Source organism: Sarcophilus harrisii, chromosome 6, assembly GCF_902635505.1.
Source record: "Sarcophilus harrisii chromosome 6, mSarHar1.11, whole genome shotgun sequence".
Lineage (NCBI taxonomy): Eukaryota > Metazoa > Chordata > Mammalia > Dasyuromorphia > Dasyuridae > Sarcophilus > Sarcophilus harrisii.
The window spans coordinates 175,682,270-175,743,217 of NC_045431.1; the positions used below are offsets into that span (position 1 = coordinate 175,682,270).

At 43.3% G+C, this 60,948-nt stretch overlaps 1 protein-coding gene and 1 long non-coding RNA gene across 2 annotated transcripts; one reads left to right on the forward strand and one right to left on the reverse strand.

Moving 5' to 3' along the window:
* The first annotated feature begins 8,119 nt into the window (after positions 1-8,119).
* On the forward strand, positions 8,120-52,936 carry TEX15 (testis expressed 15, meiosis and synapsis associated). Its single transcript, XM_031943781.1, has 12 exons — positions 8,120-8,477; positions 8,571-8,617; positions 13,037-13,199; positions 13,970-14,135; positions 16,300-16,537; positions 16,945-17,091; positions 23,325-23,487; positions 28,114-37,248; positions 37,330-38,375; positions 43,659-43,726; positions 45,290-45,600; positions 51,085-52,936. The coding sequence occupies exons 1-12, from the start codon at positions 8,414-8,416 to the stop codon at positions 51,120-51,122; spliced, it is 11,586 nt and encodes a 3,861-aa protein (XP_031799641.1). The 5' UTR covers positions 8,120-8,413; the 3' UTR covers positions 51,123-52,936.
* Positions 52,937-53,038: 102 nt separating this feature from the next.
* Positions 53,039-60,271, reverse strand: LOC116420131. The gene is made up of 3 exons (XR_004230379.1): positions 60,005-60,271; positions 55,364-55,474; positions 53,039-53,845 (listed from the first exon to the last, which is right to left on the reverse strand). It is a non-coding gene; the product is annotated as an uncharacterized LOC116420131 (long non-coding RNA).
* Positions 60,272-60,948: the final 677 nt, after the last annotated feature.

A 60,948-nucleotide genomic window follows, 5' to 3' on the forward strand; every position in this document is an offset into this window, starting at 1 on the left:
TTTAACACCCAAGCCTAGTGTTATATGGGGGGGGGATTTTTTGACTATGTCCACTTATCCCCTTACCTGATTATTGGGTTCAGATCCCTGACACAGCTTGGGGTATAAAACAAGAAGAGAGGTCTTCAAACAGAATGATACACAGTTGGGCACCCGCCGGTGGGGGCTCCTTTTAGAATGAGAACCTTGAGTTTTGATCATGGCCAGGGCCAGACTAACCTCCCTGCTCTCAGGTCTTATTTTTATTTTTGTGTAAATTGGTGTCTCTGCCTACCCACCCATAATTGATCCCCCAATTATGATGAAGGCAGATGAATGAGAAGTCATTGTGATGACCAGGAGTCAAATATTTCTCTTTGTCTAAGGGCCCAGTAAGTGTATACCAAGTGAGGACTTGAGTCTTCATTCATTCATATCTTACACCATTGGCTTAAGGAGAGTCTCCTTGGAGAGATGAGAATTTCATCTATTCCCATCTTCTTTAAAAATGATGGAAATAGAAGGGAAAGAGGAGAAGGAAGAGAAAATTAGTGCTAAAGAAAACAGATTCCAAGAATGTAGAAAATATGTAGCCTCCTTCTTTCAGAAGTGGCAAATGATAGAATTTGATGGGGAAATGGCCAAACAAGTTATGGTATATAAATGTGATGAGCTACTTTTGTACTCTAAGAAATAATGGAGAAAGTTGCAGAGAAACTTGAGGAATTGTGTATGAATGGGTGCAAATGGAAGCGAGTAGAACTTGGAGGACAATTTATGGAATGGGCTGAGGGTTGAGTTGATGCACTGAGGTCCCAAGCATGTGAGGTTAAATAGTAATTGGACTATATTAATATATATGCTTGGAGAAAGAATGGCCCCCGCCCACTCTCTGTGCAAGTCCTGATGTGTTGTATAGGAAATGATGATTTTGGTGGGTGGAGGCAGGGAGAAGGAAGAGAGGCAGAGAGGAGAGATTGCTGGCTGGGTTTGGTTCTGGTGGTTGCTGGTCTCATGGCTTCTGGTCTGGCTAGCTTCTTGACTCAGCTGCACACATTGCTATTGCCGATTCCCTTCTACCTCCGATATTCCTTCTTCTCTACTGAGAATAAAAGATTGATGATTTTCCCCTAACCTGAATTCCTGACTCCGGCTGATTTTTAAAATACACGGTCTTTACAAATTTATGATGAGGCAGACAATTTTGAAATATATAGGAACTGTGATAACCTTAATGACTAGCCATGGTTCCTGAAGACAAATTACAAAACAGGTTGTCCATGAATGAGACCAAAAATATTTTGGATGTAGACAGTGTGGAAATTTGTTTTGATTGATGATGCATGTGTGTAATGGGCTTTGTTTTTCTTTTATTTTCATTTGGGGCTGAACTTGGGGTAGGAAGATGAGAAAGTGGTTTTTGCTGAGTAAATAAAATATAATTTAAAATGATGTTGAAATTGTTCTCTTTGCTCTGCTCCCAGTTTCCACGGGAATGACCAAGAACTGTCGTCGGTCACCAGGCTCTGTGGAGGGAATTTCAGTTGCTGGGTTCTAGCTCTATCTTCTGTTTCCATGGGAACAGCCCCTGGACCAGCACAGGTAAGTGTTTCAAAATCTTGTTTCTTGTTAAATATCCTCTTGCCATCAAATGGTGAACTTGGGCTGGGGTCAAGAGAAATTACCCGAAAGGGTTGAGATGATGCTCAGGAAAAGTGGACAGAGAAAAGGGAGGGATGCTGGAAGTCCATTGGGCATGAAAGCTGGCATGGGATGCCTTCTGGATGGGTATTGCCTAGCAATACCCATTTGGGTCTGGGATGAGAATGACCCGAGTCCCAGGGAGTAGTTGGAGTGAGAAGTATAATGTCTTTTGTCAGATCTTCCCTCTGGTGGTTTTGTGACCTCTTTTTTCTATATAGACTGGCACAGAGAATATATTGGCACATGAGTGCCCAGTTTTATGCCAGCCTTTGGGAGGTGGGGCTTGCTGGGGGGCTCTTTCTTAAAGCTCAGGTGGGACAAATCACTTTATTTAGGAAAAATTCAAGACATTCTGAGTCTGAGAATGTCTCAAACTCACTTCTTTCCCCTAATTTCCAGTCTCCAGGTTGGAGGGGACCAATCTCAGGAGGCCTTTGGTCCTACTTAGCTATGAATAGGAATCCTGTACCAAGGTCCCTGGGTGTTGTTGGACACTTTAAGGAACTCTCCTGAGGTCTCTTTGGGACTCCTTCCCTCCTCCTGGCAAGGGCTTCCATCCCCTTAGCTCACCCCACCCCCGAGCTGTCACCCTCTATCCTCATTCTTTAACTCCCATATGACCAAGCTGGTAGTTAATGCAATCATTCTGCCTTCATTGAGGGCAACCTCCTGGTGAAAACCATCATTTCACACACAATGTTTTTATTGTTTAATTAAATTTTATAGTGTTCAATCAAAGAAAATATGCCTTCTCTTCCCATCCCCCAATATCTATTAAGAAATAAAAGTAATATCACAAACATGTATGTATAGTCTAGTAAAATAGATTTACACCCTGGTCTTGTCCGAATGTCTCTGTCTGTGTCTCTCTGTCTCTCTTTCTTTCTTTTTCTCTCACTATTTCTCACACTCTCAGGGGATGGGCAGCATGTTCTATCATGAATCCCTTAGGACTGGGATAGTCTCCATGGCCCAAATCCATCTCCCCACACACACCCACACTCAGGTGAACTTCCTAAAGTGCAGGTTCAACCATATATCCCCTCCCCAATAAAATCCACTGGTTCCAGAATGAAATGAAAAAATTCTCTGGTTCAGAGCTCTTCCTAACTTGCTTTCACTTCACCTCCCCAGTCGTCTTACACCCATACTTCCTCACCCTTCCTCCATCCTCCTGGCTGTTCCTCATCCAAGACCACCCCCATACTCTGAGCATTTTCTCTGATTGCTCCATGCCTGAGACACTGTTCTTTCTTGTCTCCTCTTGGCCTTCCCAGCTTCCTTCAAGTGCCAGCTAAAGTCCTCTTCTGTGGGAAGCCCATCCCCAGGTGCTGCAGCTGTGTCCTTCACAAGTCCTCCCTTCTGTCCCTTCCTTCCTTTCTTTCTTCCTTCCTTCCTTCTTTTCTCTCCCTCCTACACACAGTTTTTCCAAACACACTGCAGGACCGGGTGCTTCCTGGTCCACACAAGGACTGGTCTGGTGTCCAAAAGGTCTCCTTTCAGTGCCTCTCCGCCAAGCAGACCGGGTCCAGTTTGATTTCCAGGGGCTAGCACTTAACACACAGCCGTCCTGGCTTGTTGAGGCTCAGCCCCTGAACAGTCTGGGAGTGTGGCTGTCCCTGTGCAGCTTCTCACACATCAGGGACCCTGAGCTCCCTGGCCCCGGACCCCTGGGGTGAGACCTGTATTATCAGATTTCAGCCATAGTCACCATCTGGGCCCCACACTCTGAGCACTATGAGATCATAGAATCATGGGCCAGCTGGGTCAGCCACTCCAAAGGGGGCTTTCAAAGCAGGGTGCTCTGGTGATGGTCAGGGTGTCTCGTATAAGCCAGGCTCAATAGCTGATCAAAGGACAAAATACGCATCCCCAGTCACATTACGATGGGTGGAGTATCAGCTTCTTGTCCAAGGAAAATGGGGAGGAGAGTCTCACCTGGGCTGAAATGGGTCACCCAGAAATCAGAGAGACAAATGAACGGATGGATGGATAGATTTGTACATAAACTAAGGTGTCTTCCTCAGCCCTCTCAGAGGCAAGGAATCTCATCTCTGATTTTCTCCAATCTTAGAAGGAACTCAGAAACCTATGGCTGAGAACAAGTTCTACAAGGGCTAGAATCCTCCAGCTTAACCATTGCCTCTCCAGGATTCCCTCACACACACACCCACTCCTGATTGTGCCCCCACTCCAGAACCAAGCAGAACAAAGCTAAACCTTCTCCCCGCTTGTCTTTTTCCAGTAAACCAGTCTCTCCCTTTGCCCTCCTATCAATTGTATTGTGGACTCTGGTCTTTTCTCCAGATAAACCATCCCCACTGCCTCATCCCCTACCCTTCTGGCATATTCCTTCTCTTCACCTGGCTGTTTTCCCCATTTTTGGCCACTAGCTATGCTTTGTACCCCTTCTCCTTTTCCACCGTAGCCTCTCAGAGTCTATAATCCAAGCAGCACCCCCTGAAAATAGCCAGGGCGTGTTGGTGGGCAACTCCTTGGGAACAGCTGGGGTCTCTGTGACTGCCCTGGCAGGATTCTGCCCTTGGATCAAATATAATTGCTCCTTGAGTATAGAGACTATTTCTCCTATTTGTCTCTGTAGCCCTGAACACGATGCATATAGTAGTAGGTATTTAAGGTGGGTGTTTTTTTTTCTGTTAGTATACTTGTCCCTTTTTCCAAGTAATCTTTATTAACATTTTGGGGGGGGTTATTAATATCTTTGGGGGGATACAGAAGTGTGTTGGCCATCTACTTTGGACCTCACTCACTGGAGAGGAAGCTTAGAGGATGGGCCCTTTCTGAGTTGAAGTTAATTAATGCCTTTATCAGGCATTATCAGGGACAATTATCAGAATCAGGGACAATCTCTGGTGATGGGTTCAAGCTCCTTGAGCATTACTCAGGGACATGGCCCATAGTCTCCATGACTGGAGTGTTCCTTGGCCCTGGTGCTCAATCTCCAGACTCTGGGAGAGCTTCCCTTTTCCTCCCTCTTAGTCGACTGCTTGAATATAGCCCTAACACACTGCTTGTCAGTCCTGCCTTCCTGGGTTCCTATAGTACCATTCCTGGCTGGGGGAGTCTCACATTTTAAAAGGTTATCTCTGTCATACTCCTTCCAGCTGATCTCTGTAGTCCCATTTTCCCCTTACGTCTATACTAGACGGCGGGTGGGCTCTCCCTGGCACCGAGATGACACAAAGCAGGCACTCACTCAGCTTGATTTAGAAGCACCTATTATGTGCCAGGAAGTGAGTTAACTACAAAGAAAGGTGAAAGACAATCTTTGGTCTCAAGAATATCAGTTTAATGGGAGAAACAACGCACAGACAGCTATATACAAACAAGATATTTGGGGGGGGATTGTAACATCAGCAGAAGGAAGGGGGGAAATCATGAAAAGTTTCCTGGTGAAAGAGGGATTTTGGCTAAGACCTGAAGAGAGTGATGGAAAGGGTTTCTGGAGGAAAAGCATTCTAGGCAAGGGGCAGAGTCAGAGAAAATGTCTAGAATCTGGAGGTGGTGTGTTTGAAGAGCAGCAAGGATTATTAACTGAGTGGGGGGGGGGGGGTGTGTAGTTAGGAAATGTAGGAAGAGACCAGGTTATGAAGGGCTAGAATGGGGAGAAACTGAGGCAGACAGACTGATGACCAGCCCTACTGCAGTAGTCCAGGTAGGAGATATGAGGGTTTGCTCCCAACTGGGGCCACTGTCAGAGGAGAGAAGGGGTGTATTGGTGACATTGGTGGGTCTTGGCAACAGCTTGGACATGGGGGATGAGCGAGAGGAAGGAGTCCCGATGACCTCTGGGTTGGGAGCCCGAGGCACTGGAGGCTGCTGGCAAGTGAGGAAGAGGGAAGGGTTTAGGGGGGAAAGAAAACAAGTTCAGTTTTGGACCCGTTGGGTTGAAGATGTCCCCTCACATCCAGTTCAGGGTGTTCAGTCGTTTATTGGAGATGGGAGATGGAGAGAGCTTAGGGCTGAACAAGGGATTCTGGGAGTCATTTTGAGATCATAATTGAAACCATGGAAACTGATGAGATCAGCAAGAACTCAGGAGAGAAGAGGGCATGGGCAGAGAGTCTGGGGACATCCTTTGTACATCCAAAAGCATCCTTGGTGTTGATGGTATTCAGCACTTATTGTAAACATGGAAGAATAGTGTGTACCCCCGAGACCCCCAACCTTGGAAGCATGAAGCTCTGGGTTCTTCTGGTCCCAGTCCCATGCCGGCTGTGAGACCGAGGAAAGTGACTCTCCCCATTCTGTTCCCCAAGCATCCTGCGAGCAAAGCAGTCCGAGAAGTTAAGCTTGTCTCCAGTTGGCTCCTCGGAGTTCTTGATGGAGCAGGTGGCCTGGCTGCCTTGGCCTTGTGCCGAGGTCTGCTCTGGGCCTTTTTCTACCTGTGGGCCCAGCCTGTACTTAGGTCTTGTCTCTGTGAGGCCTTCAGCTTGGGCCCACAGCATCCGATGTGGACCAGGTGGGCCTTTGGCAGTTAAAAAAGGGGAATGCTCTTTGCTTTCCCCTGGCATGCTGCGTTTTTGTACTAGCATCATATCACCAGCTCTTCAGTCTGACTCAGGGGTCACTCCTCTGGCTGTGCTGGGCACTAGGCTCTGGAGATATCCATGCAGAGAATGAACCATCTCCTTTTCTTCCAGACTGGGGAAAAGCACAGATAGACGGGTCCAGCCTGAATAAAAAGGGAATAAATGCAAATAGAGGGGGAGAAGGGAAGAAACAAGAATTTGGAAGACCTTTGTGAATCTTCAAGTACTAGATAATTACTAGCTATTAATATTATTTCTGTGAGGGGGTGATGACAAGCATTTATTAATTACCTATTGTGCACCAGGCACCATAACCCTATGAAGTAGGAACATTTACCCCCAACTTTACAGAATAGGAAACTGAGGCAAATGGAAATTAAGTGCCTTCAAATCCCTTTTATAAAAAAGTACCTGAAGCAGTATTTGACCCTGAGTTGAGTCTTCCTGATTCCAAGCTATCGATCTATCCATTTGGTACTTTGGAAAGGTGAGGCAATTAGCAGTTAGAGAATCAAATAGTGCTTCCTCTTTTTACACATAGGGAAATTGAGGCAGGCAGAGATTTGAATGACTTGCTATTCTGGATATGTCTGAGACAGGATTTTAAAATCAGATCTCCCTGACACTGCTTGTGATCCCACCTTTCCTATGGCCTCTCCAGAAAGGTCTTTGTCCCACAGAGATCTGGGCCTGTTGTTTTGTTTCTGGTTCCCAAGGAACTCCTGAGTGGCAGCCATTCAAGCTTCTACCTGGCATTCGGATTCTCCTCCCACCTCAGGCTATACTGTTTTCTCTTTCCAGGCCTTCCCCTTCTCATGTCAGCTCCCCAAATGTACTCCTCATTCTGCTACTGCAACTCAGGTCTCATGTGCTGTCTGCAGTGCCCCCCATCCTCCATCTCAGGCCACTGAATTTGCCTTCTTGCAGGCCCTACACAGCATGCCCCCTCCTCCAGAAAGCCTTCCCTGATTGCCAGGCTCTAACTCTCCCCTCTCTGGCTCTGTGTGCTGCTTCTGGCCAAGCATGCCTTCTTGTGGATTGGCTCTCTAGCTTTGTCCCTCCTCTGGCTCTCAGGGCCAGGACCACCCCGCCTCAGGTCCTCATAGCGAATGCTGGAGAGAGGGCAGTGGCTGGAGAAGGCAGGCCTGGAGACATGGGGCCCCTTGGTAGGTGCTTGGTCAGTGCTTGGCCAGTTCCACTAGAGGTCTGTTAAATGTCCACTGGAAGAGGTCTGGCAGATATCTTGGGTTTAGGGGCAGGCAGTCAAGTGGTGCCAGTTTCACATTGTGGCTTCACGTTTAGGCAACTCCTTTGCTGTATATAGAAATGCACATTTGCTGGTGTTTGTCAAGGTCATAATTGCAAAAGATAAAGTTAAATGAACTGCAAACAAAGAGAAGTGAGATGGGTGGAAGGAGGGGAGAAAGAGGTAGAAAAAAAGGGGAAGGGAAGAGAGGGTGAGAGAGAAGGGAGGACAGACAGGAAGGAAAGAGGAAAAAGGAGAAGAAAAGGTAGGAGGAGAAAGAAAAAAGAAAAGGGAGGAGAAAGGAAAGAAAGAGAAGGGAGAGAAAGGAAGAACAGAAAAAAGAAGGAAGGAGAAAGAAGAAAGGAAGAAAAAAAGGATAAAGGAAGGAAAGAGAAAAAAGAAAAAAATTAAGTAAAGATAAAGAGAGAAAAAGAGAAAAGAAAGGGGAGGAAAAAGGAAAGAGAGAGAAGGAGAAAGAAGGAAAAAGGGAGAGGAGGAGAAAAGAGAGCCAGAGAGGGGCTGGCGTGGTCCCTTGCTTTCACCCGGGGTTGTCCTGTGGCTGTTGTGAGCCCTTCTCTGGTCATTGGGCTGACTGGTTCTGCCCAGCAGCACACCTTCCCAGGGTCCGGCTCTGCCTCAAGGTGCTTATGATATCATAGGCATGGAGAATATGCCAGCTGGGAGGGTCAGCACGGGTCATGCGTGACCCGCTCTCAGAGGTCCTGGTGGGAGGTACTTAAAGGGGGCCCGGTTGGAATCTTCTCGTTTTGTTGGTGAAGGAGGCTACTGAGTGAGAGGGAAGCCGACCTGCTGGGGTCCCCCAACTCTCAGATCCCCTTTCTGACTACCCCTTCTCTGTTAAGGGGCTCACATCACACACAACTGGGAAGGACTATTATTACTATATTTTTCTTCATTTTAATCAACCTCTATGAGGCATCTGGTGGATACCACTCATTATTGCCCATTGGAGCCAGAAGGGAATTGGACATATGGTGGGTGAAGAGTGGAAGAGAAGACCACGAAACAGAGGGGTGGCAGGGCCAGAGAGAATGCTGGTATCTCACCATTCTTTCCCTCCTCTCTAGGGGTGAGTGGGATTCTTCGAGCCAGGCCACCAGACGAGACCAAGCAGGTAGGTCTCTTCCTTAGGTCATTGATTCACATGTGGTCATGTGAATTCCCTACTTTTTCCTTGTTTTGTGATACCTGTTTTCTAACTGGGACATTCAGGGAGTTGGCTGTCTCAGTCACCTTAAGGAGTATAGCCCAAGTGATCTTCTACCCAGGTGAGGGTGAAGGGTTGGGAAATGGCCTTTCCTGCTTTGGAATGAATTAATCTATTATTGATAATATATTGTAATATATTATGTTATATATTATACAATAGCATAATTATATTAATAATATAATATACAACTAATTCTATTATAATAGTCTTTATATAATACTTTAAGTTTGTAAAGTGGTTTACAAATATCTCACTTGTCTTCTCTCCTCTTTTCTGAGGCTTCAAAGACTGAGATTCTGACTTTCTTTGCTTAGTCAAGGACCCCCCACCACCATCACCACCGCACCCTACAGCAGGGGATAGATTATAAAGGTCCAGTCCCTGTTTTGTCAGTCTTACTCCGACTTTCCAGATGATTTTTCAAAGAAAATTCAAAATTGCAATTCCACCAACAATGAATGTGTACTGATAACCACGTGTTTTTCATCTTTTTGAAAGTTTGATGGTTATGTGATGGTACCTCTGCGTCACTTTAATTTACTAAATTTCTTTGATAAGTGAGGATTAAAAAAGTATTTGTCCTCCATTCTGCACAGTATGTATATAGGACCATTTGTCCTTGGGGGCCTGGATGTTGTTGCCCTTGTAAATTTTAATATATTCTTTATATTTTAATATCATTTATCTGTCCTGTTGGTCAGACATACTGATACAGATAAAGATATAGATATATAGACATAGAAATAGAAATGGATAGACATTTCCCAGTGTGTTTATTTCCTCTGGTAAGTTGTTCATGGCCATTGACTCTTTATTGACTTATCTGAAAGTTGTTCATAAATACACACACACTCACATAACATTCACAAACCCAGCGCCCTTGGGCTCACCTACCATGTAAGAGAGACTGAGCTGGGTGTTGGGGTGGCAGAGATGATGATAAAAAATGTGGATCTTTCTTTCTTCTTAATCTATAGGAATACATAGGATGTTTTCAAGAAGAGAAAGGGAGCACTGACCCCGGGAGACTCTTCCCAACAGTTGTCACGTGGCCTGAGCAGAGCCTCAAAGCAACTAGGGAATTCTGAGACAGGGTGGGGCATTCTAGAAAGGCTAGAAATGAGACAGAATGCCCTGTGAGCATTCCAGCCAATAGGATGCCTGACGCCATACCAGAGATGGCCTTAAGGGGATAGTCTGGGGTGGAGAGGTGAGCTCGTGAAGGGCCTCAAAGCTACTGGAGGCAAAGGGTACCTCCAAAGCTGCGCAGTGATATATCAGACTGGGGTTAACCTCACAGAAAGGACAGCAGCAATTATGCAGAGAAAATGACTATTTTCATTTTCTTGGAGTGTTTTTGGCTCCTTCGTTTCCCAATATATCGCCCCATCCTTTCCCCTCTCCACTTTTTTTCACATCTGGGAAGACTGTAGCCCACCCTAAACCACAAATGGTGGACTCCTTCATTCCCTCCTGGCCTGGGATGCCATAATCCTTCGACGTAAAGTCGCTGGTCAGTGGAGATACTGTTGGGCTTGGGTAGGGCTCTTGGCTGGCATTTAGAGTGCCTCTGAGTTCTGCAGAGTGCTTGCATGTATTATGTCAGCCTCACAAAGGAAGGTGCTATTAGGATGCCCATTTTGAGCAGTATCAGACCTAAAACTATTATAAAGCAGCAGTCATCAAAAACATATGCAAGAGCAGGGGATCAGTGGAATAGATTAAACACATATGATGCAATAATCAATGACTGTAGTAATCTAGTATTTGATAAACCTCAAAACCCCCCAGTTCCTGGGATGGAATAACTCATTATTTCACAAAAATTGCTGGCAATGCTGGAAAATAATGTCAGAAACAGCATAGACCTGCATCTCATAATCCCATGACAAAATAAGGTCAAAATGGGTACATAATTTGGGCAATAAAGGATGTTATAAGCAGATTAGGAGAGCAAGAGATAAGTTACCTATCAGATCTTTGGAGAAGGGAGAAATTTATGACCAAAGAACAACTAGAGAACATTATGAAAGACAAAATGGACAACTTTGATTACATTTAATTAAAAAAGGTTTTGTACAAACAAAACTAATACAAACAAAATTAAAGGGAAAGCACAAAGGGCAATGTTTATAGCCAATGTTTCTGATAAAGGCCTCATTTCTAAAATATATAAAGAATGGTGTCAAATTTTTAAGAATAAAAGCCATTCCCTAATTAATAAATGATCAAAGAATCTGAACAATTTTCAAATGAAGAAATTAAACCTATCTATAGTCATGGGAAAAAAATGCTCTAAATCACTATTGATTAGAGAAATGCAAATTAAAACAACTTAAGTACCACCACACACACACAGGGGATGTGGGAAAACTGGAACACTGATACATCGTTGGTGGAATTATAAAATGATCCAACCATTCTGGAGAGCAGCTATACCTAAAGGACTATAAAAATGTTTATACCTTTTGACCCAGCAGTGCCACTTACTGGGCTTATATCCCAAGGAAATCATAGAGGGAAAAGGATCCACATGTGCAAAAATGTTTGTAGCAGCCCTTTTTGTGGTGGCAAAGAATTGGAAAATGGGCAGATGTCCATCCAATGGGGGGAATGACTGAATAAGTTACGGTATATGAGAGTAATGGAATATTATTCTATAAAAATAATGAACATGCTGATCTTAGAAAAGCTTGGAAAGATTTACATGAACTGATACACAATAACAGCAAGATTGAGTGATGATCAACTGTGAAAGACTTGATTTTTATTGACTCAGTGATCCAAAGCAATCCCATTAGACTTTGAATGGAAAATGCCATCTGAATCCAGAAAGAAAAATCTATGGAGGTTGAATGTAAATTAACACACGCTATGTGTTCACTTTTTTTTCTATTTTTTTCTCTCATGGTTTTTTCCCTTTTCTGATTTCTCTCCCAACATGATTCTTAAGGAAATGTGTTTTTTTTTAAATGTATAACCAGGGGGGGAAAAACATTTAAAAGAAACTATTGAGGCAGGATGAAGGTGAGGTAATGTGACCTACCTAGTATCCCATAGCTCAGAAGTGCTATGGCTAAATTTGAACTCAGCTCTATAACTCCAGACCCAAGGCTCTGTCTACTACCTCATCTTCAGTAGCCTCAGACAGTCATCCCTTACTGGCCATTGGTAAATGAGAGGATCACTAGGAGGCTGGAACCAGTGGAACCAAAGGGGAGGAAGAAAGGGCTCTGATTTCATTTCTTTTTCTCAATTTCTGAATAGTATTTTTATTTTTCCAATTACAAGTAAAGAATTTTCAACTTTAATTAAAAAATTTTTATACTAATAGCTTTTTATTTTTCAAAATACAAAGATAGTTTTCAACATCCACCCATGCAAAATTCCAAATTTTTCTCCCTCCCCAACTCCCATCTCTCCTAGAGAGCAAGTCAACATTCATTTTTGTAAGATTTTGAGCTCCAGATTTTTTTCTCCTTTCTTCCCCCTCCCTAAGACAGCAAGCAATCTGATATAGTTAATACATGTACAATCATTTTAAACATTTTCATATTAATCATGTCGTAAAAAGAAAAATCTGAACAAAAGGGAAAAACCACGAGAAAAAAAAAAGCAAACTTATAAGGTGAAAACAGTATACTTCAATCTGCATTCATACTTCATAGTTCTCCCTCTGAATGTGGATGGCATTTTCCACCTGATTTCATTTCTTAAAAGTGTCAGTTGAAAGAGACCAAGTGAGGGTGTGTTGGGAAGGAAGGGACTTGACAGCAGATAGTGTTAAAGCCATGAATTCAAATGCTGCCCTTGAATGATTCTGGGTAGTCACTTTCCCAGCATCTTCCTATTATCTCCTCACCTTAAATATAGCACTTAATATGTATGTAATACAATATATAAATATATAAAAATAGCACTTAACCTCCCAGGGCTGTTGTGAGGACCCATTTGCCAATTGCTTCTCAAACTTCCAAGTTCTTATTATGGCCCCCAAGTCTTGGGCTTAGGACCACTGTGCTGACTGCTGGTGCACTGTGCTCAGTGGGGCTGTCCTTGGGCAACAGATTTGACTTCTGATCGTCCATCTTTCAGTAATAATGACAGTAATACTGACCACTAGGCAAAGTTCTGTCTCATTGTCTCATATAAGGCCTCCCTGCAGCCCTGAAAGGGAGCTGTCATTACTGGCTGTTTTACAGAAGAGGGAAGTCCCCCTCCCCTCCAGCCCAGTGATTGAAGGTGGTCTCTCCTGTGGCTCCTCTCAAAGAGAGGTGATTGCTGTAGGGTCTTCCACAGTCGTCCTATCCTTGCGTCCTTTAGGTCAACACCGGAATGGAATTCAAAGAAAGCAAGCGAGGCAAGTCTTCGAGCCACCACAGTCACTCCCACCATGATGCTGTGGCCCCTGGGTCCAGCTCTGGCCTCGAGGCCCACTCTCTGAAGAACTTTACCATCCCCAAAATCCGAAAGACAGCTGAGAAAGGTACTGGTCACCACCCCATCCTCCCCTGGGCCTGCCTGCCATTTTTCTCTAGGACCAGCTCTCGCTACTAGAATCCCCAAATCTGGCCTATTCTGCCCTGAGTTTTGGACACAAAGAGTAGGACTTCTGGGGAGCCGGATTGCATGCCCAGCCCAGGCCAGTCCTTTGCCAGTTCTTTCCAGGCCTCCTAAGAGGAATGCCCCCAGAAGGAAGGTACATAGTGCCTCCCAGTTTGCTATGCTATGGATCCCATAAGTGGGTACTTGGTGTAATCGGGGAAGTGCTGTGCAAAAGTTATGGCTGTGGGCAGATCTCTGAGAGCTGGCACTGGAGGGCTTGCAACCCACTGGTAGACATGGTTTTCTGAGTATCAAAAAAAACTTACATACCCACCTTAGACATTTGAAGAGAGGCCCTACTAGCCATGTCTACAACTGATGATGCTCTCTGGAGTCCCTTCCCCCCTGCATCTTTGATTTCCTTGTCTGGTTGGTCTCTATCATCACAGAGGACCTTTTTTGCTTTAAAGACTATAGTAGTCTGACATTTTGGTTGGGAATCTCATGCCCCGGGGTCTCAGAACTGGAAGGAACCTCAGAAGCTATCCAGTTCAACCTGCCTCCCCATTAGATTGCCAAGTTTCTGGCCTCCATTTGAATAGGAAAACCTTAAAACAATACAATACACCTTCCGGGAGTGTCTGGTGATGTTCCAGGGAAGGGCTCTGGGTCCTCACTCATTCCTTTTTTTTTCCTCTGGCTTCTCTGCAGTGTACTTGTCAACTTGCCACACCAATCGGAGGGAATACAGTTCCATAAACCATACCATTTCCCAGTGCAGACTGGACCTGAGCTGCGAGCTGCAGTCAGCATGGCAATTTGGGGAAACAAAACTAGTTCACAACGAATATCTTGAAAAAAAATACTCAGCTAAGAGGTAAGTTCCTTTGAAGTGAGAAATAAGCTTTTTAACCGATGGAGCCATGACAGATAACCTGGAACCATTGTTTCTGTAGGTGGGACTGTATTTGGCCATTAGGACTTCGGTTCTGTGCTGGCTTCTGGGGTGAGCTTGGGAGAGGGGGAGAGACATTTCTCCTGTTCATTACCCAACATCCTTTGTCCTTTTTTCTCAAAGAGAACCAAAATGACATCACTATGTAGCAAAGACACTCAGTAAAAGGCCGCTGGTAAGCAGCTTAGATATGCCTCTGGGGCTAGACAGGTCTTGAAATGAGATTTCTCAGGCATTCCTCTTTGGTCAGTGATAAATCTTTGTGTCTTATCCACAGCCATATCTAGAGTGGAGGGGAGGCCAGGCTGAATGTTAGTTTTATTCAGAGTATCCTTGGCAGAGAAAAATTTGTGTCTGAATTAATTTTACAATATGAACAAAAAGCCTTGCTTCTTGAATCTCGTTACCAGGACAGTGTCACTGTCAGATTTGGCCCTAAAAGTGTGGGCAGTGCACCAGGTAGTGGTGGATGGCCTTGCAAGCACCTGACACTGGGTTTTTGTTTCAGATTCCTTGGCCTTGGCAAACATCCATCATCCCCTACATTTCTAAAATCAGGGCACTGTTATCTGTGTGAGAGACCTGTACTGAGCAGTTTCTCATAATTAGCTCAAGGATGGCACAGCTTCAGTGACCTTGGGAGAAAGCTCTTAATATCTCAGATGAGGCAGCCTGGCCACTGGAGGAGCTAATAGTGGCTTCTGAGAATGACCTTGGAATAAGCTATCTCCTTTCCTTTTTTTGTGACTCAATACTTGAGTGTAAATTTATTGTCAAGAAGACAGCTAGATGGTGCAGTAGATAAGTGTTGGCCCTGAAGTCAGGATGACCTGAGTTCAAATCCAGCTTCAGACACTTAACACATCCTGGCTGTGTGACTGGGGGCACCTAACTTAGCCTCATTTGCCTCAGCCGCCCCCCCCAAAAAAATTTATTGGTGGTAATGTTCTATTCCATTTGAATTTTCTTAGGAAAATTCTGAAAATCACCTGGCAGGATAAGATAACCAGACACTGAGGTCCTTTCTCAAACTAAACTGCCAAGCATTCCAACTCTACTGCAGAGAGCACAATTCTGTTGGGCTGGGCACATTGTTTGAATGTCAAATGCACACTCACCAAAATGATTATTTTGTGGAGAACTTGCATAGCACAAGCACTTAAAAAATAGAAAAAACAATACAAGGACACCCTCAAGGTCTTTCCTAAGAACTTTAAATTGATTAAACTATGACATGGGAGACATTGGCACAGGACTGCCCAGCATGGTTAGCCCTCATTGGAGAAGGTGCTGTGTTCTATGAGCAAAGCAGAATTGAATCAATCCAAAAGAAATGTGAGAGAGGCAAAGTTAGAGAAGCTCCGAGATATTCATAGGGAATATTTGTGTCTTACCTGGGCAGAGCATTCTGAGCTCATACTGGTCTGATCAGCCACAGTTAGCTCTAACATAGTGATGTTATTTTGACTTGAGACCTGAGTAGCAAGGCTGCTGGCTACCTTGAATGTTGAAAACTATCTTTCCATGTATTTTGAAAAGTAAAAAGCTATTATTATATAAAAAAGAAAAATAAATAATAAATACTAGACATTAAAAAAAAAAAAAAGAATCCCTTCTCTAAAATCCAAAGAAACAGAGAAGTGATCTCCTTTGGAAGTCACTGTGTAGGTCTAGCCTCTGCCCTGTGGGTGCAGATTGCTTCCTTCTGAGACAGTGGCCATTTTCATCATCTGATCACAGACTGCGAAGGAGACTGATAGAGTTCTCCCTACCTCTGAGGCCAACAAGGGATCTGAGAGGCCATCAGGCCTGATTGTTACTTTATAGCGGAGGAAACAGGCCCGGGGCTGAGGCGCTAGAGGGTCCTAGGATCCCAGCTCTGAGACGATCCTCTCCAAATTTGACAGATGAGTAAATCTAAGGACCAGAAATGCAATCTAAAGACCAAATTGCCCTAGGTAGTGCAGCTCAGAAATGTGGAGAGGTGGGATGCATGTAGCAGAATGGAAATGGGGGCTGTGCTTTTAGACTCTTGGCCCCCAGGCCCAATGGCCCAGCTTGTACTGAACCCGATGATTTCTTGTAGGACGGAGATGCGGGAACGTGGCCGGCGAGGCTGTGAGCTGGAGGAGCAGTACTGCTTCTTGGCGCTGTCTAACAATGCCATGTCCCGGATGTACCAGAGCGGGATATGTACCCGAGAGTCCACCATGAAGGCGCTCGGCAATCCCCTACTTGGCGTCTACTTATTTAGGCACTCCGACGTTGCTCTGAATTATGCACGCTGTAGGAAGCACCATGTGGACAACCTCATGATTTTTAAGGTAGGCGGGCCCTTGGGGTTATTGGCCCATGCAGGATTTGGCCAGCATTTGTTGGGGGCTTTCCAAGTAAGAAGCCCACAGCTCTAGAAGAGAAAGAGCTGTAAATGTGATTTCTCAGGGTGTGGAGGGCCATAGGAATTGGGGGGCAAGAGAAAAGCCCTCTTCCTGACAGAGCAGGGAGGGAACTCCATGCACCTGTTAATGCTTGGAAGGGAGAGACAGCAGGAGCCGCAGGGAGGCCGGTCTGGGTGGGCGTTGGGTTGCTGGATGACTGTGTTCCCAGGGAGATTATCACTGGCCTCTTGGGCACAGAGGTGACTGGGGGGTCCTCAGACGCAGCCACGGCACCAGGGCCTATACAGGGGCCGTCGTTTACCGCTCTCTCTGTCCCCTCTTCCCTCCCTCAGGTTCTCTATGGAAAGGTGAAGAAGATCCAACCCATGGTGGACAAGACTAAAACGTCTCTGGATCCTTCACCCAACTTTGATTGCCACATGTCGCGACTTGTCCCGATCCCCAAAGAACCCATTGAGCAGCAGGCCAATGGTTCTGCTGTACGTTCTCCTTTTTCTTTCCTTTCTTTGCTTGTTTTGGTCTGGGGCTGCTCCCAAGGTGATGTCATACCATCCATTGTCACAACAGTAACAACAATAACCTAGTGCCTTCAGGTTTGCTCTGCATTCTATAAATATTCCCTTGTCCTGCAATATAGGGAGGAGGTAACTGAGGCACACTTTACCCAAGATCACGCTTTAATCAGTGTCTTAAGGTTGGATTGGAATTTTGGATTTCCAGCCTCAGTGTTTGGCGCTCACTCCATTGCCAAAGGATCATTTCCCACTGAAGTCAGAGGTGGGTTAGCTGGAGGTCTCAAGTGCAGACTGTCATTTTAACTAATTCCACCCCCCTCCCACAAAACCCAAAATGAATTGTATGGTGAGAAAACTGGGGCCCAAAGAGGAAAGAGGGCCCCACAGTGCACCGAGAACTGGGCTTGGAGTCGAGAGGTCAAATCCAGCCTCAGACATTTCCCCAGCTGTGTGTGGCCTTTCCCCTCTGTCTGCCCCAGTTTCCTCATCTGTATAATGAGGGATGGTAATGATACCTCCCTTTCAGAGTTGTTGAGTGGATCTGAGGAGATCCTTTTGGTAATGTGCACAGCATGGTGCCTGGGATGCCATAGGTGCTTAATGAATGTTAGCTGTCATTATTGTTTGCTAAAAACCCACCCAGGGAGTGAAAATCAGAGTGAGGTTTGAACTCAGGCTGGTGAGAGTCACTGCTGTGGATTCAGAACAGAAGTTCCAGGTTTGAATCTGATCAGCTTACCAGGAAGCCCCTCCCTGTTCCTTCAAGAATGAGGTTTTATGGACTGTCATATAATTTTGTAGAATTGTGACTACCTTCTTCTTCCACTCAGACTTTGTCCCCATGCTGCCTGTTGAAGACAGGCCTGTCTTACAGTTAGTGACTTAGGGCCTGGTTCTGAACCCTTTGGGCTTCCTTGTGACCCAGAGGCCCAGAATAGATTATATTTGTGAAACCATCTGGGGAGAAGAGGCATCTTTAGCTCCATTTAGGCAGGACTTGCACAGAATTCAATTGTTGGCGATTTTAGAGGTCCATATCCTCCCCCTGCACTGAGCAGCCCTGTCAACTCAGCTGGCTCTAGGCCATCTGGGTCTCTGGCCTAAGGGATACCACTGGTCATCCCTCAAGTTGGCTCATCACCATGGAAAAGAGGAGGGAGGACAGAAAGAGATGTATCTTTTCCTCCTGCTGCCTGGTCTTTGGTTTGTATGGTCTTTTAGGACTTGTTTCTGAAATGTAGTCTGATGGAAACAGATAATGTGTGCTGTGGAGGAACTGTGGCCAGGCTGGGAGTCCACAAGACTTGGGGTTCAAATCTAGTCCCTGGTATAACATAGTGGTTGGGTGTCTCCAGGAAACTGAGACTTTTTACATGTTATTACACAAGCTGCTAGTCTGTGTCGATGGAGGAAATGTCCATGTTGCGTTTCCTGCCCTGAAGGAACTCCATTCAAATGGGGAGAAAGCTTTGTGAGCTAGGGGTGCTGGAAGATAGCATTTGGAATTTCTGTAGAGATAAAAAGTTTAATAGTGACCAAGATCTTGATCCAGGACCGTCTTTGTTTAGTTAAGTAATTAATGCATTCTGGCTCAATTTCTCATCTTCATGGATTTCCTCTCCTGTATACTGTACAAAGATGAATATATTCTCATGACTTGCCTGCTGTCTTGAGAATGGCTTAGCATCTTTCCTGCCCTTTTGCAAAGTCTCAAGGTCTCTTCTTTCCCCCTCTTAACTAGCTATAGCTTCCTATAATGAATTGCATGCAGTTGGGAAATATTGACCTACAATGTATTCAATTTGACTATATTGAACATCTTGTCTGAAATCCATGGAACAAAGCCTCTAGCAGGATTTCTTGATTGATCCGATCCCTTTCATCATGGCACCAAATCAACAGGCAGGGGATTTATTGAGTCCTGGCTTTGCTTGGGTGTTTACTTCAGTTGTATGATTATTAATATGTGGTTTGCTGTGGCACATTGAGAAAACATGCTTGCTTCCTTTCAGATTTTCATCAAGGACACCTTTGATATTTTTGTAGACTCCTTTTCATCAATGATTCTTCTTGTCTCAGTCTCTGTCTTGGAATTATGGGTGGATTGGATAGATAGATAGATGAGTCCTATGATGGATGCTTGAATGAGAACTCTTGGTGTGATTGTGCCTATTTTAAGAAAGGCATTGGTTTATTTGAGAGCATCCAGAATGGTAAAAGGCCCTCTAGATTATGCTTTATGAGAGTGTTGAACTCTGAAAAAGAAGACTTGCAGGCAGGGAATCACAATAGTTAATTTTTCTTATTTGAAGAGCTGTCTCTTGGAAATAGGATTAGGTTTGTGCTTTGTGGCATTTGTGGATGGAAGTAATGACAATGGGTAGAAACTGGAAAGGAGAGGGGGGGAGCTGATTGGAAAAAAAAGGAAACTTTTGGGAGGTCATTGTGAAAATTCTGGAGGAAACTTGAGTATCAGGTGGAGCCTTTACTAAATCAAACACTGGGAAATTAGATGTTGAGAATATCACAATGTTGAACACATGCTATACTGACCCATAGTAACAGATACAGGAACACCAACAGAATGTACTCTTCTCATCGAGGTCCTCACAAAGACTCCCTGAATTCTGGAATCAGAGAAAGAATGTGTGAAAGAATTCTAGGAATGTTTCATGGTCCCTGAGCTCCTGAGATGCAGCGACAGCCCTTCCTCTCAGAGGGAAGGTTCTTTCTCCGGAAATATGCACAGACAAATCTTACCATGTAGTTTTAACAACTGAAAGTCAGCCAATCAGCCCAAAAGGACCTAAAATTCAAGAAAAGGTACACAAAGTGGATAATGAGAAGATTTTTAGGTGTTAATCAGAAGAAAACCTCCCAGCTTAGTCTTTAAAGACTGCCCACATTGACTAAAGAGATACATTTAAATAATCTGACTCCCAAGAATGGGATGGAAATCACAGTACCAAAATGGGTAATGAAGCAGGCAACATCACTTGAGGAAATCTCAGAAACTTTCAAAATAACCAGCTTTCTGGCACTGGATGGTGGAGTCTGAGGAGGTCTGGATTCAAATCCCGTTGCCTCAGCAATGAAGTGAATTCACTTCTCATCCTTAAAGCCTTCATTGGGTATACTGATCCCCACCTTTAGGGCTGTTTTGAGGATCAAACAAGATCATATTGTAAAGTATTTGGCAAATCTTAAGATACTTAAGAGGAGAAATGTAAGTTTTTATTATTATTAATCAGTAATCATGTACATTTTCAGTTGTGTTTGACTCTTCATGACCCATTTGGGATTTTCTTGGCAAAGACACTGGAGTTTGCCATTTCCTTTTCTAGCTCATTTTACAGATGAGGGAACTGAGACAGAGTTGAGTGACTTGTTCAAGGTCACACGGCTAGTAAATGTCTGAGGCTGGATTTGAATTCTATCCACTGTGCCACCTCGTTGCCCCATTAGCCATAATTCTCAATTTCTTTTTAATTAGCCAGAAAAACCAAGAATTAAAAAGAAATGGGAGATTATTTACAAACATTTTTAATGCCAATTAATATGAGACAAAATAGATAATTTCCAGAAAGTTTTATCAGGTTGTGACAAATGCCCAATAAAATCAGTGTCTTGGTAATTAATTGTCCATGAGATTGCATGTGGCTTCTTTGTACAGCCTGGCTTTTCCCTTTAAGGAGAGATTAAATGAAATCTGTGGCTTTCAAAGCTGTCCTCTTTGTCTGGGATTTTTTCTGCATTTGCCTCTCTTCTCTGCATTTAAAAAAAAAAAGCTTTAATGACCCTCATTACTACTTCTAGCACCCCTCTGAATAGCCCCTTCTCCCAACCCCCCTTGGAAAAAAAAGAAAAAAATCCCTCGAAAGAAACATTCCTTGGATGTGTGGAACAATATCTCATTCTGCCACGCAGGCCCCTCCCTGTTCTGCCAGGAGAGGGGCAGCCTGCTCCATCATGGGACTCCCAGCTGGTCTGGTAGTGATCAGAGTTTCTCTCATCAGCAAACACTGCAATCTTCTCAAAGAATGGAACTGAGCCAGCAGGAAAGTCGGGGGATTCTCGGCCTTCTCTCTGTCATTCCTGGCTGGGACTGGTAAAGCAGCAGTCTTGTCAGTGTCTGGAATAAATACAGAGGATTGTGAATGAAACCAGTGAGGCTGAAATGCTATTTTCTACACAATGAAAAAGCATCAGGTTCAGCATTCAAGTTAAACCTAGCTGCAGGAGCTGTTGGAGGAGATATTCATCCAGACTGATTTATGGGTGAATTCTATGAAATGTTGGAAGATCTTTTCATGTGTGTGCTACATGGTCTGAGTGGGAGGTGATGTGAGGGGTGGGAATGGGGCAATGTTTTGGAGAAGAGAAAGGCAAAGTCTTAAGGTTGCATCCCTCAAGTAGAGTTACCTTTGGTGGAAACAGTAGTTTGGAAGAAAGTAGTTCAGGCTGGAAGGTAATGAGATGCAAGTGGGCTATGTCAGCACTCTCTGTAAGGGGTGTTTAGCTTTGGAAGTCAGTTGTATTAAGAGGGGCTCATTGAGATTAGGTATTTTTTAATTGCCTGTTCTAGAGGTCAAAGGCCAAAGAGTTTAGGGATTTTTTGAGGAAAAAGACCTCAAACCATGGCCCTGGCTGTGCTCCCAGGTGGCACCTTCACATGGCTGAGCAGGGTGACCCCAGAGAATTGAGAATAGCTGTTGAATATCTGAATGGACCAGCAGGTGAGCAGCTGTGCCAAGGCCCTCCTCCTCCCACCTACCCCGTACTTCCCCCACCCCCTGACAAAAGTAGGTTTTTATTGTAAACATAAAGAAATGAAAAGGGAGTAGAAAAAGCCAATACTTCCCTTGGGGGGTTATTGTGAGAACCAAATGACATATTTGTAAAGTATTAAGCGAAGAGCTTGCTACATAGTAAGTACTATAAGGCTGTTTCTTCCCTTCTTCCCTCCCTCTCCTTTCTGCCTTTTTTTCCTTTCTCCCTTTTCCACTTCCTTCTTTCTTTACTTTCTTTCTCCCATTTTTTTTCTTCCCATCCTCTTCCTTTTTTCTCCCTCCCTTCCTGCTTTCTTTCCTCTCATCTTCTCTTCCTTTTTTTATCTCTCCCATTCTCTTATTTCCTCCTTCATCCTTCTTTTCTATTCATCCCCCATTCCTGCTTTTGCAAAATCTTTTGTCTGTAAAGACAAGCTTCTGCAAGCATTGTCAGTGAGCCTGTGTCCCCTCTCTCTCTATCTTCCAAGAGTGGGCTAGAGCCCTGGAGGGTGAGACATGAGGTACCCATGATGTCTCCTCCCCAGGTTCCAGAGATGAGAGAGAACACTCTAAAACTCACTGCACTGGCTCAGGGTATTTCTAACAGGTGATTTCTGTGGCCGCCTCATCAGGGCCAGGCAAAGGAGCCTCTTCTCCTGAATAGAGAGCTGTTAGCAGCTCGTTTCCTTGGTAACCAGGAGGCAGGCTGAGTGAAACATTGGAAGGGGCTCACTTGGGTGACTCCCTTCATCCGCTGATGCTGCTGCTGCCATTGGGGAGACAGAAATGAGACAGCATCCGTTTCTTCCCCCTAACAGGGGGTGGGAGCTCATCACAGACATCAGGACCTGATAAGAACCCTGGTATATGTGGGAGGGGGGTCCTACAAATAGCTTTTTTAAAAATTGGGGGTTGGAAGTAGAGGGTTGGAGGGGAGATATTGAAGCCAGATGCATTTTGTGAGTCTGCACAGAACCTGATAACCCTGGTATATATGGGAGGGGTCTTACAAGCAGTTTTTTTAAAAATTGGGAGAGGCTTGGAGGGGGGACATCAAAGCCAGATGCATTTTGAGAGTCTGCAGAGGAAAAAGAGGGAAGATGGATGGTTCAGTGAATAAGAGTGCTGGCCCTGGCATCCAGGAGATCTGAGTTCAAGTGTTCCTCTAAACAATGTGTGGCTCTAGGCACATCATTTTCCCTCAATTTCCCACTTAGAAAAGGGGGATAATTATAGAACTCCCCATTTCAAGATTATTGTGGGGCCCAGGGAAATCACTCCTGTCAAATTCTTTGCAAATCTTAAAGCAACTTAGAACTGCTGGCTCTTACTGTGGGTCTTGTTGGGCAGGAGGAGGGGACATCTGAGGCTCCTTCTGTCCTTGGCTTTTGACGTCAGCCTTCATTTCCTGTGTTCCATTTCTTCCAGGTTTACCTCTACGAGTACAACACACTTTCGAAGCCCGTGGACAAGCCCCGGCAGTGTCTTCCCTATGCCACCATAACAGTCAGATTCCTTGGGCAGAAAGCAGAAAGCGGACCGACTATCACGTCCTTACGGTTTCTCTCCACGGGATTTCCCAAGTGGCAGGGTAAGCATGTGCCTTCACCTACCGGTTTTCCCCTCTTGGGGCGACTGGAAGAGTGAGGCACAGAACATTGCGGCAACCTTGTCTGAGCAGGCTCCTGAAAGGTGGCATTTTGCCTGGGTCAAATTCTCCTTGAATACTTAAAGCTTTGGGATCTCGTCTCTCCTAAGTCGGGTGTGCTGGTAAAAAATGTTTAACATTAGGTTCTAAGGTGGAGGAAAGATAATTCCCATGATTCTGTATTATCGGGGTTTTCTTCCCCCCCCTTCAGAAGTCTTGTCAATCAGCAAGACTATAACTCCAGTCTTTACTTTTGCCCTATGCCCATTTCCAAGGTTCTAGTTATCTTCAGCCCTGCCTGAGTCTTAGTTGGGGTGCTCAAGCCTGCCTCTTACATTCTGGAATTTTCCCAAGAAATTAAGATAGGCTGTATCTCTAAAGACTCTGGAGTGGGGAGATTGGTTGGTTGTTGTCCTTTGTTCTCCTAGAGGCCCAAAATGACATCACATGTTAGTGTGACTGACTGTGGCTAATCAGACTGGGAACTGGGAATGTTCTGCCACAGGTCGGACATAATCCCTTTTAAATTTGGGGTGATTTCTCTAACTTTGCACATCTCGCATTTCTTCTGGGATCCTGCTTTGCTCATAGAGCTCAGCACCTTCTCTGATGAGGGCATGCCATGCTGGGTGGTCCTACACCAATGTCTCACCTGTCATACAATCAATTCTAAAGTTCTTAAGCGAGACCCTGAGAGTGTCTTTGTATTGCTTTTTCTGACCACCTTGAGAGCCTTTTCCCTGTGTGAGTTCTCATAAAATAATCATTTTGGCAAGTGTGCATTTGGCATTTGAACAGTATGGCCAGCCCAGTGGAGTTGTGCTCTATGCAGTAGAGTTGGAATGCTTGGCAGTTTAGTTTGAGAAAGGACCTCGGGATCTGGGATCTTATCCTGCCAGAGATTTTCTGTATCTTCCAACAATTCAAATGGAAGTGTTTCTGTTTCCTGGCATGATAGAGACTGGTAGAGACTGTTTTGATGCCTTTCTCGGTGCCCCCTCCTTTGAGGACCTGTGGGTTGCCAACTCCAGGACAGGGAGTCTTCCTGAGGGTGGTCTTTAGTTACTGCATGGCAGAGGAAAGGGCAGCAACCTTGCGTACTTGGCTTGCTTCTTTCCTCTGCCAGGGCATTGGGTAACTTCAGATGTTTGGGTGACTTCAGGTATTGGGGTGACTTTAGGATTGCCATGCCTCTTTCCAAACAAGGGCCTCTGGGGCTCAGATGACCTACCTTGGACACTTTCAGAGTGTTTGACAGGTCATCTTTGCCTTCAGCTCTGCAAGCCTCAGTTTCCTTATCTGTGAAATGAGAGGCCATGAACAAATAATCCTTGAAACTGCTCTCATTTGGGATGTTATTGGGTCAGGTCCAAATGTGTTGTCTCCTTATGCCTCATTTTTACTTCTGTCCCATGTTGCCTTAGGTAGAGAAAAGGGTATAGGATTAAAAGAGGGCCTTTTTACATTTACGGACGCTCCCACTTGTGTGTTTTTGCCTAAGCTGTACTCCCTCTTCATCCGTCCCTTTTGGAATCCCTAACTCCTTTGGAGGCTTAATTTAAGCCCTGCTTCCCACACAAGGACTTTTGTTTCCCCAACCAGAATATCCTTTCTCCCTAAATAATTATTTTGTAATTCTGTATTTTTCATTTCCTTATTTGAATGCACTTTGTTCTCTCTTGAGGGGTGAGCCTGCTGTATTTTTATTGACTGATTCTTGAGAAGCTTGTTTAGACCTTGGATTGGGAAAATGGGAAGAGGTGCTTTTGCTTTTTCTCTACTGTGCATTTACTGTTTTTTCTCTTCCTGAGTGGTATTTTTGTTTACCCCCCAAAGGCACAGAATTTGAGAGCAGGGGGAGGCTTCCTCAGACCTACTCCAACTACCCCCCATGAGGAATTCCCAGTATAATAGAGCTGATAGACAGAAGGTGTCTCAGCTTCTGCCGAAAGATACCCAAGGAGGAAGGAACCTTTCCCTTTTCTAGGCAGCCTGCTCCACTTGGGGGGTAGGCAAAGGGGAAGAGGAGGAAATGGGAAAAGAAGCTTTTTTCTGAACAAAAAGCAAGTCCCTTCTCCACAAGACAGCCCTCCAGACCACAGCTACTATGTCCTCCCTGAGGCTGAACAAGTGTACCTCCTGTGGGTTTGGACTCAGACGCTCCCTGTCCTCCTTTATATCAGGGTTCTCCTTAAACTGGGTGCTGGAACCCAGGACTCTGGAGGGAGTCTCATCAGGATAGAGAACAGTGGAACAGCCTTTATTGGTGGCCGCATCCCACACTCCCGACTCCCACTGAACTTGCAGTTTCCTAACAAACTCTAGATCTTTTTCTGAACAGCTGTTTTCTAATTATGTTTTCCTCTGTTTAAGGCTTTGAAATTGATTTCTTGTGTCTAAATGTAAGACTTTACATTTGTTCACTTTTGAATTTGAACTCCAAAGTTTTCGCCAGCTGTTATAGCCCTCTCCTTGTTAGCTATCCCTCCCTGCTTTATGTCACCTGCAGATGTGACAAATATTCTGTTTCTGGAAGTCACTGGACTTTCAGTAACCCAAGGCCATGCATAGAGCTCTAGGGCACTACCCTAGAGAGCTCCTGCTGCATCAGCATTGAACCATTCACCACTGTGGCTCTGAATCTAGCTGTCCCATTAGACCTGCATGCATCTCAATGTGTTATCACTTGACATTCTATCTTTGTAGCATCGCTGTATTCTTTCAGAAGCTTTAGTAAAGTAAAAGAGGGCTTTAAAGCTGTCTTTGGTTTAGAAACCTTGTTACCATTGGAAATGAAGTTAGCTATGACCTGTCCTGTATGAGGTCTGGTGGTGGTTGTTCAGTCATGTCAAGTTCTCCATGACACTGGGAGGGCGGGGCTGTTCTTTGTTTTGCTGTGTTTTTTGTTGTTAGTTTTTTGGCAAAGACACTATAGTTTGCCATTTCATTTCCTTCTCCAGTGGATTAAGGCTTGCAGTGTGTGTAGATGTTTGGGACCAGATTTGATCACTTGCTATCTCTTTAATGAGAGTCCCAAACTTGCAGGTAACATGGGACCAATTCTCTCCTTTTCTCATTCAAAAATCTTTGGTCATAGTCCCAGTGGACTGGTGATGAGATTCTTTTATATCCAGAAATAGGACTGTGGGGAACGGAGTGTATTTTCACTTTTTTGCTATTGTTTGCTTGTATTTTGTTTTCTTTCTCATTTTTTTCCCCTTTTGATCTGATTTTTCTTGTGCAGCATGACAATTGTGGAAATATGTATAGGATAATTGTACATGTTTAACATAAAAAAAGAAAAAAGAAAAAGCTGTTATTTAAAAAACTGTCTTTGTTCAGGTTACTCCACACAAAGGGTGGGAACTTCTGATGGGAAAATTGCCTCTCAGCCAGTGGAGAACCACTGTTTACCATCTTAGAAAGTTTAGTGACGTCTCAGATTAACTTGTCCAGAGTCACATACGCAAGATTATGAAAAAGAAATTAGGAAAATTGAACCCCAGTGTTGGTTTTGAGAGTCATCCATTATCTGTTCTCTCAGGCTGTCTACATTAGGTATCTCTCTTATTATCAATTCTTGAGGGCAAGTTGTTTTGTTCAAGAGATCATCTTTCCTGAATTTTAATCCAAAGCCTCTAAATCCAGATTTTTGTTACTCAGAATATTTTATCAGACACACTTGGGTAAATGTCATACTTTTCTTTCCCCCTTCCTTCCTGGGTATTGTTATGCTAGAAAACTAAATTTTCTCCACAATATCTTCACTACTAAAGAATTAACATTGGATATTCAGTCAGCACTCATTCATTGAGTAGTTAATTTTATGCCAGGCATTGTGTAAGTATTCAGGATACAAAGAAAAGCAAAAACATGGTTTTCTGTTTTTAAAGAATTCTGATTCTGGGATAACTAGGTGGCACTGTGGATAGAGCACCAGCTCTGAAGTCTGGAGGATCTAAGTTAAAATCTGGCTTCAGACACTTAGCACTTAGTAGCTGTGTGACCCTGTCACTTAATCCCAATTGCCTCAGCAAAAAAAAAACAAAAACAAAAAAAAAACAAAAAAAACCTAAAGGGAGATTGCAGGCAAAAAATTAAAAATTGTACAGTAAATACATCTGCATGTTGTATTTATGTATATAAATAATATAGAGAGGAAAAAAATAAAATGTTGACAGATGGAGTTCTCTGAAGGGACTCTCTAGCAGGTGGGGGGAGGAGGGGGGAAAGGCTTTCTTTTATCAGAAGAAGGTATTTGACATGAGTTTTAAAGATTCCTAGGGGAAACTAAAAATGAGTAAGAAGAATTCTAGGTATTGAGAGAGAGCCAGTGAAAATGCCTAGAGCTTAAAACTTTATTTAGGAAGGATTGAATTAAAAATTGTCAGATAAAATATATGTTTACCACTTCATCTCTGATAACAAGTGGTTGGAGTAGATGAGCTCCAAAATCCTTTTCAGCTCTAGAACTTTCTTTCACTCTTACGTTGTCACCTGACTTTTGTGCCCATCAATTATAGAGAAACAGTTTTCACTTGCATATTTTTTCTTTTTAATTTTTAACAGAAAAAAGAGACTCCTTGAACAACTGTACCGTTGCCAAAAGAATTGGAAAGGGAAAAGACGCTACCATCATCTATGAGCATTTCCCAAAGCCTGCAGATTCCTCAACCCAAGACAGCTGTTCCTGTAATCCTGAGATGAATCCTTTGGCCCCTGATACATCTTCTCCCTGTGGAAATGTACAAACAAACAGCTTCTTTGCTTTGGGTACCACTGATGGCCAGCCTGAGCATAATTTAGAGGAAAACCACAACCCTTCTCAGGCACAAGCAACGGAGGTTAACCCGCCCCTCCCACCTAGTGTGGACGCCTTTCAAAATATGAATGGCGATATGTTGATAAGCTTTAATTATCTTGAAAAATTCCTCAGCACTCTTTCTGCTTCAGTCGCTCTTGCTAACAGCATTGGTACAAGTACCGTGACAACCTCCAAGCTCATCAAGGACCCTAGGCTGCTGAGAAGAGGAGGATCCCGTGATCAGGCAAACCCCGAGACAGGCTCTGGAGAGAATTTGCCACTGGAGAACAGGGAAGAATACCCTGATTCATATGTGAATGCTTTGCCATCCCCTCCCACGGATGCTGCTCTTTCCTCTGGTGCCATCCCCAGTGAGCCCATGGCACTCAGTCAGGACTCCCTTTGTCCTGAGGGTTTTTCCTATGAAGCTGCTTTAAAAAGAATATTCTTTCAGAATTGTGACTATGGAACTCTCCATGAGATAACACAGGGTAATGCGAAAAAAGACCAACATATTAGTGATTGTCAAGTTGGTCTTTCCTATGCTTCCAAAGAAGTTGTTCCAGAATGTGAGAACCAGGAATATGGTGATAAAGAAACACATAACTCAAGCCAGATGAACAGAATCCTTCTGCCTATTAAGAAACAAGCTAAGAGAAAGTACATCTCAGAGATAAATCATAACTCTGTAACCCAGGAATTACAACCTGCTGACGTAAAAATTGTACATGAAAGATTTCGACCACCTTCCCCCCCGGAATCTCTCCAGGCTCAACAAGAAAGCAGAAATAAATTCATTCAGGATACTCAAGATATGAAAAATCTGACCCCTGAAACAGAAAACCATTCCAAACAAGGAAAAAATAAACTCCCCAAGAAAAGAAATAGTCATGACTCAACTCATGGAGAAAGGAAGAGTAGCTTAAGAGATAATTATCTTCCCCATGAAAAGCACAAGACTTTGAACTTATCCCACCAAGGCAGTGACAGTTGTAAAAAACCTCGGAAGCATGGGCCAGCTGTTCTAATGCAGTCTTCCCCATTACCTCAAGAGCAAGTAGGGAAGTCAAATCCCAAACATATACCTTTTAAATCAGGAAATAGTTACCTTCCTATAAATACAGAGAAGTCTTCAAAAAATTGCCTTGAAGAGTGGTTGAAATATGAAAGAATGTACATTGATAAATATTTTTCCAAAGCTCCAAAAGTAGCATTAAAAATAGGAAATATGCATCTGATACCCATTGATACTTCCCAAGAAAAGGACCTCGTTCAGACCAAAGAAAAGCCTAATTTGATTAATGTCTCATTTGATGCTAAAGTGCCCCATTTCAAGGTGATCAGAGATAGGAGTGGGAAGTACCCAGTTGTTCATGGGGAAAATAAAGGTGAACCAATGTCTCCAGCTGTCCTGCATAAAGATGGCAGACCGAATTTTACTCTTGCTGAAGAAGTTGACAGGAATCAAGATTGCCCTGTATTCTGTGACCCAATGATTGAGAATGATCTGAATGTTTATTATAAGGAACAGGAATTTAGCAATGAAGAAATTAATAATCCTGAAAGACAGAGGAGACAGAGTTCTTCTGTAGGAAAAAATAGAATGGAAAATATTTATGAAGATGAGAAGCAAGTTGTTTATATGAACAAAAACTGTCCCACTGTTGTCAGTGATGAAAGAAAGATTAAGAATGCATGCAGGTCAGAAGTTTTGTATTCTGAAAAGTTTTCATCAACATATAACCTAGCCTGGAAAAAAAAGTATGTGTCTATAGAAACTGCTTTGGTTGAAAATCAAAAGAGAGTTTCTCCTGGGAATCAAAGAGGGATCCTTCCCAGCCGTGAAAGTAGCAACTTACCCATCCCAGTGTTAAGTACTGAGTGTGGAAACAACCAAAGGAACTTCCTAGAAGTAGCAAAAGCTGCCCAGAGCCCCAGTTTTGGAGCATGGGGGACAAATGTATTTGGAGAACATGAAGATGATATGGACTATAGAAAACCCAATGAAGCATGTGAACAGCCAACAATTAATGAGGACCTGAAGGTTCTATTTCCTCAAGATCTGAACTTTAACAATGAGATTGAAGTAGAATCTGAACAATGTGAAGATTCTTTACTGCCACAGGACACAGCCATACCTGAAAATCTGTCTGCTGATGAAATGAACTCTGTGTACCAGCTCTTGGAATCTCGTATAGACTGGGAAAATCTGTTTGGAAGTAGCAGGTCCTCAGAGACTTCCAAAAGTAGTCCACCACAGGAGGATGGAAGCCAATATTTCCTTAAGGAGAGCAGTTGTATTTATTCTCGGACCCAGAAAAACCACAGAGAGCTTGTAAATCCAGTGGTGGTTCCTGATTTGCAAATTCAAATCACAAATATCATTCAATCAGAATTCACCCTTTCTCAGGAGCCACTAGCAATGCAGGAAGAGGTGGTAATGTGTGCCACACCAGAGATTGCAGAGGCAGAAATGACTGACGCATGGCAAGAATTAGAGTCTATGGCTGGTCCTTCCCAGTTTACTTGTGAAAATACCGACTCCTCTGGTAAAGATGAGCTGGCCCTGAAGGTGTGGCCAGAGGCATCAGAACTTATGAGGGATTTGGTTCTTTCGCCACCTCCTGACTCATCAGTTCACAAGGCAATCAAATACCCCTTAGCACTGTCCCCTCAACCTGCTGCCTCTTCACCACCCACAAAGGATGGAAGTACCTGCTCCCTGGCAAAGCCAAGGGGCGCCCAGAGCAAAACTCCTAAGGCCAAGGATGTGAAGTCTAAAAATGGCAAAGGGAAGCTGCCGGCCTCTTTAAAGGACAAAGTCACACCAAGTAGGAGCATCAGGTACGCAGAAGCTTACGGAGTAACCCGAAAGACTACTCAGTACCAGTCGTTCGAACAGTTTTCTTCTTTATCAGAAGGACGGATCAAGACCTTTTCACAGTCGGAAAGGCACATCAGAAACGTTCTAAATGTCCTTTACAGCGAAGCGTCCTTGTGCAAGAGCAAACGCCTGTCAAGAAAACTTGACCGAGCTGTGCTCCATTTAAAGAAAGCTCACAGGAGGGTTTACCGGTCCTTGCAGCTCATCACTAAAGTAGGGGAGAAAAGGAGAAATGGCCCCTTGCCCAAATCCTATGAGTTCATACACAACAGTTTATGGGAATGTTGTGACTTGGAAGGTTATGATTTCCTAACAGAAAAAAGGTATTACTCAAGGCATTACTGGCAGAAGAGGAAAGATGACAAACGGGAAGAAAAGAGAGCTTCGGGACTGGAAGTGGTTAGGTCTCGGCCCTCTGCCCCACACCACCAGGGTTACAGCAGCAGCAGCAGCAGCAGCAGTAGGGACCACCAGGGAGACCGTAGGTCACTTTCTATAGAAGGCCTGTCCAGTGAGGTCTCCGTAAGTCATGTGAACATCCCGAGAATCACCAGTTCTGACAGACCACATCGCTCTGAGTCTAGGGGCTCAGCATCAAGCAAGGGCAGTTTGAAAGATCCAAGAAGAGGGGCTGAACACAAGGAACCTGATGAACAGTTGAAAGCTTTCCCTCCTCCTAATGCTGATGGGGAAAGGAATTTGGACTTTATCATCCTGTCTACCATTCACACTGAAGAAAGAAGTGAGAGACTCTCTAGTGATGTCAGTTCCAGGGAGGCTTCCTCAGTTGTCCTTTCTGCTCCATCTCCAATAGAAAAAAATGTGAAATTTTTCAATGGCCTTGGGGAAAGCAACCTTTCCTGTTTTACCAGTAAACCAGATTTGGAAGATGATGGTGAGATTACCTCCAGAGCAAATCCTGACATATTCATTTCCATCTTAAAATCTCAAACAGAACAATTTTTCAATGTCGATGTCTCTAAAACAGATGATTTGAAGTTGCCTAGAGATTTCCCCCAATTGGAAAGTCATCTACCTGCAGTCAGCTCAGAACTGAGGACTGGTTCAGAAGATGTAGTTGGGTGCTCAGATAGTTTGGCTCCCTGTACAAACCAAGAAAGAGAGAGTGTGTTTCTGCATTTTTCTGGGATCTCTGTTAAAAATAATGAGACCAAATGGCAGACTCCCCACTCTGAGACATTGTCCAGGAGCCTGCCGACTGTTAGTAGTCTTGCAACTCACAGTCCATCTTTACAGGAGCAGCCACTGGAACAGCTGAAGGAGCAGCCACCGGAACAGCTGAAGGAGCAGCCACCAGAACAGCTGAAGGACCAGCTACTGGAGAATCTCAAGGACCAGCCACAGAAGCGGCTGCAATGGCAGCCACCAGAACAGCTGAAGGAGCAACCCAAGGACCAGCCACGAGAACAGCCACAGATGCAACTGCAGGAGCAGCTAGAACAATCACAGATGCAACTGCAGGGGCAGCTAGAACAGCCACAGATGCAACTGCAGGGGCAGCTGCAAGAGCAACCACCAGAGCAGCCCAAGAATCAGCCACAAGAACAGCCACAGATGCAATTGCAGGAGCAGCTAGAACAGCCACAGATGCAACTGCAGGAGCAGCTGCAAGAGCAACCACCAGAACAGCTGAAGGACCAGCCACTGGAGCAGCCCAAAGATCAGCTGCAAGAACAATCACAGATGCAATTGCAGGAGCAGCTGCAAGAGCAGCCACAAAAACAGCCACAGATGCAACTGCAGGAGAAATTGCAGGAGCAGCTAGCACAACCACAGATGCAGCTGCAAGAGCAACCACCAGAGCAGCTCAAGAGCCAGCCACAAGAACAGCCACAGATACAACTGCAGGAGCAGCTGGAAGAGCAACCACCAGAGCAGCCCAAGAACCAGCCACAAGAACAGCCACAGATGCAACTGCAGGAGAAATTGCAGGAGCAGCTAGCACAGCCACAGATACAACTGCAGGAGCAGCTGCAAGAGCAACCACCAGAACAGCTGAAGGACCAGCCACTGGAGCAGCCCAAAGATCAGCTGCAAGAACAATCACAGATGCAATTGCAGGAGCAGCTGCAAGAGCAGCCACAAAAACAGCCACAGATGCAACTGCAGGAGAAATTGCAGGAGCAGCTAGCACAACCACAGATGCAGCTGCAAGAGCAACCACCAGAGCAGCTCAAGAGCCAGCCACAAGAACAGCCACAGATACAACTGCAGGAGCAGCTGGAAGAGCAACCACCAGAGCAGCCCAAGAATCAGCCACAAGAACAGCCACAGATGCAATTGCAGGAGCAGCTAGAACAGCCACAGATGCAACTGCAGGAGCAGCTGCAAGAGCAACCACCAGAACAGCTGAAGGACCAGCCACTGGAGCAGCCCAAAGATCAGCTGCAAGAACAATCGCAGATGCAATTGCAGGAGCAGCTGCAAGAGCAACTACCAGAGCAGCCACAAGAACAGCCACAGATGCAACTGCAGGAGAAATTGCAGGAGCAGCTAGCACAACCACAGATGCAACTGCAGGAGCAATTGCAAGAGCAGCTAGCACAGCCACAGATACAACTGCAGGAGCAGCTGCAAGAGCAACCACCAGAGCAGTCCAAGAAACAGCCACAAGAACAGCCACAGATGCAACTGCAGGAGCAGAAATTGCAGGAGCAGCTAGCACAGCCACAGATACAACTGCAGGAGCAGCTGCAAGAGCAACCACCAGAACAGCTGAAGGACCAGCCACTGGAGCAGCCCAAAGATCAGCTGCAAGAACAATCGCAGATGCAATTGCAGGAGCAGCTGCAAGAGCAACCACCAGAGCAGCCACAAGAACAGCCACAGATGCTGTTGCTGGAGATGCAACTGCAGGAGAAATTGCAGGAGCAGCTAGCACCACCACAGATGCAACTGCAGGAGCAATTGCAGGAGCAGCTAGAACAGCCACAGATGCAACTGCAGGAGCAGCTAGCACAGCCACAGATACAACTGCAGGAGCAGCTGCAAGAGCAACTACCAGAGCAGCCCAAGGACCTGCCACAAGTACATACACAAATGCAACTGCAGGAGCAGCTAGCACAGCCACAGATACAACTGCAGGAGCAGCTGCAAGAGCAACTACAAGAGCAGCCCAAGAAACAGCCACAAGAACAGCCACAGATGCAACTGCAGGAGCAACTACCAGAGCAGCCCAAGAACCAGCCACAAGAACATACACAAATGCAACTGCAGGAGCAATTGCAGGAGCAGCTAGCACAGCCACAGATACAACTGCAGGAGCAGTTGAAAGAGCAACTACCAGAGCAGCCCAAGAACAAGCCACAAGAACAGTCACAAATGCAACTGCAGGAGCAGCTACAAGAGCAACCATCAGAGCAGCCCAAGAACCAGCCACAAGAACAGCCACAAATGCAACTGCAGGAGCAGCTAGCACAGCCACAAATGCAACTGCAGGAGCAGCTAGCACAGCCACAGATACAACTGCAGGAGCAGCTGCAAGAGCAACCACCAGAACAGCTGAAGGACCAGCCACCGGAACAGACCAGGGACCAGCCACTGGAGCAAACCAGGGACCGGCCACCAGAGCAGACCAGGGACTGGCCAGTGGAGCAGCCCAGGGACCAGCCACTGGAGCAGCCTAGGGACTGGCCACTAGAGCAGCCCAAGGACCTGTTGCAAGAACAATCACAGATGCAACTGCAGGAGCAGCTGCACAAGCAACCGTCAGAACATCTAAAGGAACAGCTGCTCCAGTCACTGGAGCAGCCCAAGGACCAGCCGCAAGAACAATCACAGATGCAACTGCAGGAGCAGCTAGAACAGCCACAGGAGCAACTGCAAAAGCAATCACCAGAACAGCTTAAGAACCAGCCACTGGAGCAGCCCAAGGACCAGCCACAGAAGCAACTGCAAGAGTGCCTACAAGAGCAGCTATTGGAACAGCTGCAAGAACAGCCACAGAAGCAACTGCAGGAGCAACTGCAAGAGCAGCCACTGGAACAGGTGCAAGAACAGCCAAAGGACCAACCACTGGAGCAGCCCAAAGAACAGCCACAGAAGCAATTGCAAGAGCAACCACAGGAGCAAGTGCAGGAGCAAATGCAAGAGCAGCCACCAGAACAGCTCAAGGAGCAATTGCAGGATCAGCCACTGGAGCAGCCCAAGGACCAGTTGCAAGAGCAGCCCCAGAAGCAACCACAGGAGCAAGTACAGGAACAGATGCAAGAGCAGCCACCAGAACAGCTCAAGGAGCAGCCACTGGACCAGTCCAAAGACCAGCTGCAAGAACAGCCACAGAAGCAACTGCAGGAACAGCTGCAGGGGCAGCCACAGGAACAGGCGCAGGAGCAGCTAAAGGAGCAACTGCAGGAGCAGCTGCAAGAGCTGCCACAACCGCAAGAGCAGTCGCGAGAGCTGCTGCAGGAGCAGCTGCAGGGGCAGTCACAGCTTCAAAATGGTGGAGAGGGTGCTTTAGGTATAATTGGGATGCCTGAACCACTTGTAAAGAAAAATTGCAAGGAAAAGACTGTTGAGATGGTCCTTATGAACACCTCCTTGGAGAATACCAAAAGTTCATCACAAAAATCCTTGGTAAAGAAAAATGATAGAAAAAGACGATTAAGACCAGTAGAAAAGGAACAATGGCCAGAAAGGATAGTAAAAAAATCAAATGTTTTAACAGGACCTTTAGAGAAATGGCCTATTCAAATAGTAAGCCTGAGTAAAAAGGTCCGGGCCTGGGACAGATCTCTTGCGGTGGCTGCCCCATGTAGTAAAAAGGCACGCCATCAGGAGGGCAGAATAGAAGTAGGTAATGAGCCGGCTCTCTCCTCCACTGCACTTCCAGCCACAGGGATGGGTGATCCTGTCTGCAGATGGAAAGGAGCTTCCCAGATGAGTATCATGAAAATGCACTTGGGGATTCCTGAGGCCACCCCTGCTCAGCAGCCAGAGGAGGGTCACTCTTCCAAGGACCCTACAACATTCGTTGTGAAACTGTCTAGAATTCTGCAAAAAGCAGACAAGTCATCCACTCTGAAGAGTTTACAAGGACAAGTAAAAACATGTCAGACTGTCCGTCCTTTGTTCATTGAAACTTTTGAAAGAAAACAAAAATGTTCCTTTAAACATGTGCTGATTTCCCGGGAGTTGCTGGTGGAAGGGGATGGTTGGAATAACTGTAGACACTGCCTCCACCCACGGGCTGTAGATTCTCTAGTAGAACTCCAGATGATGATAGAAACCATGCAGTTCATTGAAAACAAGAAGGGTCTCTTGGGCAGTGAGCCCACATTCCGCAGCTTCCTGTGGTATGATGCTTCACTTTATGAAGAGCTGCTCCGTGGGAATAAAGTCTACCAGCAGCAGTTCTGTCTCTACCCAGCTTTCCAAGACAGGCTCAAGTACAACGCATTCAGTGAGTTACAGCACTACCGTGGTCAGTTAATCAAACTGTTAGAAGAAGCCAGAAAGGAGAACAAATCCTACTATGCTATCTTGAAATACAAACGACAGATTGAGGAGTGTGAAGATATCATGAAACACTGCTCCAATTACTTTGATTTTATACTTTCTGCACCACTCACCTGTGGGGTCAATTTTGGAGACAATTTGGAAGATTTAGAGAGTTTAAGGAAAAGTACTTTGGAACCAATCAGTAACCAGGACCATCTCACTAAAATTCAGTCTTGTCCTGGGAAACAAGACCATCTTTGGATCATCATGGAAATGATCTCTTACAAGATGCACTTTATAAAAAACTCTGAATCAGTCAGTATGAAGATATCCCTCTATGGTCTGGAACACATCTTCTTTGATGCTGCTAAAAGTCTGGTTTGGAAAGAGAAGGGCCCATCAGTTAGCAAAAGCAACTCTCCCAAGATAAAAGAACTCACATTTAACCAATGTGTCCTTAAGAAATTTCAGCAGATCTATGAGACTCTAGAAGCTGATGGACAAGCGGAAGATGTTTCTAAGAATTGCCTTGAGGAAACTCTTGGAAATACTCTCAGTAAGTATTGTGACTGCTTGATGGGAGAGGGGCTTGGAAAGGGAAGTTTCAGATTTAGTGATTCTCTCTTCTCTCTCCCAGATATTTGCTGTGTCGGAGAAATATTAGACCAAGCGGAATCTGCTGACCTGAAACAGTTAGAGGAACTTACAGTGAGATGCACAAGCCACCTAGAAACCTTAAAGAAGTGCTTTCAGATTCTGCAGGAGGCCCCTGTGGACAGCCTCTTGATTACCGAAGACAATGTGCTGGATGTGTTCAATAAGCATAGCCATCAGGTAGTCATCCTGAAGCCTGAAGCTGTTGAGATGTACATTGAAATGGTCATGCTTGCTGAAACAATTCACTTCCTGAAAAATGTCAAGGCCAAAAAACTGAACAAACCAAGATTCCGGGGAATGCTATGGTTTGATTTGTCTCTCCTTCCAGAGCTGATAGAAAACCAAGAAAAAAATGCTTCCTTTTCATTGCTAAAAGAGAATGCGGCAACCTGCTTGTGGGAGGCAGTGGAGGTAGCTATCCTAGAACTCAAGGATGAGGCAGCTGTCATCTGCGAGTATCCCAAAGGGGCCAACTCCTCATACGCCCTCCAGCTGCTGTCTAGAGAACTCACAGAACTTTCCGAAATAAGGACACTCCTTGAAAAGTCCAATCCACCTATCGCCACATATGTGGACCTCATGCCTTATACCATGTCAGTAAATTATGGCACGACTCTTTCTGAACTTGAGCACAATTATAACCAGTTTTCCGAGTTGTTGCAAAATCTAACTTTGGCTTCCCAGAAAGATCTGGGGAAAATGGCCCATGTCATGAAAGTCATGAAGACCATACAGTACCTAAAAGTCTCCTGTGCCAAAATGGGCAGCTGTAATGTCTCCCTTTTCACCTGTCAAATGTTCTCCAATTCAGAAAGGGCCTGCCAGGAGATCAGGGTCATTCATAAGATGAAGCCCAGCGTGGTTGCCAGGAAACTGGAGATCTGTTGCAGGAAATCACCATCTCCTTTGGTCTTACCCCACAAAGATCCAGCTGTCTCTAAAAAAAGATCTTTTACTTTAGCTCTTTGTGAAAGCCACCAAGAGCAGTTTGAAAGTCCTGACCTGCCAAGTCACAAAAAAACAAAGGTAAGGATATCTCCAAGTCTCGATCGATGTCTCCCCCACAAAGTTGCTACTTCTGCCCCTCCTCTGTTTCTCCCAACACTTTTCCTGGGTTTCTCTTCTGCACCTAATTCATCCCTTGTCTAAGTTATTTTTGTGCTCATCTCTCCCAATGTTGGACTTTTAAGCTTCCCAAGAGCAACATCTGTATCGTCTATCTGGTTTTGAAGTGCCCAGCATAAGATCATACATCAGAGCACTTTGTTGTCAGCTAAAGTAAATTGAAAAGTATCGTCAGGCTGTATTTCTTTTTTCATGATTTAAATAAAATCAGGGAATCTTAAGAGATGGAAGTGGTCTTTGAGGACTTAGCCAGAAGGCCAGTTTTCCTTTACTATGCTATGGAGGAAAAGGAAAAATATATAAATTGGTCCAAGTGAGTGAGAATAGTGAATTTCTTGATATGGTTGCACTGTTGAATTTTGCATTGCCTATTTCCAGGGAGCTGGAACCAATTCCTATATTTTACTTAAGAAAATTGAATAGTATGAATTCAAATACATGTGATTCTTAGAGGGACTCATTGTTCCCACTCATCAAGACTTTACTTTAGTGGTTCTCAAAACTGTTGTTCTCAGTATCTTCATGTTGTTAAAAAACAAAAAAAACAAAAAACTATCCAGGATCTGTTCAAAGAGTTTTTGTTCACATGGGTTATATTTATAGCTATTTACTATATTAGAAATAAAAATGGTTTTGAATTTGTAGACCCTCTGAAAGGGTTTCAGAGACCCCAACAATTCTTTGGAGTACACTTTGAGGACCACTGCCTTACTGAATGAGGAGGCTGGAATAAGGTAGCCTGAATTCAGTTGTGAATGCCAGACAGAATATGTATTTGACACTGGAGCCATCAGAGAGAGGGGTTCACCAGAGTGGTCATTGACTAACTAGGGACTGACATGACACCTGGGCTTAGAGAACAACCCTTTGATGGGTGTATGGGGAATTAAAAGGTTGGGATATATGATTTCAGCAACTGAGGAGCTTTGTGAGGTCAGAGGGAGAATGTGAACTTGAAGAAAACTGAGTTTGGGAGACTGAAAAGATAGAGTGTGAGTGTGTGTGTGTTGTGTGTGTGTATGTGCACACATAGAAAAGAGTTTTTAACATTTTAATTCTAAGATTTCAGTTTAATCAAGGAGTTCATTTTTAGCTCATTTATCTTTTCTGAGACTGGGTTATTTAGATTCTTTATTTCTTGATCTTTATCCTTGATATTTTACATTCTTGTAAATATTCATCCAATAAGGTGTCAGTTTAATTGGCATATAATTGAGCAAAATAGTCTCTTTATTCCTTTATTCTTTGTTTTCATTCATTATAAATGAGTTTTCATTTTGGTATTGGTAATCTATTTTTTCACTTTTATTTTTTGGTTCCAAAATAAATTCTCTAATTTTAGTTATTTGCAAAATGAGATTTTAGATTTTGTTAATCTCTTATTTGCTTTTCAGAATTTCTATTTCATTGTCTGTGATTGGGTTTTTAAATTTAAATTTTTTTTTTTTTGCATTCTCAGTTTATTGATCTTTTCTTTTTCCCCTTTGTTGAGGAACATGTTGAGAGATTTAAAATTTCCTCAAAGACCTCTTTGGTCTTTTGGTCTTTAATATATTACAAGATGATGTTTTGTACATCTTTGGTCACATTCCCAAACATTTTGGTATATTGTTTCTCATATATGGTGGTGTTTCTGATGAAATTATCTTTTGATACTATGATTTGTTCTTCGATCTCTTAATTCTTTTGAATTAATCTGTTTTTATTGCATTGTGATCAGAAAAGTATATGTTTACTATTTCTGCATTTTCGTGAGTCTTTTATGCCCTAATATATTGTCAGTTTTTGTAAAGGTTTCATACCTAATTGAACATACTTCTATTCAGTAATTAATTAACTATTCAGTAATCATCAAAGATTTATCATATCTTAACTTTTCTTTAATGCTATTCAAGTCCTTAATTTATAATTCTTTGTGGCCTTTTTTAGATTTGTGTTAATAATAGTATTTTTATGGTAGTTAGATGACACAGTGTATAAAACGCTGGGCCTGTAGTCAGGAAGACCCATCTTCCTGAGTTCAAATCTGACCTGAGATACTTACTAGCTGGATGAGCCTGGGCAAGTCACTTAATCCTCTTTGCCTCAGTTTCCTCATCAAATGATCTGGAGAAGGAAATGGCAAACCAACTCCAGTATCTTTGACAAGAAAGTCCTAAATGGGCTCACAAGGAGTTGGACATGACTGAAATGACTTAACAATAATAAAGTATTTATACGGTACTTTAAATTTAGTTTTTAAAAATTTTTCACATTATCCCATTTATCTAAATTAGAAAAAGGGTATATTTAGGTCCTGAAATATTAATAGTTTTACTGTCTATTTTCCCTTATAGCCTGTTTAGTTTTTCCTTTAAATATATTTGAATATTATATCATTTGGGGAATGTGTGGAATATTGAAACTAATTCATTGTTAATTCATTGTCTTTAAAGTCATTTCCCTATTAATCTTTCAATCAGTTTCTTTTTGCTGATTCCTCTCCTAAGATCATGACTGCTAACCTTGGTTTTATTTATTTATTTCTAAAGAAAAACAACAAATTCTCCTTCAATCCTTATTTTAACTGTGTGTGAATCGTTATGGTACCTATTGCTTCATGTTGTTGTCCCTTTCTCATCTGTTCTGTTTTCCTCTTCCATTACATTAGTATTATTTGTCCCATTGACAGTCACTGTTAAAATTTTTTATTTCCTCTCTATCCTGTTCTTTTATGATTTATCTTCTCTTAGTTTCCTGTTCTCTTTACAAAAAAGGAGAGATAGTAAGACTGGTATGTAATCAGTATTTGTTTTCTGGCACTCTTAGAGCTCGATGCGCTATATATGTGCTCAATACCATGTTTCTAAATCCTTGCCTTTCTTTTCTCCCTCTCACTCAGATGCCAATCACATTTTTATAAATGTTTTTCCCCTTAAATCCTTCTTCAAGATTAACTTCATTAGGTTGAAATTTATTTTGCTTCTATGTATAATCTTTATGGATCTACCTGCATTTTTATCCCCACATCCCTTTTCCAAAATCTTTTCTGTTTCCCAGTGGAAGAAATACTTTTTTCTGCACCAAACTTCTGTGAGTGTATATGTATGTGCACATGCATGCATATTACAGAGTGGGAAGGTTTGGAGGGGGGGGAGAGGGAAGAGGATGTGAACATGACTAATGTGGAAATATATTTGTATGATTTTCTATATGTAATATTTAAATTTTTCTTTCTCAGTGGCTGGACAGGGTGAAGGAAGGGAGAGGATTTGGAATTGAAAATAAATTAAAATTAAAAGAAAAAAGATGATGTTTTGTACATATTTGACATATCCAGTAGGCACTTAGTGAGGTAGGTCTGACTAGCTTTGGTATGAGATTTGAGTTGGAAATAAAGATCTGGGAAAGAAAAGTCCCCTTAGAAAAGATGTAAAAAGAACTAGATACAAGGTATTGACCTGAGGAACACCCAACTCGCTTAGATGATGATCTCAAAAAAAAGGAGTGGCCAGAGTCAGAGTTGAAGAGAAAACTAGTAACAGTGTCAGGAGACTGGTATTACTGGAAGACCAAGAAGCAATTAGGAGTCACTGAGGACATTTGAGTTGAGGAGTGTGATATGTTCAGGCCTATGCAGATTTTCCCAATATTGGTGGTGGGGCAGAAAGACCTTTGAGAGGCTGCTGCTCTAATAGGTCTAATTCTAATAAGGGGTATTAGCAGGAGCAAAGAGACGACTTGGGTCTTAGGGAGCTCAGAAAAGGAGACCCAAACAAGTGGGACAACTTTGAAACTAACATGTTGTATGTAAACTTAATGAGGTTTAGATTTGGAGAACCCAAATGAAATTGGGGTTTCTGGTGGTCAGGGAGTTAAATGAGGTCTAGTGGCAGGTTCGGGATTCAGGGAATCAAATGGAGGGTTTTGTCTCCCCTGCAACCCCTTGGGATTCGGCACGAGCATGGGTTCTCTGTAAAGGAATTTACAGACTCAAAAACCTAAATTGATAAAAGAGGCTTATTATGGGGATTGGAAGTAAGGTTCAAATCTAGTTAAGGAAATAGGTGAGAATAAAGAGTTACTGGAAACAGTATTCCAGCTGGAGAGGTGGTTGTGAGTAAACAAAGGGAACTGATGAGGGTCTAGTGTGTGAAGAGGTTTGCCTTCAGCACAAATGTTTTGGTGTTCAGACTTGATCCTACTGGGAATTAAGGTGGTGTTTAGGATGGTCCTAGATTTCATGCTAGAATGGAACTCGGGCCATCTAATGTCAAGATTCTTAACCCAGACTCCATGAATTTCATTGAATAAATTTTCTTTATAATTCTCTGTATTCTATTGTGCTTTTGAAGGGGTCCATATCATAGACTTAATTAATCTTGAATGCGAAACATCTTACAAGAATTGAGGGACTTGTTGATTTCATCAGTAAGCAAAGAGTTATTCAGTACCTGTTTTGGGCCAGATACTGTACTGAGGGCAGAGAACCAAGCACAGTACAGCCCCAATGGGGAGAAACATATAAATGGGATGAAACATATAAATAACTCGGGTGTATGAAAGACAATCAAAGTAGATGGTAAGGAAAGCAGAAAGCAGATCTTGGGGAAGCCACTGGTATGGAGTAAAGAGGAAGGAAGTTCCTGGTATAGAGATTTTATGTGATGGAGAGTCAGATTCAAGAAGCTGCCATTAGGCCACAGTACATGGAAGGAATAAAGTTTTAAAAGCTATTTAAAAAAAATTGGAGCCTCCTTGTGATTTTTGGTGGGTAAAAAGAGGAATTTGGTTTTGATTCTGGAGGTAATAGAGGCCACTGATGTCGTCAGATGTGCTCTGGATTAATCACTCTGGTGGGTGAGTGAGGATAGACTATGGTGAAGAGAGGAGGGGATCCCTGTGGAGGCTAGAGTTCAACAGGCTGCAACTCAGGATGACAGGTGCAGGGGAGGGGAGCACTTGTGTAAGAGACATTGGGGAGCTGAGAATGACAAGGCCGCTTCTCCTTGCTGGGGTAATGGGGTCAAGGAGGGAGCTGCTTATGGGCACAAATTGTGTGTGTGTGTGTGTGTGTGTGTGTGTGTGTTTGACATTGGGGGTTGGTGGTGGGCAAGGAGGATCCATGGTTAAAACTAAAACAGAGCTTACCAGAAGGTTATTGAGATTGTGACCTCCATTTTGGTTTGCTTGGTCTCTCCACAGATAGATGACCTTCTCATTACCGAAGTTGAGAAAACCAAGGAGTCAAAGGAACCCCTTCACAATATAAGGTACAAGCATAAAAGCAAACTTCTACAGACAGACCCCAGACTTCTACAACTCTTAGTGTCTAAGTAAGAGTCTCTTCTATAGTGTGAACCAGTTCTATAGAACTGGTTATCCGGCTTCTGCTTCTATAACTCACTTTCTGCCCAAGAGGCCCGTTGTGATCTTTTTCTAATTTAATTTTTAAAAGAAATTTCACCTTTTTCCCATTGTGATTTTTAAATGGAAGCAAAATCTATAGCTTGGACTCAATAGCCTCATTCTGCCAAACCTAAACACTGCCACATCATGGCTCCACAAATCCTAGAAGCCAGACGTCATATTCCTTTTGGTTCTCTATGTTATGGCCCTGGGAGCCAGAGTCATCATGTTCTTCTTGGTTATCTCAAAGCTAAAGCTCTCCCTAGTTTCTTCAGATGATAATTACGTGATGTGTTTCCAAGTATCCCTCAATATTTTTGTATTACATAATTCTTCAAACCTACCCCTTCTCAGGAGATTCCCTGTCAAGGGCATCTCTCTCCTTCCCCCAGCCTCTCAATGTTTACATCTGTATGTGTGGAAAGTGGGATCTATGTACCACTTGAGTGCTTGATTGCGTCATTGGTATATATGTACATGGTGTATGTGTAGGAGGTATATAGCATCTACGTGTTTGTGGATATATATATATGTACGCACACACATATAGATGTAGAGTGTGAGTACATGATAGACGTGCACATTGGTGTATACGTGTGTGTATATGCTGTGAGAAGAGAAGTGTGTGTGTAGCATGACACTCACTTGCCTCTCAAGGTCTCGGTTTGCTGTCCTAGGGAGAAGACAACAGATGGGGGAGGCCCTCCAGACCCCATCCCCCATCACTGTCTGAGCCAGACAAGGCTGTGGTCCCCCAGTGGGCCTGTGCAGGGCTTCCTAGGGCCTAGCTGCCTGTTCCTGCTGCAGGGCCTTCCCAAGGACAGCCCTCCAACTGCCAGAGGCATGGCTGGGAAGCAGGAGAGCCCCGTGGACATGGGCGGGAGAAGCCCGCCTGAGAGCCTAAGGAAGAGAAGCTGGTCTGAGGGGACCCTCCCCGGAGTTCCAGGCCTCTCCCCCCAGACTGCCAAAGCCTCTCTTGCTTCCCTGGCAGATGCCCTTCAGGCCGTGCCCCTTTTAGCAGCTGCCAACTTCCCTAGGGAAGCCAACCTCCATTCTGCTGCCCAGGCAGAAGACTCTGGCTTCGTCTCCCCAGACCACGAGATGCTCCTGGACGGTGCTAAGAGTACCCAGCCCCCGAGCACCACCCCCTCAGACCAGGTGGCTGTTGCCGCACAGTCCGGCTGCTCTGATCCCTCTGAGCCACTGGCCAGTCTGCCCCCAGCTCCTCACCAGCCTAAGTCCCCAGACCAGCTGGCCTCAGCATCCCCCGGGGTGTGCCCCTTCTCGCAGCAACAGCAACCTGAGAACACGCCTGGGGGCTGCTGCAATGGCTTCCCCCAGACCACCCCCCAGGGGTCCCAGGCTTGGGCTCACTCTTACCACCACTTCTATCCTTACCATTCATGGTGTGTCTACCACTACTGCAGCGGCAATGGCAGTTCCGTCACCCAGACCTACCAAGGGATAACGTCCTGTGAGGAACAGCCCCTTCCAACGGCCGTGGCTTTGACCCCCATCTATCACGTCCCTGCCAATCTGCTCCGCTGCCCAGGCCCTGAGGACCCCCAGAGCAGCAGCTGCGGACAGGCACTGGTGCCTGTGCAGGGACTCGGCTTTTGCGCCTCTCACGGCCCCCCATTCTCCACTCCACCTTGTGCAGCCAGCCAGGCTCTGCTTCATGTTCCCTACCCCTGCCCTCCTCGTCCAGGCTTGTTCCCAGGAGTGACCTGCATATGTGGTGAGTACTATGAGCTCTGATGGGGCTGAGGGCTGGGTGGGATGCGGGAGTGCTTGGCCAGCTAGGCCCTGTCACAGTGAGTGGGGCTCAGAATGCAGCGGTGCCCACAGGGCTGCTCCTGGCACCAGGGGCCTTGTAAAACGTGTAGGAGTGTCTGGGCTCCTCAACTTTTAGATGTCTTGTTGGGCCCAAAGCTCTCCGGCTTGTTCAGTTTCTCCTTTTGTGCGTTTTTTAAAATACTTCAGTGATCTTTTTTTTTTTTTTTTTTTTTCATCTTGGTGGATCTCTTTCCCTCTCCCCAGCACCCACCCTCTGCCATTAAAAGAAAACAATTTCTGCTGTTGACTAAGCACAGCCAAGACCAAACTCTCCCAGGCCATGTCTGCAAGGCCCAGGGCTCTCTGTCTCAGGAGCTGGGGGGCACAGCCTTCATCATGAGAAGTCCCTTACCTCAATCAGTGTCTTTCAGCGATGCTGTTGGTCCTGGAGAAGTGCTTGCCCCCTTCTCCCTGAGCCAGTTCATTGAGCTCTCCCCAAGTTTTCAGAGACCACTGCCCCATTTGTCCGTCCTTGTGGCACACAGGAGGACGACTCCACAATCATATGGCATCATTTGGTCAGCTATCCCCTGCAGGTTCCAGTTCTTTACTACCACAAAAATAGCAGCAAGGCTTTAAAAAGCCAATCATTGGCTTCCTGGTAACTGCCGTGCTCTCACCATTCTAACTTATGGGCTTCCTTTAACTCTTGAGAGAAATCAAGGGTTCTGAACCCTGCGAAGTGAGCTGGATGGGGCTTACCCCAGCAACAGACCCCATTGGGGAGGCACCTTCTGCAAAAAGGCAGAGTAGGGACAGCCATGCAGTCTTAGGACAACGGACACCTGGATGGAGGAGAATCTTGGCAGGGGGCATTTGTATAAAGACAAAGAAACATCAGGGTAGAAACAGGAAGGGATTGATTCCCTCTTCCCTTAAGTCCCCAAAGAGGCTTCACACTGAGGGAGGCAGTGGGCAGAGGTTTTGATTGTCCAGACATTACTTTAGTGATCTTGCTTTTTCTCCTCATTCTCTCTATGTCTGTCTCTCTTCCTCTTGTCTTTTTACTCCCTGTTTTTCTCTGTCTTTCCTGCCCCTCTCTATCTCCTTCACTTTTCTCTCTTTTTCCTTCTCTGTCTCCTCTTGCCTCTTCTCTGTTTTTCACTCTTCCTTTTTCTGTCATTTTGGGTCTCCTTTTCTAGATCTTCATTTTTCTTCTTCTCCTCCTCTTACTCTATATTCTTTTTATCTTTCTGTCTCCATTTCTCTCTCTGTCCCTATCCCTCTTTGTCAGTTGCTGACTCTCTGAATCTTATGTCTCTTTCCCTCTCTGGTTTTTTGTCTTGTTTTGCGCTCTCTCTCTCTCTCTCTCTCTCTCTCTCTCTCTCTCTCTCTCTCTCTCCTCTCTCTCTTCTCTATTTTATTTCAATTTTTCATTTTATTTATTTTTGGCTGAGGCAATTGGGGTTAAGTGACTTGCCCAGGGTCACACAGCTAGGACGTGTTAAGTGTCTGAGGCCAGATTTGAAGTCAGGTCCTCCTAACTTCAGGACTGGTGGTCTCTCTTCTCTATTTTAAAATTTTATTATTTTTTTTTTATTTTTCTTGCTCTCTATCCCTATCCCTCTTTCAGTTGCTGACTCTGTCTCTCTTTTGTGATCTCATTTTGTTCTCATTTTGCTCTCTTTTGTTTTGTGGTCTCTCTCCCTCTCTGTTTTGTTGTCTCATTTTGCTTTCTTTTCTTTATTTTTTTTATTTTGTTGTCTCATTTTTCTGTCTTTTCTTTCTTTCTTTTGTTGTCTCATTTTGCTGTCTCTCTTCTTTCTTTGTTTTTTATTTCCTTTGCTCTTTCTCTGTCCTTATCCCTCTCTGAACCTGTTTATTTGTCTCTCTCCTTCTCTGTTCTGTTGTCTTATTTTGTCTCTTTTTTCTCTTTTGTCTATTTTTTAATTTCTCTTGCTAATAATCTCAACCTAATCTAAAGAAGGTAGCCAATGCTCCTTTATCTCAGACTTGATTCTAGCCATTAAGAACTTGTTGGATAAAGTCGAAACAGTAATCACACCCAATAAGACTACGATGATAAGTAACAGGTATCAGGCAGAACATGTTCCCTCGGTTTCAAGAGAAAAGATATTAATATGGTCAAAGTGAAGATAGGGAACATCCCATCCCATGGGCTTGCCTGCTGGCCAGCTGCCTCCGGGAGCTGAATCAAAGGTGTGGATGGACGGAATCTTATCAAGCTAATGCTGGAGGATAGCACACACCCTGGAGACCCAGAGTCAGGGTTCAAAAGTGGGAACTCTGAGCTTCCCAAGACCCCCTCAGGGAGTCCAAGAAGTCAAAACTGTTGTCATATTAATATGAAGATGGATGTTTTAATTTATGATATCATAATTATCGATAACTCTGTAGCAACAAAAGCTCTTTGAGAGATCCTTTGTAATTTTAGTGAGTGTAAAGGGATCCTGAGACATGAGTTTGGAAGCTGCTGAGCTATAGCAGTCAGTTGATCAACATTAAGTACCTACTATGTGCCAGGCATTATTAAGCACTGGGAAGTGGGATAAATCTAATAAGGCAGCCTTCAGTAGGGATAAAAGTAAAGTCCTTCACCTTGGTTCAGAGACATCAACTGTACAAGATGGGGAGGCCTGATTAGGCAGCAGTTTGTCTGAAAAAAAAAAAATCTGAGCCAGGATCTGTATGAGTTGTCAGGGTGAGATAGTGACAGCTTACGGCCCAGCTTGTTAAAACTCTGGATGGGAACCCCATGCGGTTTCCTAACTAGATATGAGGGTTTTAAAATTATGATTTATTATTAGCAAATGTTTGATTTTTCTATAATCTATACCTGAAGTCATGTAAAAACATCTCAGGTGAAAAGCAATTGTGAGTAGAAAAAGTTTAAGGATCCCTGGCTTTTAGGACTGAGGAGATGATGATCTTTGTACTGGGCACTGGGCAGATCACTTCTGGAGTGCAGGGTTCAGGTTGCAGTGACTCAGTTTGGGAATGAATGGCACTGGTATATAACAGAAAACTTTAAGGAGAGCGGTTGAGATAATGAAGGGATTTGAGTCTGTGCCATGTGATCCTCTATTGAAGGTGATTTTCCCTGGGGAAGAGATTTGTGAAAACTCAAGCATGTGAAGGGCCTTAACATAGACAAGACACTAAACCTAGGAGCAGGCAAGATCAGGAACTGTGAGTGAAAGGAACCAAGAGCTATGTTAATACATGACATCAGGAAACAAGTTGGCTGACCATTAAAACTCGTACATTTAATAAAAATGCCAGTATTCCCTAAGTTCAGATTCAATGTAGCGATGGATTAAAACATCAAGTGACTCATTTTACAGATGTCAGCGGCAGGAGTTAAATGCCTTCCCCAGAGTTAGCACTTTATAAGGGGCAGAGGCAGCATTTGAACCTGTCTTCCTAATGCTAAGTATAGAATTTCATCCAAGGGGACATGCATGAACAAAGATAAAGGACCATTCTGGAGCCCAAAAGGCTCTAAACTGTGCATATCCTTTAACCCCGTAGTGTTACTACTGGGCTTATATCCCAAAAGAGATTTTAAAGAAGGGAAAGGGACCTGCATGTGCATGAATGTTTGTGGCAGCCCTCTTTTTAGTGGCCAGAAACTGGAAACTGAGTGGATGCCCATCAGTTGGAGAATGGCTGAATAAATTGTGGGATATGAATATTATGGAATATTATTGTTTATTAAGAAATGACCAACAGGATGATTTCAGAAAGGCCTAGAGAGATGAACTGAGGCTGAGCGGTAATGAACTGAACCAGCTACACCCAGCGAAACAACTCTGGGAGATGACTATGAATCACATATAGAATTCCCAATCCCTATATTTTTGCCCACAACATTTTGGATTTCCTTCACAGGCTAATTATACAATATTTCAGAGTCCGATTCTTTTTGTACAGCAAAATAATGGTTTGGTCATGTATACTTATTGTGTATCTAATTTAACATGTATTGGTCAATCTGACATCTGGGGGAAGGGGTGGGGGAAAGGACGGGAAAAATGGAACAAAAGGTTTGGCAAATTATCCATGCTGTAAAATTATCCGAGCATATAACTTGTAAATAAAAAGCTATAATAAAAAAAAAAAAAGCATAGGTCTTGATACACACACACTTTCTCTCTCTCTCTCCCTCTCTCTCTCTCTCTCTTTCTACCCCCACCAATGGCTTTCCATTACTATTTGGCTTCCCCAGCTTTTCTTCAAGTCTTAGCCCAAAACTTGTTGCTTCTTTAAAAAACAAACAAACAAAAAACATTCCAATGATACTCTTTCCCAACCAAAATCTTTTTATAACAAAGAAGCATATTTAAGTAGAACAAATTAATCTATTCACCATATTTAACTATGTATTTCTCATCCCACACCTTAATCTGCCATCTCCCCGCCTAGTTGAGTTTCCCCCAGCTGTAAAATTGGAGGATAATAACAGTGTCTCTCTCTCCCAGGATGGCAGTAGGGATCATATTTGTGAAAAGTGCTTAGCACAGAATAGAAGCTTACTTAATAACTGCCTGGTGTTTTCCCAGGAAAGGAGACAGGAAGCAAGCTTTACTTTCCAGATAATGTTAATCAGAGCAGCTCTCTAAGATTTTCTAACTTAGCTACATATGAGACCTCTAGACTTTTGGTTGTACTTTCATTAATAGTGATGATAATTGCCTGTGTCTGTAGGGAGAAAAAAAATCATTGAAAAGAATCAGATTCCAATAGACTTGAAATGGAAAATGACGACTATCTAGAAAAAGAAAACTATGGAGACTGAATGCAGATTGAAGCACACAATTTTCAGCTTTTTTATTTTTTTCTATTCTCCTGGTTTTCTTCTTTTGTTCTGATTTTTCTTTCACAACATGACTAATATGGAAATATCTTATTAAAGTTTTTTTTTTTAATTTTCAAAACATATGCATGGATAATTTCTCAACATTAACCCTTGCAAAACTTTGTTATCCAATTTTCCCCTGCCTTCTCCCTACCCCCTTCCCTAGATGGCAAGTAATCCAATATAATATGGAAATATCATTAAAATGATTGCACATATATAACCTGTATCAGATTGATTGCTGATTTGGGGACATAGAGAAGGGAGAAGGGGAAAATTTTGAACTCAAAATCTTAGAAAATGAAAGTTATATATCTTCACATTTTATTGGAAATAGAAAATATTATTGAGAAAAAAAATAATCATGTCTGTGACCCCATCAGAGAGGGGGGGGGTCCCTTTTTCTCTGGAGTTGCATTCTGTGGTCCATGTAGTGCAAGTGAAATAACCATTTCTGGTCTGTGGGAAGGGAGGACAGAATAAGAGGGCAGGAAATGCCATTTGCCCTGGGTCACTCACATCTCATATTTTGTTTTCTTCTTTATTTTTCTTTTTTTCCCCCTTTAGCTTCCTGGCAAAAAGGATCTTTTCAGAATGGACATTGAAAATATTTCATGCTGTCTGCAGGAACAGAGGAGACTTCATATGGGGTTTGGGGGTGGTGTGATGGGGTGTTTGCTGGTTTGTTTTGTTGTGTCTTTGAATCATTTGATTGAATGACTCAATGTGTTTTTCAATTTGTCAGTTTGATTTTAAATTTAGAAACCATAGAGCACTTTAAGTCCAAGAATTTTACCCATTAAGCAGTAGAAAAATCCATTTTCTTGAACGTTTTCCAAAACCAAGTTCATTTCCATGTACCTTTTCCAACGAGCTTGATCAGGCCTCTCATTTTGTGAGCTCATCTAGCTAAGAGACCAGGGGCAGGTCTTTACCTTTGTAAATGGTTCCTAGTCACATAAAAACATTCTTGCTTCTCTTTTGTTGAGCAAGAAAGGAGCCAATATGATCTGTCATTGTGATTCAAGTCTCCTCCACATTCTTGCTTTATTTCCTATCAGAATCAAAGGGGGGGAGGGGTGTTCTGTTTTCAGAACAAATGCCAAAAAGAGTCCAGTTGGCTTGTCCTGGATTTTAATTCTTTTTTTTTCCATCAAAGTCATTAAAACTTAAGTTTCTTAGATGATTAGATCACCAAATAGATATTTTTGTATTCACCACACTTGGCCTTGACTATTTTATTTGATTATAAGACTGTCTTGGACCTTTGTACTTGTGACATGTTTAAATGTTAGAGACCCTAATTTGTGTTTTCAGTATTTCCTGGAGCAGAAATTTATTTTTGTAACTTTGTAGGTTTGAAGCATTTCTAACTTGCTCTCATACTAAAGATGAACCCTGTCTTTTTCATGATAAACTGACCCAATATGATGATTCTCAGTCATTGATTATGGACCTTTTGACAACATTTATAGCAAACATTAGAGGAAAAAAGTGAGGGCAAGGGAAGGCATTTCGATAACATCACCCCTCACTGGGACCTAATTTTATCCACTGGATACCATTTTATGCTTCAGAGACTTTTTTTATGATTTAAAAAATCACAAAACATGTATGTCTGCTCTCTCCTTGAAATAGTCTGTATGACCATGGAGGCCATTGAGCCCTCAGTGAACCTCCCTTGCCTCCTAGCCCAATCCATTCCTCCCTTACCTTCTAACCCAGTCTATCCCCATTTCCTCATAATGGAACAAATAGGATCATCCCCTACTTCCAGAATTCAAAAAGTGTAACAGGAACCTGTCTTTTTTTCCCCTTTTCCCCAATCTTACCCTTTGTTTTCATAGCAGAATGGCAGGAGCGATCCTTTTTTTTTTTTTTTTTTTCCCCTTTTTCCTTTTTCCTTTGCCTGAACCTGATTCCATACTTCATTTAGCAAGAACCTGTCTGTCCTTTTCTTTCCCCCTTGCCTGAAAACAGATTCCATGCTTTCATACATAGCAAGAGCCTTTTTTCCCCCTGTTTGAACCTGACCATGTGTTCACATAGCAGGATAATAGGATCTTTTCCCCCCTTTGCCTGAACCTGACCCCCATACTTTCATATAGCAGGAGCTCTCCCTTCTTTTCTTCGTGTGAACATGAACCCTGTGTTTTCAGAGATTTGAAATGCCTTTGCTCATCGTATTATGGCATTTTTAGTGCCATAAGAGAAAAGTAATCAAGAGATGTTGAGGAAGAGGATTCTGTTTAGAAACCCTGGTCCTCCTTCCCCACCTTCTGTTCCCAGCAGATTCACATGTAAAGGGAAACCATGCATTCTAGCAGATATCACTGAAGGGAATAAAGTACAAAACAGGAATGAAACATTAAAGCGGGATCAGGCTCCTTGGTCAGTTTAATCAATCATTGAATAGCCACTTAGCAAAAGCCAGACTATGAGCCAGTCAAGGAAACAAGGACAAAATGATTTTATAAACTGACTTCATAAGAGACAATAGAAAATACTTTTTTCTCTAATGTTTTACAAAACTGACTTTATTTCCTAATGGCTGTTTTATTGATATTTATCAGGCTCATGATTTGTAACATCCAGAGAAAGGATCCTGAGCTTGCCTTCCCACTTCTGTAAGTTGTTGATCTTAGTCACCTAAAAATGTTCTGGCTCCCATTTGATTGGATGATTAAAAACATGGTCACAGGTCATTTGCGATTGAGAATCCAAAATCTCCCAATTTGGGGTTATTTTCCCCCACAAAACAGGGTTTTTGCCTCTTTCTCTTTTTATAACGTAAAGCCATGGATGCTGCCACATGCTCGTCCTGTTCCTTGGGAGAAAGAACTCCCTTCAAGCTTTGCCATCCATGGCTCAGCCAAGCATCTGTTTTCATATTGTCATCTCATTTGTCTTATTTTGGTCATTGCCCTTATTCATATGCGAGTAGAATCTGTCTCTTGAGAAATAAAAGTCCAAGTTAAATGTGTGATGTTTATTCTCTTCCCCACCTACTTCATGTTTCTTCTACAGAGTGAAAATAAAAATTAAGTTTGCTGGAAATGTAACAAGAGAAAATGCTCATTGGGAAACAGTTTAGAATCCAGGAGAGAAAAATAATAAACTGGAGAAAACTTGATTTCTTGTCTGTGTTTATGTGTATGCTGTCCAGAGTCCTTGAAAGGCCATTGGGAGCATCTTGCCTCACAGCTGACCCTCTTGCCTTCCTCCTCCATGTCCTTCAGCCTCCCTTCAGCACTGCCTCCTCCCAGCCTTGCACCCAGTGCCTCTTTTTTCACCTGGGTGGTTGTCCCTTCCATGTCTCATTTCTCCCCTGGGAGGACATAATTACTAGAGTCAAGACTGGGGGCAAGATCCTAGATTGAGATAAAAGGACTTTGTCCATTGAACAGATTCCCTCCTTTTAGGGAAGGAAATGGCCCAGAAAGGTTCTTTGTCTCCCCCAAAGTTTCACAGGGGGTGAGTTAGTGCTCGAACTCAGTAGTCTCTCACTGATTTGTTCTCTTCTATAAAAGCATTTACAACTCATCTTTAAATCAAGACTTTATTTTTGTTGATTGTCTAGATCTCAGTAAGCAACGGGGAAAAGAAATGCAGATGAAACATTTCCCAGCACAACCTTTGGTTATGTAGCTAGGAAGGGTCTGAGAGATTTGAACTGAGGCCTTCTAAGCCTAGGTCCAGTCCCCAAGCATCACCCCCTGCCCTGTTCCAGCCCCAGCCCAGCCCCCTGGGATCACACTCCCCCCCCCCCGCCTGTTCCAGCCCCAGCCCCCAGCATCCTTCCATCTTTGGCAGCATCACCCCCCATCATGACTTCTGCCTTTCCTGCAGGGCTTTTTGAGCAGATTCTTCTTGCTTCTTCTCCACCCTCCTTTCTCTTCCTGTTTTCACCCTCAAAGATCTCTTGTTCCCAAAGCTTTATGAAGATGACTCACAGACCTCCATCTCTGGGCTTCCCACTCAGTCTCCCCCTAAAGTCAGTCCCTTCCCAGCAGTCCCTCCTAAGTACATGGGCTCATCCGCTCTACACTAACATCCCAGTCCAAGTCTGCCCTCCAGAAGCCTTCACACTAAAGAGAGAGACAGCACATGGAGGGAAACTGGACCATGGGGGAACCATGAGGGGAGCCTGCCATGGACAAAGGCCATCAGAGGACCTGGCAGAATTCAGCTCCTCTGGGGAAGGTTTTGGAGCTGGCTGGCCAGTGGCATGGAGATTTAGTCCAAGGGAGCCTAGGACAGCAGATTCAGGACATGTGCTGTGGGACCAGACCAGCCGCTTTAACCTCTCTCTACCTCAGTTTCCTTAACTGTAAAATATAAATAGTAACAGCACTTACCTCCTAAAGCAACATATTATAGGATCAAGTGAGCACTTAGCATAGTGCCTGGCATGCATTTTAGAAATACTAATTTTGTTTTGCATGACCTTAACATAGGAGCAATATCCTTCTCAAGGACTAAAATCGGGTTGGGAAGGAAGGAGAGAATTTGGAACTCAATTTTTTTTTAATGAAAGTTTAAAGTTTTTATATTTGGGAAACATATAACAAAATAAAAATGTAATCAGTCTGTTTTTCCCACAGCCAACAAAAAAAATACTTTATTTCCTTCCTTCCTTTCCTGATTCAAAGTATTCAGTGCCTCCCAATTATTGGAAATAAAATAAAGTCTTTAAATATAGTCTGTTTTTCCCACAATTAACAAAAAAATTACATATTTTCCTTCCTTTCCTGATTTAAAGTGTTCAGTGCCTCCCAATTATTGGTAATAAACTTTTTAGCATGCTGTTTCAAGACCTGTTTCAAAACTCATCAGCCTCTCTTACCTCTATATCCCTTGACACAGCACTTGCCAGTCAGAGGACTGATAGTCCTCCCCTATGTGACTCATCTTAGGTTTCCAATCTCTGTGCCCTGGGGCAGCTTGTTCCCCTCTCCTGAAATGCAATAGAACAGATCTTTATTAATGCCTGGACAAAGGCAAAAATTACACAATCTTGTCCTGTCCTCAAGGAACTTTATTACTTACTGAAGGGATATATTACACATAAATGCAAGGTAATTTTCAGTTTGTGAGAGCCCTGCAGAGACATCATCCAAAGTGTCACCTAAACTGGGCTTAAGCTGGGGGCTCTCAGTAAGGTGATGAAGGAGAATGTTTCAAGCCAGGGGACGGGCAGAAAATGAAATGGCTGTTTGAAGGAATATTAATACCTTTGGCTGCAGAAGTGAGTGAGAAAAAAGAAATCAGCAAAGGTGAGTGGGAGCAAGATTGTGGAGGATCCATATTCTAAACTGAGTAATTTGGTGTTTCGAACTGGAGGCAATAAGCCATTGATGATTTGTGGGGTAGGGCATAGGGGGTTCAATGACAAGTAAATCTATGCCGTTGAAAATGATTTTGATAGCTATGGAAAGGTTGGAGAGGAAGAGATTGAAAGCAAGAGACCAGTGAAAAGGCATGAGAAGATGAGGACAGAGAAGGCAATTGTATGGGCAGAGAAGGAATGAATGTAAGATTGTGGAGATGGGACTGATGAGACTTGTTGAATATAGTTAGTGAAGTATAGTGCTCAATCAAGGATGACCATAATGAACCCGGGAGATTGGAAGGACAGTGAATCAGAGATTGCTCATTATAGCAATTTGAATGAAGAAAGATTGCAGATTCTAGCATTTTTAAAATGAAAAGAAGACTTAATCAGTTTCTTACCCATTTCAATTGGTACATTTGACTTGATCTAGCTAAATAAGTGATGATGCAGTAAATCTGCACTCCCACACACCCATTTCCCTTTCTTTTTTCCCTTCTCTTCCCCTCCATTCTCTTCCCTCCCCTCTTTAAGCTTTGGGACATCCCAGGATGTCAGGTGGCAGGAAGACTTACCACCTTTTGGGGCAATCGACCAGTCTGCCTTCCCCCTTCACTTGAGATTATTTTCCCCAGAGCTCAAATGAGATAGGAACCAACAGCTTTGTTCCTTCCAGTGAGATAGAGGACTACTGGACTCTGCCTTTCTGCCCTTGCATCCTCCAACACAGCCATCTAATCTTAAGGCCTCCTCTCCAGACTTTGCCATCCCCCCCCCCCACTCACTGCACCTTAGGATAGAGAAGGTTTTCAACATGTCCAAAAATGGGACCTTCTCTTGTGTATGTCTATTTCAACATGTCCAGAAACAGGGACTTTTTCTCTTTTTCTTTGTATCCCCAGCGTTTAACACAGTGCTTTGTACATAAGTGCTTAATAAAGGCTTTCTTATTTATTCATTCATAAATGAAAGGAAAATTAGAGAACTCCCACACAAGACGTTAAGTGTTCCAAGTAAGATGAATTAAAAAGCACTACGTATAGCTATAGTTGCCTGATGGAGACAGTAGGTTGCCTCCAGGTAGAGGTGGTGGTATGACCACTGCAAGGGATGGGGCTTTCCCTTTCTGTACAGGAAGCTCTGTCCTGACATTGAGAGTGGTGATTGGTGGGGAAGCAAATGGGTTTTCTTGGAAAAGTCTCCAGTTCCCCTCTCCTCATCATTCAACTGAACATTGCTCTCTAGTTACTGGTGATCTCTTAATTGCCAAATCAAATGATCTTCTCATAGGCAATATTCTTCTTGGTCTCTCTGCTCCCTGCATCTTGCTGATAAACCTCTCAGTTTCTTAGTTTTCTTTGCTGGTTCACTGTTCACATGGTGTCTCTTGGCTATGGGTGTTCCCCAAGGCTCTGCTCCAGGCTTTCCCTTTACTCCCTTCCCCCCCCTTCCTCCCTCTCTCTCCTCAGTTTAATAATCATTTTGTGTTAAAATTGTATCTTGCTCATTGTACATGGCAGTAGCAAGATTATGCAATGATCTGGATGTGGTTCTTTTCAACAATGAGATAATTCAGGCCATTTCCAATGATCTTGTGATGAAGAGAGCCATCTACCCCCAGAGAGAGGACTGTGGGAACTGAGAGTGGATCACAACATAGCATTTTCTTTCTCATTTTTCTTCTTTTTTGATCAGATTCTTCTTGTGCATCAAGATAATTGTATAAATATGTAAGCCTATATTTGATTTACATATATTTTTACCATGTTTAACATATATTGCATTACTTGCCCATCTTGAGGAGGGGATGAAAAGAAGGGGAGGAACTGAAACAAAAGGTTTTGCAAGGTTCAGTGTTGAAAAATTATCCTTTCATATGTTTTGAAAAGAAAAAGTTTCAATAAAAAATAAAATTGTATCTTTCTTAGGTCTCTCTGACCACCTCATCCTTCTTTGATTCAATATAATAAGTTTTTATAGGTAGTCATTATAAAGAGATAATAGCAAGAGATCAGATCGCAAAGAGGAGTCTGGAAGTCACATACAAACCTTCAAGATCAAATTGTATTATGTATTAATCAAAATTCACATCCTAGTGATGTGTGCAAAATAGGGGAAACCATGAAAGCATTCTTTGTCAAGATTTCTGGCCTGTAACAAATGATTCCCAGACATCAAGAGATGCTGAAAACTTTCAGACAATGACTTTGCAGTTTTACAGAGAACTTTGAGATCGTTTGTAAATACACACACACACACACACACACACACACATATGTATATATACATATACCACATAGATGTATATATACATAAGACCACATAGATGGTGGTCTTTTCCCCAAAAGACCCCTATAGAAATGAGACGTCAAATTCTTGGTCCCCAAGCATCCATATCAGCATCCAAAATGTTCCCTTTCCATCTGGTGTTCTCAACTATAATCCATGATTCCTTACTTGAGTGTTACTACTCTGGCTCTCTCCCCCTCCTCCACATCTTCTCCCCCTTGCTGCCTGCTTTTCTTCACTATCCCATCCCTAATTTCCACGATATCTGCTTCTGTCCTTCTTTCCCACTTGTCTCTGCCTTTGTGAGCTTTTTGCCACCACAGCCCATGTATTTATTTAAATTTCCCCATTTCCCACTGCCAATCAAGAACTTTCCAGGGAGTACCCCAAAAAACCATACCTATTTCATCCCAGATCTCTACATCCAGCCCTCTGCTCTTCCCTGAGCTCCATCCCTGAATCACCAACTATCTAGTGAACATTTCCAGCTGTTTATCCCAGCTTTCTGTCTTCTCTCCTCTATTGCATCTATACCTCTACCACAAGATGTGAATAATTCATTAAACTATTTCTGAGCATTATGAAGATTTGATATTGAATGAAGACAGATAACTCCCTACAGGAAATCTTTTGATTAGCTGAAAGAATCAGACACACTTAATTGGCCTATACTTTAAAATAGCATTTTTTCTAGTGTGGGGACCAATCTATTTGTGACAGGCTCTAAGTTTAGGAGCTGAGGATTTCATTTTGCCTTTTGAGAGCTTAAGTTATTGAGAAACTAGATCCTGAGGAAGGAGTTAGCTTTAAAGGAGTGTGATTCCTTGTATCAGGAATGCTGGCTATGGACTCAAGAAAGAACTTAGAGGTCATAAAGCACAAGAAGGATGAATTAGTTGTGACTACCATTGTAGTTTAAGTTTGAGCCCACCCTTGCCATGGACCTATATGTATTTGTGGGTGTATGTATCTCAGGCTATTGGGAATGGAATGTGATATATTTTGCCAGCTATACCCTTTGAGTAAATACATCTGCTAAAAGGTAATTAAATCTACTGGCTGATTGTTAAAAGGAAACACACTACTGGGGGCTTCTCCTCAAGGAACACTAGTAGAAGCACAGCCTCTTGAGATTACTCTTAGATCCTTGAGAGAAGTAATAGCCACCCTCATGCCTTCTATTCTATTTAACTCAACAAGTATTTTTCAATCACCAACTGTGTGCCAGTTAGCCAAGAAAACCCCATGAATAGTGATGGTGTGCTAGAGTCCATGGAGTCAGGAAGAGTTTGACATGACTGAACAACTGTGTGCCAGATCAAAATAAAACAGTCGCTCCCTAAAGGAACTTATATTATATGGGGAAAGCTTAGACTCCACACAGATAAAAGATGTATGTATGTATGTATATATGTACATATATATGTATATATTCATGTGTGTATATGTGTGTATATATATATATATGTATATATGTTTGTATAAATAAAGAATAACTGGTAAGAGACACTAACACCTGTCCTCAAAAGCACAAGGAAGGATTCCTATGGGAGGTAGCCCCTGAGATGTGCTTTAAAATAGACTCAAAATTATATATGAAAAATGTCAGAATAATTAGAAAAATTACTGTGTAGAGACATGGAGGGAAGACATTGGATGGTGTGTAGGGGAAACAAAAAAACAGCACAATTTGACTTGAGCAGAGTTTGTATGATAGAATAATAGATGATCAGTCTAGAAAGAAAACCTATAGAGTTTTCAGAAAAAAAGAAATCCAAGTTATCTATAGCCATGCGAAAAAAAAAAAATAGTCTAAATTGCTAATAACCAAAGAAATACAAATTAAAACAACTCTTAAGGTCCTACCTTAGGTAAGAACTTTTCAGACTGACAAAAGTTGATCCAAAAAGGGAAAATAGATGATGGAGGAGCTGTGGAAAAATAGGTACATTGATGCATTGCTGGTGGGAGCTGTCCTACTATGGAGAAATCATTTGGAATTATATTCCCCAAATTACTAAACTATGCCTACTGCCCTATGAAGAACCAACACTATTAGGATTGTACGCCAAAGAGATTGTAGAAAGAGGAAAAGGACTCATAAGTATACATAAATTTATAGCACCTCTTTTTTTGGTGACAAAGAACTAGATACTTAAGAGACTCCCTATCTATTGGAGAATGATTGAACAAATTATGATATATGTAAATATAATGGAATACCTTTTTTGCTCTAAGAAATTATGAAAGACCCATTCAGAGACACATGGGAAGTCTTATGGTCTTAACTGAACAGTTGTATAGAGAAATGAGTAGAACGAGGAGAAAAAGGTACATAACTTGGAAAACCTCTGTTGAACACAATGATTAACTCTGACTCCAAAGGCTCATGGGTGGCAGGATTAGTTGCCAACTCAGATATATTTTATCCCCCTCATTTCTTTTCCTTCTTTGTGGTGATAAGTAACTGGAGGGAGGGGCAGGCAAGGTCCAGGACTGTCGAGGTTGAGCCATAGGGATCCACTGAAGATGTTGAGGCAATGTTTCCTCCAGATTCCTTGAAGGAGATTGAGCTAGGATTGCCACTCTCCAAATATTTCTGACCTAAGAGCATGATAAGGTCAAAATGAAAACTGCTTCCTGATGACTCTCCAGAGAAAAGCAGCCCCTAACTTTCCTTCACCAGCTTACTTTTCCCTGTAAGGTTGTCATGAATAACGAATAGTAGCTACATCAATAAGCCCATATATTTAACCTAGGATTCTTAAGCTTTTTTGTGCATCCAGTACCCCTCTGTCAGTTTGGTTATA

What these genes read in the sequence shown, in the direction of transcription:
- TEX15 (XM_031943781.1), top strand. Translation starts at nt 8,414, where the DNA reads ATGAGGCATCTGGTGGATACCACTCATTATTGCCCATTGGAGCCAGAA. An exon ending in AAAAAATACTCAGCTAAGAG is followed by an intron (nt 14,136 to 16,299) that starts GTAAGTTCCTTT and finishes GATTTCTTGTAG; the next exon opens with GACGGAGATGCGGGAACGTG. An exon ending in GGGATTTCCCAAGTGGCAGG is followed by an intron (nt 23,488 to 28,113) that starts GTAAGCATGTGC and finishes AATTTTTAACAG; the next exon opens with AAAAAAGAGACTCCTTGAAC.